The 69408-nt window shown below is 36.4% G+C and overlaps 9 protein-coding genes and 1 long non-coding RNA gene across 18 annotated transcripts; 6 read left to right on the forward strand and 4 right to left on the reverse strand.

Annotated features, from left to right (window-relative positions):
- Positions 1–751: 751 nt before the first annotated feature.
- On the forward strand, positions 752–3880 carry LOC130992445 (sulfite exporter TauE/SafE family protein 3-like). Of its 5 annotated transcripts, none has more exons than XM_057917075.1 (13): positions 759–926; positions 1259–1506; positions 1594–1753; positions 1943–2143; positions 2210–2274; positions 2356–2383; positions 2471–2568; positions 2637–2723; positions 2801–2851; positions 3031–3252; positions 3341–3434; positions 3532–3672; positions 3749–3880. In XM_057917075.1, exons 2-13 carry the CDS (start codon positions 1291–1293, stop codon positions 3838–3840), a joined length of 1455 nt encoding a protein of 484 aa, XP_057773058.1. In that variant the 5' UTR covers positions 759–926; positions 1259–1290; the 3' UTR covers positions 3841–3880. The 5 variants fall into 5 exon arrangements, with proteins under 5 accessions (XP_057773061.1, XP_057773058.1, XP_057773057.1 ...); XM_057917073.1 differs by having other exon boundaries at positions 908–1154; XM_057917078.1 differs by lacking the exon at positions 1943–2143 and having other exon boundaries at positions 752–926.
- Positions 3881–4563: 683 nt separating this feature from the next.
- Positions 4564–9023, reverse strand: LOC130992446 (protein disulfide isomerase-like 1-6). Of its 2 annotated transcripts, XM_057917080.1 has the most exons (12): positions 8305–9023; positions 7833–7962; positions 7272–7437; positions 6558–6676; positions 6235–6315; positions 6065–6154; positions 5907–5978; positions 5756–5824; positions 5436–5516; positions 5216–5350; positions 5047–5100; positions 4564–4961 (listed from the first exon to the last, which is right to left on the reverse strand). In XM_057917080.1, the coding sequence occupies exons 1-12, from the start codon at positions 8823–8825 to the stop codon at positions 4863–4865; spliced, it is 1617 nt and encodes a 538-aa protein (XP_057773063.1). In that variant the 5' UTR covers positions 8826–9023; the 3' UTR covers positions 4564–4862. The 2 variants fall into 2 exon arrangements, with proteins under 2 accessions (XP_057773063.1, XP_057773062.1); XM_057917079.1 differs by having other exon boundaries at positions 4564–5100.
- Positions 9024–10598: 1575 nt separating this feature from the next.
- Positions 10599–16423, forward strand: LOC130992447 (ABC transporter C family member 8-like). 2 transcript variants are annotated; one of them, XM_057917081.1, is made up of 12 exons: positions 10599–10701; positions 11373–12868; positions 12935–13255; positions 13319–13405; positions 13477–14079; positions 14169–14333; positions 14425–14719; positions 14806–15020; positions 15122–15427; positions 15499–15562; positions 15636–15875; positions 15975–16423. In XM_057917081.1, the coding sequence occupies exons 2-12, from the start codon at positions 11477–11479 to the stop codon at positions 16073–16075; spliced, it is 3789 nt and encodes a 1262-aa protein (XP_057773064.1). In that variant the 5' UTR covers positions 10599–10701; positions 11373–11476; the 3' UTR covers positions 16076–16423. The 2 variants fall into 2 exon arrangements, with proteins under 2 accessions (XP_057773064.1, XP_057773065.1); XM_057917082.1 differs by having other exon boundaries at positions 10674–10809.
- A 139-nt stretch (positions 16424–16562) lies between these two features.
- Positions 16563–19326, reverse strand: LOC130992448 (uncharacterized). Of its 2 annotated transcripts, none has more exons than XM_057917084.1 (4): positions 18955–19326; positions 18263–18744; positions 17266–17451; positions 16563–17071 (listed from the first exon to the last, which is right to left on the reverse strand). In XM_057917084.1, exons 2-4 carry the CDS (start codon positions 18728–18730, stop codon positions 16790–16792), a joined length of 936 nt encoding a protein of 311 aa, XP_057773067.1. In that variant the 5' UTR covers positions 18731–18744; positions 18955–19326; the 3' UTR covers positions 16563–16789. The 2 variants fall into 2 exon arrangements, with proteins under 2 accessions (XP_057773067.1, XP_057773066.1); XM_057917083.1 differs by having other exon boundaries at positions 18263–18749.
- Positions 19327–42788: 23462 nt separating this feature from the next.
- LOC130992450 (glyoxylate/hydroxypyruvate/pyruvate reductase 2KGR-like) lies at positions 42789–46331 on the reverse strand. Of its 2 annotated transcripts, XM_057917088.1 has the most exons (3): positions 45891–46331; positions 44597–45116; positions 42789–43187 (listed from the first exon to the last, which is right to left on the reverse strand). In XM_057917088.1, exons 1-2 carry the CDS (start codon positions 46329–46331, stop codon positions 44598–44600), a joined length of 960 nt encoding a protein of 319 aa, XP_057773071.1. In that variant the 3' UTR covers positions 42789–43187; position 44597. The 2 variants fall into 2 exon arrangements, with proteins under 2 accessions (XP_057773071.1, XP_057773070.1); XM_057917087.1 differs by having other exon boundaries at positions 43112–45116.
- On the forward strand, positions 42947–43850 carry LOC130992451 (dynein light chain 1, cytoplasmic). Its single transcript, XM_057917089.1, has 2 exons — positions 42947–43426; positions 43512–43850. Exons 1-2 carry the CDS (start codon positions 43289–43291, stop codon positions 43650–43652), a joined length of 279 nt encoding a protein of 92 aa, XP_057773072.1. The 5' UTR covers positions 42947–43288; the 3' UTR covers positions 43653–43850.
- Positions 46332–46510: 179 nt separating the features above from the next.
- On the forward strand, positions 46511–48895 carry LOC130993796 (putative late blight resistance protein homolog R1B-14). Its single transcript, XM_057918832.1, has one exon. It carries the CDS (start codon positions 46511–46513, stop codon positions 48893–48895), a length of 2385 nt encoding a protein of 794 aa, XP_057774815.1.
- A 198-nt stretch (positions 48896–49093) lies between these two features.
- On the reverse strand, positions 49094–52743 carry LOC130992449 (wall-associated receptor kinase-like 1). The gene is made up of 3 exons (XM_057917086.1): positions 51462–52743; positions 51109–51270; positions 49094–50471 (listed from the first exon to the last, which is right to left on the reverse strand). Exons 1-3 carry the CDS (start codon positions 52357–52359, stop codon positions 49243–49245), a joined length of 2289 nt encoding a protein of 762 aa, XP_057773069.1. The 5' UTR covers positions 52360–52743; the 3' UTR covers positions 49094–49242.
- Positions 52744–54643: 1900 nt separating this feature from the next.
- LOC130992452 (uncharacterized) lies at positions 54644–56763 on the forward strand. The gene is made up of 3 exons (XR_009091291.1): positions 54644–54886; positions 54962–55059; positions 56383–56763. It is a non-coding gene; the product is annotated as an uncharacterized LOC130992452 (long non-coding RNA).
- A 3401-nt stretch (positions 56764–60164) lies between these two features.
- LOC130993797 (pentatricopeptide repeat-containing protein At1g12620-like) lies at positions 60165–60794 on the forward strand. Its single transcript, XM_057918833.1, has one exon. The coding sequence runs from the start codon at positions 60165–60167 to the stop codon at positions 60792–60794; it is 630 nt and encodes a 209-aa protein (XP_057774816.1).
- The last annotated feature ends 8614 nt before the right edge of the window (positions 60795–69408 follow it).

Below are 69408 nucleotides of genomic sequence, written 5' to 3' on the forward strand. Positions count from 1 at the left end.
TCATTTACTATTATTTAATTCTTCCATCTATACTTTTTCTACATTCAAAAAAAAAAAAAACAAATGACATTCCCTTTGTCATGAAAATTTGATATTTTTATCATCTTAATTCGCTTATAATAAACATGTGTTATCATTTTAATATATATAATATATATATATATATATATTATTTTATTTACATTTAATATTTATATATTTTTAATAATCTTAATTTATTTATAATAAATATTTGCACAGTCCTCCAAAATAACTTTTCATATTTCTTTTCTTGAACAGTTCCCAATTTATTACTCCCTCCGTCCCAAATGAAATGTCCTCCTTCTTTTGGGCACGCTTATTAAGGATGCATTATCTACCTAATCTAGTAGAATATTAAGGAAATTTCAATTTCTACTAGATTAGGCAGCATATAAGATTCAATGACATATTATGCATCATTTCAGTTTCTACTAGATTAGGTAGATAATGCATCCTTAATAAGCGTACCCAAAAGAAGGAGGACATTTCATTTGGGACGGAGGGAGTATTACTTTTACCTTTTTATCATTTTTAATATTAATTATAGCATATTTTCACCACTATTAACACTAATTATAATATTTTTTTACTATTTTTAATACACTGAACAAGTTTATCTTAAAAATTGTATTCCTTCTTTCTAGAAAGTTATTTGGGGAAAGAGAAGATAGCATTACATTTTTATTTTTATTTTGATATATATATATACACTATATATATATACACTTTTATATTTTGATTTTATTTATACTCGACATTTATATATTTTTAATCATGAGAATGAGTAGAGTAGTTTCAACTTTCATCACTAAGATTTACAAAGATTCTCTGTTGAAAGCAACAGCTGCGTTTTTTTATGGTGGAAGAAACTGGACACCAGAGCCGCAGACAAACTATATTTAAAGGTCTCTTTGTTTGTTTATTTGTTTGAATTGCTGCAAAAAAAAGAAAAAAAAAATCACAGTAGAAAGAAAGGGGGGAAACGTGTTTGCATGCCACTTCTGAATTTTTTTGTATTATTATTTGTATCTTTGAGGAATATATAAGATAGAATTCGTGGCTTCTGATTCTCACCACCCAAATTATCAAAGAAAAATTTCACACATAGTTGTTGAGTTTGTTCACTCTGATAGGTCAACGCCCCACATTTTTTCTTATCTGAATTTTGATGCTAATTTGGTCTTTATAGTTGATTTTGGTAGATGGGTTTCAAGGAAGATTCTTGATCTTTTTACAGGTGAAAAATAGGGTTTTTGTTTGGAGGAATTCATGGCTGAGATAGGAGCAGAATGTAAGAAAGGTTTGAGAGGGAAAGCTGTGATTTTGATTGCTTTACTTGTTTTAGCTTGTGGGATTGTTTCAGCTCAAGAGGATCTTGAGCAAGTGACTACTAAAGGAAATGGTCCCTCTGAATCTGGTTATTCCACAAGAATAATCAGCTTCTTGAAGCAAAGTGGAGACTTGCTTTCAAAACCTGTTTGGCCTGTAAGATAATTTGTTTATTCAACAATTTTTTTATGGAAATTTCATTACTTGGTTCTCAAATTGTGCAATTTGGGTTGGAATTTGCAGGATATCGAATTTGGATGGAGAATAGTTCTTGGCACTGTGGTTGGATTCTTTGGTGCTGCTCTTGCTAGTGTTGGAGGTGTTGGTGGAGGCGGCATTTTCGTTCCCATGCTGTCGTTGATCATTGGGTTCGACCCAAAAACATCAACTGCTATATCAAAGTGTAAGATCCTGTGCTAGACATAGGCTAGTTCCCATATATGTTTGATGAGAATTGGAAGAGGGGTTGATATTTAATAGATAGATATTATCAATGTGTGTATATGGCTGAGAATGAATGTGCTTATTGTTGTATCCCTTTCTGTTTTTGCCTCTGCAGTAAGCATAAGCGTAGTGTCGTTTTCTTGATCAGGTATGATAACCGGTGCTGCACTTGCTACTGTGTATTACAACATCAAGCTCCGCCATCCTTCCCTCGATCTCCCCATAATTGATTACGATTTAGCTCTTCTTTTCCAGCCAATGCTGATTCTTGGAATTAGCATTGGAGTTTTTTTCAATGTGATTTTGGCAGAATGGATGGTTACTGTCTTGCTCATAGTTCTTTTCATAGGTAAATAACCGATGCTTGCGCCTTTTCTCTCCAACGGGAGTGCTTATTCGTTTTGCAATTTGACAGCTACCTCAACAAAGGCATTCTTCAAAGGTGTCGAAACATGGAAGAAAGAAACCATAATAAAGAAGGTCGTCTAGAATTTCTACTTATTTCAATGCTCGTGTTACACCTTTAGGCTGATCAATTTGCTCGTTTCTTTTGCCTTACAGGAAGCTGCTAGACGCTTTGCATCTGATTGTAAGTCGGATTCTTGAAAATTCTTTATGCTCGTCAATATTTTGAGAAAAAAAATTGTGGACGTGCTAATGCTTTTATTGATTCCAGCACGAGCCAATGGAAGCGAAGAAGCTCCGTACAAGCTTCTACCAACAGGCCCCACTGATGAAAATCGAGTGAATCTCAACGAGCAAAAACCGTTAGAGGTAATGTGATGAAAACCTCAACATCTTAGAAAGATTATGTTGCTGAAGTGGATTGAATAACTTTGTAGGTTTCAGTTATCAACAACGTCTCCTGGAAGAAGCTCGGCTTTCTCTTTGCTGTCTGGCTCATCATCTTCTCGCTCCACGTCTCCAGGGTCTATATCTTCAAATTATTCTGTCAAATTTAACTTTCAAAATTGTCTCCGTCTATAATATCACCACGTTTTTGCAGGATTTTGTGACCACTTGTTCAGTTGCATTTTGGATAGTAACCTTATTGCAGGTAAATATCTCCAATGCATACACATTGAAGTAGGTCGCTTCAAGAAGTACACGACCATTTGCAAAAAATTCTAAACATGCCCCAAGATTGAGTGCACGAGGCATGTGCAAATAGTCGCGTGCCCTCTTGAGGTGTTTTCCGGGCTTCCCACAGCTCATCATTCTTCTCTTCGTCTGTAGATTCCCGTTACCATTGGAGCCTCAGGATATCAGGCCGTCTGCTTGTATAAGGGTTGGAGTGTGGTCGAATCCAAAGGAGAACCGGGAATCAAGTGGACTGTATACCAGTTGATTCTTTGTTGTTTCTGCGGAATATTAGCTGGTGTAGTAGGCGGTCTGCTAGGCCTTGGAGGAGGGTTCATCTTAGGTCCGTTGTTTCTCGAGCTAGGAATTCCACCACAGGTGCAATTCTTTCTTTCTCAACCAGAAACTTTTTCCCATTTGAAGGCTTGATCATATAACTAATTCGTTCTGAGTTCTTGAAATGCAGGTCTCGAGTGCCACAGCAACACTGGTCATGGCATTTTCGGCATCCATGTCCGTTATACAATACTACCTTTTGAGGCGTTTCCCTCCATCCTACGGTATGTTTTTCCACGTTTGGAAAGTCGAAAAACTTATGATGTCGAACATGGGCAGCTAAGTCTCGTTTGTGTTAAAAATCACCGGTTTTTCTTGCAGCCCTTTATTTTGTTGTAGTGGCTACGTTTGCTGCATTGGTAGGACTACACGTGGTCAGAAAGCTCGTTAGTATACTTGGTAGGGCGTCGTTGATCATCTTCATTCTGGCCTTCACGATCTTCCTGAGTGCGATCTTACTAGGTATGCTCATTTATTTTTCGTGTTTCATCTCACCATAAGAGAGCAATGCAAGTTCACGTTGCTCTGTTTTGGACAGGTTGGGTTGGCATAGAAAACATCATCGGAAACGGCGACGATGGCGGATATGACTTGTGGTTTTACAACTTTTGTGAATACAACAAGCCTTAGTTGCTGCCTGCCTGAAAAGATCAGTTCATGTACAGACTTTTTGTACAATACTTTTGCCTTGTTCTTCGCAGTTATAAGAAGTTATATTTAAGCCTTGATGGCAGAAGAACTGAAATCAAGGGGTGATATGTCTTTTTCTAATTTCTTAAGTGTCGAATGATGTTTAATTGATGTAGATTTTTCTTTTTAATATATATACTCCCTCTGTTCATAAAAAAAAATGCTCTTTTTATAATCGCACGAGTTTTAATAAATTAATTGAGTGTGGTATGAATAGAATAACGGTCTCACTTTTATTGTAATTTTGAATTGATGAATTTGATTTTCTCATAAAAGTAAACATTTTGATTAATTTGATTGAGTGAAAGGTTTAAAATGACAATATTAGTAAATAAAGAGTAATATTGGAAGTTATAATTAAATTTGTTGTGCGGATGGAATAAATATCTCATTGTTCATTGTAATTTTAAATTGATTAAGACAATATTGATAAATAAGAGAATATTAAGGGTTATAATTGGTGAGAGTATTACTAAAAAAGAAAAGATGTAATGAGTAAAATTTTTATGAATGGATCAAAATAACAAAATAAGAGTATTTTTTTTGTGGGCGGAAAAAATATAAAATATTTAAATTCCCAAAAGGATTCTTCATGACAGGAATAGAAAAGAAGCAATATTTCTGGGCAAAAATAAACTTGGCAACTCAAAAAACACCATAACCTACTGTAAATGAAGTGTATATATATCTTGGAAGATCAGAAATCACGTTTCTTCAAAAAATCTACCAAGCTTCTATAACTGATTATACCTTGAGCTCATTGGACCTGTTACACACACTAAATTTTACAGAGATATATTTTTTCTCTGCAGTATAAGTTCACAAATTGTGTTTTATAAAAAAAAAAAAAAAAGTTCACAAATTGTGTCCATCTACAATTATGAAAGCATCCCCATGCTGCTTTTGTTTGTCGTATAACTCTAGAGATAAGTTGGCTTCCGGCAACGCACGTCAACTATTGACTAGAGTTCATCCTTGGTCGTGCCGCCATCTTGAATTTTCAAATTTTTGTTGATAAGTGCAGCCAAGTCCTTCAAGCTGGACTTTGTGGAGAGCTTGATCTGCGTATGAGGCGTCAGACGTGTTACAAAGACAGGCCTCGACTATAAGGAGTGGAACGTTTAAGAATGCATAGCTATGACATACCGGATTTGACTTGTCGTTTGCAGGGTAGAAGAGTAGCGTTGGATAGTCCTCAACCTGCATATCCATTTCAATTTTCAAGATGATCGTGTAAAAGAAATACATTGCATGATTTTACTAACAAAATCTCAGTAGGCTAATTTCGGATAGAGTAGATGCGATGTCAACGTACCTGCAACTTTGGATGTTCATTTGTCGAAGCATCTATCCTTGCAAAAACCAGATTATCCAACCCCTTGAAGTGCTTTGCCAATTTCTCGACATGCTTGCTCGTGGTTTCACAGGTGATGCACCACGGCGTGTGGACCTAGTGAACGAGCAATGTCAATACTTTGGAGAAAGCAAAACAGAACACGAGCGAATAAAGTTTTGAAGGCCGAAGTTAAACAAACCTCTAAAACAATGTTTGCAGGACTGTTGAGGACAAACTCATCAAATGTCTGTCCCACTACAGTCAGAACACCGGCATTTTTCTGCAGTAATAAAATTTGAGTCGTGTTACTAACGTTGTTAAAGAAACAGACGAAATAATTTGACAAGCATTTCTCCTCTTTGGGAGACATGAAAACGACGACTCTTCAAAATATAGGCTCAATCTTCAAATAAGGATAATGTAATCTCACAAACAACCAAAACTATTCAGATATGCAAAAACGAAATAATCTAGCAGTTATAAATCCACTTCCATTCCCTTCTCGCATGAGGAACTCACATTATCAGGAATTGTTTGTGACTTATAGAATGGCTTCAATGTCCCTTGCACGAGGCCCGTACAGAATTCCTGCAATGCCAATACATATAATGATCGAACGAGAAAATACATGATAGTTGAAAACCAAAACAAGACATAAGAAAATTATTACTTCAATATTTCTTGATGTGAGATCAGATTCTAGCAGATACTTGGAATTGCTGTTGTAGTCAAAAGAAATAACCTACAGACAAGGAAGAAGGAAATGATAGAGAAATTTAAACCAGGAACCGTACCAGAAGGAGATGCAAGAATTACTAGAGATTTTACCACCGTATCCTCCGAGTCTTCTAGACCAAATAAAGTCAGGAAGGGCTTTGCAAGGTTTTCCTCCCTAATATCTACAGCTACGAACATCAACTGCAATATCACAGGAACATTTGAGAGATATGTGATGGCAAAAAGAAAGACTAAGAGTAGAAGTCTGCAGTTTGGTCGACCTGCGACTTGAACTTCTTCGCAATTTCTTGTAGTGGCTTGAGAAGCTTCTGCAAGTCATCATCCTCAGCAAAGACATACACCTAGTTGAACATACAAGGGAGATTAAATAATGCGCTTTTAATGGGTTCCCGCAAATCATATTTACCATGATTGTAGAAAAACCTTCGGTAATAACATCACAAATCTAAAGACTGTACTTTAATCCTTTTTATTTGAGAAACTGAGAATAATTTTAAGAGATGAACTAAATGAATTTTTATAAACAGGAAAAAGCAAAACATAAGACAGTAGCAAAAATATCTGCAACTGATAGAAGAGCAACCTGTAGCTTGTTCGAGCTGGAGTATACTTTACCGGAGTTGAGCTCAGTCATTACAGTAACCAATGGGAACTTGTTGGTCTCCATAAAATGCAAGATTTCATCTGAACTGAAGTGTCCATCTGTAAGCCACAAAAATTGTCTCATCCGAAATGATATGTTTGAATAACAAGATTGATAAACCATAGAGCTGAAGAATTTGTGCACAAACATAGTAAATAATTGAAGGCACAACCTCCATTCTTGTTCTTATATGCGCTAAAGCCAAGATTTATCAACTCATTAATGAAAGATATATTGTTATGATTGATTAAGCAGCATGCTTGCTTGTCTAGCGTATGGAGAAATTTGAGAATGTAAAGTCCCTTCAGCAGCCAAAATAGAAAATTAATATAATCAGTTCTTATAATCATAAGTCATAACATAAATGAACAAACATGCATTTGAATTTTACATCAATTTCAGCTTTGCTTCACAGTTATTGAACATGAAGGATCACGGGTTCCTCAGAAGGCTGAGTAAATAACCAATTAATAAGTACTAAGAACTACTTCAAGAATTAAAATTCTCATCACAATAATCGGTATACTTGATCACATTTTGTTTCGTCTTCGAGGTTTCTGCAATGTTATTACTTTCTCTGGAGTTATTACATAACACAAAACTATACATTAGAAATGAAGTTGTGATACAACTGTCTTCCCTAAATGAACTCACCAAACGATGTGTAATGCTCCGGTTCGCTTTTCACAAGACCAAAGAAAGGTTTAGTTGGAGTGCCAACAGGGTATAATACTTTGGCTACCTCAGTGCTGCTTGTTTCTACAAATTGGACTTCATTGTCAGCAACAGCAGCTTTTACGAATTCTCCATAATCAGGTCCCTGAATATATTTTCTATGAGTAAGTCTGCACCAACTAGATCAATCACACATTCACTTAAGTAATCGAAGTGATGTTCACAAAGGATAAATCAAGACCAATGCAGCATCTGTTAAACAACTCTAACTAACAATGTCTTCTATTTCAATGTAAACTAAAGACTACATAACAAAGTAACTTTGACTAAAAAAAGACAAGTACTAATCAGTATATTTCTGGAAGTTATATCTCTTTCTCAATGTGTCGGACAAAGATATCAGCTGCATGGCATCCATTAAAAATGTGATTGAATATATGAAACAGAAATCAATTAACTGTGGCAGGCTATGTTCAAGAGAATTGAAGTGTATCAGCCATTTCTACCATAACAATATATTCTGAAATAACTCCCACGCACCTCAAACTTATCAAATAGCCCAACCGCGTACGTGGAGTGCTGCTTCAGGAATTCATTTGCATCAGCTACCGAGCTCATTCCAATGACAGGCGCCCCCGTCTTCTTCCTTGTCCATAACACGATTTCTTCCCTTTTCACAAAATGTCACCAAGAGAGAGCTCCATATCATTATAGGCTATAGTAGCTTCACAAACAGAATACATCAAATGCGTATCTACAATGATTACACCAATGCAAATGAACAGATCACAACTTCATCCTCTTTTCAACCAAGAATCATGATTGGAACGATAAAAGTTTAGACATTCATAACGCTCAATGAAATAACATAAATTAGTTCCAAAATCTGCGAAACATTTCTAGCAATGCAATATTTAAAGAACTCAAATATCAAACTACATTAAACATTCATCCCTTTCACTCAAGCTCTACAAACACAAAAAGCTACAAGCCAAGAAACAAACTTGCTTACGATGAAAATCCACCGGTGTAAGGCCGAGAGCTGCCATTGACAAACAGCAGCAGAGTTGGAAACCCTTTAATCTCGAGGCTCGAAGCCGCCTTCGTGTACCTGTCGCCGTCAATCTTGGCCAGCAAAACCCTACTCCCTAAACCCTTGAGCACATTTGCAGCCTCGGCAAACCTCGGCATCAATTCAGCACTTCTTCCACACCACGGCGCGTAGCCCAACACCATCACATACTCATTCTCCTCAATTGCCCTCTTCGCGCTATCACCGTTGAGCTCAAGAACTACTCTCTGAGCTCTGCTCAACACCTCGGATTTCTTTCCGGCTTCTCTACTTTCAAAATAGGCTGTCGTGGGCTGCGAATTCTCGCCATTTTCTTGCTCGTCGTCTATTGCGATGAGTTCATCAATGTCGCCCAGATCATCGGCATCTTCATTTTCTGATGAAACTGATGCAGCAGTGAGGAGGAGGAGTAGAATTGCGGGGAGAAGAAGGGTTCTTGAGCTGAACCTGGGGCTGTACATGGCGATTTGTAGGTTGATTTACAAGATTCTTGAAGATTTTTGAAGTAAAGATGGGGACTTTTTGTTGTGTGAGATCTGTTTGTTTGGATAGTTTATATAGTTGAATGTGAAATGGTGGGAGTGCGAAATTAATGCGGCAACGTGCTCTAGTTTAGAGGGTTTAAGGATTAAAAAAGCATTGAGATTTTACAATGATTTGTCATAAGCAGCCGCAAATCACGGCGGTGACACTTTTTTTGTCCGAAACCATACAAGTCTTTTTTTTTGTCTTTTTTTTTTTTTTTCTAAAATCAAAAATAGAAATGACAGAAAATGATCTAATACACACTCAATATTTTTTTAGGCATGAACGATTTCTTAATGTTGGTAATATACATCAATACACGTCCCTTCCTACTATCATCATTTCGAATTAGTTTTATGCCAAAAAAAGTGTCTTATCTATTTTGATTTTTGAAGCATCAATAATAAGAGCTAGCTATAATTTTTCATCCAGTTCTTTTAACTTATGCTTTCTCCCATTTTTCTATATTTTTTTAAACAGAAATTGCGAAAAATATTTATTGCTATTATTACAAAAAATGTCAAATGCAATTAAATTGCTGAAATTAGTTCAATTTGGGCGATTGCTAATCTGATACTGGATAAATTTGACAAGTATTGGGACTTTGACTATGAGTTGTGATTTTTATAAGATGGTATATATATTTTGTAAATAGTGGACCGATATGCATATAATAAGCCATTTTGACCGAAATTGTCTAGAACATGGTAAACTGTGTATAATAATTTATACTACTATTCATCGTGTATGTAAAATAAGATAATTCTATGACAGAACTAGATATTGATTCAAACAACAAATTAAGAACGGTAATATTACGGCAATAAAGGCTAACTTAAGTGACAAAGTTGTGTGTAACTTATTTGATTATTTGATTATATAATAGATATTTTTTTAATATAAAAAAAGAGTGATAATGTGTTACTACACATTTTTTTTTTGTAAAAATGCAACTTACCAAAATTAATTTATTCAAAAGAATGTCTCTTTGCGAGTATTCCAAAAGTTAGAATAAAGAAAACGTAATGAATTATTTAATATAATTTTGAATAATTTTAGGTATAATATGACTATTTAATTTCTTATATAATATAAATAAAAAATTAATTAATTCACATGCACACACACATAAATGTGTACGTAATTACCACATATGCGTAAAGGGATGGATTGAACTCTAGATTTTTTTTTTTGAGTTTATGGAAACGCCCAATTGCTATTGTATTATGTTATGAGTATGCAATTAAATCATACAAAATAAATAAATCATACTTGAAAAATTAGATGTGACATGCATGTTCATATTCATTGACGAATACACATGGTCTTAAGCCCCCACCAAGCCCAGTTTTAAAGCTATTTCTGTGTAAATTATTTTGCGAAAGACACCATTAATGAACCAAATCGTTTGAAAAATAGATTTTCGAAGAAAAGTTAGAAAAATAGCCTCACAATATAATTTTGCTGCATCTGCTTATGCTCAGACCTATAGTAGATTCGAATATTAAAGCTTTGGTCTCATGAATATTACTTTATCATTAGACTGTCTCAAGGGTACTACTACTACTAACTAGATATGTAATTAATTAGTATATGATCTTTAGAAATTAAGATAAACAAAAATGTTATAGAGATATCAAAGTTTTGTAAGAATATTTAACATACTATACAGTAATAGATTCAATTTAGAAAAAGAAATCGTATACTATATTCTTTTGTTCGTTTTGCTATTCACATCTTACATTCTTGCCAAGACACATTCAAACAAGAGATTTCAGATTTATATTACTTGAAATTGAATCAAATTTAGAGGTTGGATTCCGATCCCTTTGTGGCTGTGCCCGATTCCTTCTGCAACGAATTTGAAATTCAGAAATCTTATTTTGAATTATTGTTTGAAAGGATTTTCATCGATCAAATGTAATTTACGTGGAGTTATCTGAACTCCTTTGTCAAATTCTCATTCTCAATTCTCACTCTCAGTGATATAAACATATAAGATCATTAATCACTTAAATCTTTGTTAACATTTATTTCTTATGTGTTTGTGGATGATTATTTATTGCGTGCATGAATTAATTAATAGTAAGCAAATAACAATTTTGCGAATATGAAGCTTCGAATTATTGTTATGATATGATAACTTTATGTATAGATGATTGTTAGCATAATTTTTGTTTCATTCATGCTTAGAAACCCTTGTTTGAAATGTTAGTGGAATCTTGTTTTGAAGTAAATATTTTGCTGGTGAATATAGTTTCTATTTCATGCATTTGGTTAGAGCACAAGAGATTGGTTTAACATAGCAATTTTAGGTTGAATTCTACTATATATTAATGTATTGTTAACAAAGGTGAAGAATTTAGTCATCTAAAACTGGTTAGTATGCTTTGGAAGAGGACTAATTTGGACCACAGTAGCTACTTCTATAATCATTTTCAAGCTTCAAGATAGATTGCTAATGTTTCTTATATTGATTTCAGTAAAACTGCACCATATATAGATTGCTTTGCTTTCGTGCTTCGAGGAATCTTCATGAAACTGTATCTCAACCAGTGTTGGAAAGTAGCTTCACAGAATCTCCCTAATGTTTCAAAGGTTGGAGAAGGACCGTGTGGTTTTAGACGAAGCCTCATTATTAAGTAAGCTGTGGTTTTCTTGGATAGATCCATTGCTTTGCTTAGGTAGCTCGAAGCCTCTAAATATTGACGACATCCCTCATCTTGGATCCGAAGATGAAGCCCTTTTGGCCTACAAGAATTTTAATGAAGCATGGAGTATAATCAAGGAAGAAAATGCCACAAAAAACACCAAATATTTCGCCTTGCGTGCTATCACAAGAGTTTATTGGAAAAGCATGGTGGTGGCTGGGATTTGTGCATTGCTTAGAACAGTTTCTGTCGTGGCTACTCCGTTACTGCTCTATGCTTTTGTCAGCTATTCAAATCTTGAGAGGAAGAATCTGAAGGAGGGTGTTTTCTTGGTGGGATTACTGATTGTTTTGAAGGTTGTCGAATCTCTTTCATACCGGCAGTTCTACTTCTACTCCAAGAGGATTGGGATGAGAATGAGGTCTGCTTTGATGGTGGCAGTCTACCATAAACAGCTCAAGCTCTCTAATCTAGGGAGGCGGAGGCACTCGACTGGGGAGATAGTTAACTACATCGGTGTTGATGCTTATCGTCTGGGAGAGTTCGTGGTGTGGCTACACGTTGGCTGGACTTCAGTAGTTCAGCTTTTGTTAGCCATTGCTGTGATATCCTCTGTTGTAGGCCTCGGTGTGCTTCCTGGTCTAGTACCCTTCGCCGTGTGTGGCCTTCTTAACATCCCTTTTGCAAAGATGTTGCAGAAGTTTCAGACTGAGTTCATGGCTGCTCAAGACAAGAGGCTGAGATCATTCTCTGAGATCCTCAACAACATGAAGATCATCAAGCTGCAGTCATGGGAGGAGAATTTCAAGAACTTGGTTCAATCTTTTAGGCAGAGTGAGTTCAGATGGTTGTCTGAGTATCACTACAAGAAGACTTATAGCACAGTCTTGTATTGGATGTCTCCCACAATTGTGTCGTCTGTGATATTCTTTGGGTGTGTGGTGTTCAAGAGCGCACCACTGGATGCTGGCACGGCCTTCACGGTCATGGCTGCACTCAGGACCATGTCTGAGCCCGTGAGGTTGATACCGGACACCCTCTCCTCTTTGATCCAAGTTAAGGTCTCGTTCAAGAGGATTGACGCGTTCATGCTTGAGGACGAGCTTAAACAAGACGACGTGCAGAGGTCTAGGAAGGGAGATTTAGGCCTAGTTTCTATACAAGGTGGTAGTTTTAGTTGGGATGGTGAATCGACATCTTTGGCCCTGTGTGATATCACGCTTGAAGCAAGGCCGGGGAAGAAGATCGCAGTCTGTGGGCGCCTTGGAGCTGGGAAATCGTCACTTTTGCATGCAGTTCTAGGCGAAATACCAAGAATATGTGGAAGTGTAAGATATCAAACGTCAACAAAGTTTCCTTGATGCAAAAATTGAATATTTTTGTTTTGCTTGCAGGTGAGTGTTGTTGGATCAGTGGCTTATGTATCTCAGGTTTGTTGGATCCAGAGTGGGACTATTCGCGAAAACATACTGTTTGGGAAGGCGATGGATAAGGCCAAATACGAAAAGGCCGTTAGAGTGTGTGCTCTAGACAAAGATATTGAGAGTTTTGACTATGGAGATCTCACTGAGATAGGCCAAAGAGGGCTGAATCTGAGTGGGGGGCAGAAGCAGAGGGTTCAGCTTGCTCGAGCTGTGTACAACAACGCTGATATTTATCTTCTCGACGACCCTTTTAGTGCAGTAGATGCACATACAGCTGCAACCCTCTTCAAAGTAAGAAATTATCATTTTAGTTTAAGTAGCAATGTAGTAAAATTGAGACCATTTTTACTACAGGACTGTGTGATGACTGCACTAGCAAAGAAGACTGTGATTCTTGTGACTCATCAAGTGGAGTTTCTCACTAATGTTGATAACATTCTGGTAATGAATTTGAAAAGAATTTGCTTGTGTTTCAACGACAACAACATTGGTGAAATTTGTTTGCTTTTAAGGTTGTGGAAGGAGGGCAAGTCACTCAATCAGGAAGCTACGAGGCGCTTCTGATTGGAGGGACGACCTTTGAGCAGCTCGTGTGTGCTAATAGAAGTAGCATCGGATTATTTGATGACACGTCCGGTTCAAACCAACACGATGTGGAATGTATGAATCAAATGAAGGGCGATAAGCTTTGCAGCAACAAAGAAAGTGAAGTGGAGATTGTGATACAACCAAAATTCCAGCTGACTGAGGAGGAGGAGAAGGAAGCTGGAGTCATAGGGTGGAAATCCATCTCAGATTACATCTTCGCCTCAAACGGATCAATCTACGCTTTTTGTGCTGCGACAGCTCAGTTTGGCTTCGTGGCAACACAAGCTGCTGCAAGCTTTTGGCTAGCATTCTCAGTTCAAAATCTTCAGAAAAGCAGCCTCTTTGTTGTCAAAATTTACACTCTGATATCATCACTCAGTGTTGTGTTTGTATATTTTAGGTCACTGTTTACAGTCTGCTTAGGCCTCAAAGCCTCCGAATCGTTCTTCTCCGGTTTCATCAACTCCGTCTTCAACGCTCCCATGCTCTTCTTCGACTCCACCCCAGTTGGGAGGATACTAACGCGTGTATGTATGATTCTTCTCCCACCTTCACTTTTCAATTTTTTTTTATTATTTTGCATATACTCAATATGTTTTCATGCATTCTTGGTCAGGCCTCATCAGATTTAAGTGTACTAGATTTTGATATTCCATTAGCATTCCAATTAGTTATGGCTGGAACAGCTGAGATCATAGCAACAATAGTGATTATGGCCTCTGTCACATGGCAAGTTCTATTTGTGGGCATTTGTGCTATTGCATCCTCAAAATATGTCCAAGTAAGACTTATATAACCTCAAACTCTACTTCCATTAACCAGTGTTAGCATCAATACATTCTTGTCTGAAAATTTTAGTTCTTGGATGTAAGGGATACTATCAAAGATCTGCAGGCGAGCTGATGAGGATAAACGGAACAACAAAATCCCCCGTCATGAACTATGCATCTGAGACAGCACATGGAGTTGCAACCATAAGAGCTTTCGCGGTTGCTGACGTCTTCTTCTCGAACTACCTCAAACTTGTCGACACAAATGCAAAGGTCTTTCTTTCCTCAAGCGCAGCCTTGGAATGGCTCGTGTTGAGGACTGAGGCGCTTCAAAATCTTACCTTATTCACTTGTGCTGTTTTCTTATTATTGATCCCAAACAGCTACATTGCTCCAGGTAGTATGCTAATTCAAGAGTTTTGAAAGTTTTGAACCTTTTTATATACTTTGATGCTAATTTGGACAATTCTTTTGCTGTTACAGGTCGTGTAGGACTATGTCTTTCCTATGCATTCGCGCTGACCAGCACGCAGGTGTTTCTCTCGAGATGGTACAGTAGCTTTGCTAACTACATCGTCTCCGTTGAAAGGATAAAACAGTACATGAACATACCTCCTCAGCCACCAGCTGTGATAGCGGATAAGAGGCCTCCTTCTATGTGGCCTCCAAAGGGTAGAATCGATTTGCTGGACTTAAAGGTTAGAAATCAAACCACTTTTTCGTGTTATGTTATGTCGTGTTAAACTCACGTGAAGATTGAAGAACGGTATCCAAAACTCACGTAAAAACACTTCTCAAGATACGCTATCGCCCTAATGCTCCCATAGTCCTCAAGGGGATCACCTGCACATTCAAAGAAGGGAAGAGAGTGGGGGTGGTGGGCAGGACTGGGAGTGGGAAAACAACGTTGATTAGTGCTTTGTTTCGTCTGGTTGAGCCTCACAGCGGGAGGATCCTCATAGACGGGGTTGACATCTGCTCGATAGGGTTAAGGGATCTGAGGCTAAAACTCAGCATTATACCTCAAGAGCCAACTCTATTTAGGGGAAGTGTTAGAACAAATCTTGATCCATTAGGCCTTCACTCTGATGATGAGATATGGAAGGTAACAAAACATTTCATATTGAAGTATGAAAGTTTAATTAGCTTCATTATTGATTAATTCTTGATTTGCAGGCCCTTGAGAAATGCCAACTTAAGTCCACAGTCAGTAAACTGTCAAACTTGCTAGACTCTTCTGGTAAAGACACTAAAATAGGTTGAGATAAGTAACTCATCATTGCCAATTTTAGTATATTCTTGGTTTTGTGCAGTGAGTGATGAAGGGGAGAACTGGAGCATGGGGCAAAGGCAGCTCTTTTGCCTCGGAAGAGTGCTTCTTAGATGGAACAAAATCTTGGTTCTTGACGAGGCGACTGCCTCAATTGACTCTGCCACAGATGCCATTTTGCAGAAGATAATCAGAGAGGAGTTTGCTAACTGCACTGTGATAACTGTGGCACACAGGGTTCCGACTATCGTAGATAGCGATATGGTGCTCGTCTTGTCGTATGGTACGCGTGTGTGACGTGAAATATGAGATGTAATACGAGATTGAGACGTGAACGTCAGTTTTGTTGCATATTTATATGGTTTAATTGAATTTGTTGCAGGGAAGTTGGTGGAGTATGATGAGCCCTCAAAGCTTATGGAGATTAATTCTGCATTTTCAAACCTTGTTGCTGAATATTGGTCGAGTTGCAAACAAGAATAACTAGTGCATCTCAAAAGGAAGCTGCAATTGTTATTTTTCCTGAGTCAAATACCATCAATTGTATTTTAGTGACATGTGTAATTTGTGTTGTGTTGATTCAATAAAATAAGATATGTATAATGTACATAGTTGGGAGATCATATATTGATAAGTGTTGATAAGCTATGGAATTTGTAAGAATTTCCATGCCTTAACTTTTATGTTTCTGCCATTAATCTTTAATTGATTTATGCTATACTTAATTAATTTATTGGAAGATCTTTTCAACAAATAAAAGAAGATCTTTTGTTATTAATAAATTACTTCTCTTTTTATGATATATTAGTGTTCTATGTAATGTACGCCAAGGAGACCCAATATAACATCAATAACTAAAGATTATTAATCATAATTAGTGTTTATTAATCTCAATTAAAACTTATCAATCTCATTTAAGGATGTATCAATATCCAATTAAAACTTATTAATCACTAAGAAACTCATCATCTCTTTCAACTTAACTGAATTTCTTGGCATATTATACAGGATACAACTATTACCACAATCTTCACATTCTTTACAGCTCTCAATTTTATTACCACATCTTTCGAAATAGGAAGTTTTTCACTTCCTATTTTAACACACAAAAAAAAAAAAAATCTTGCTTCAACTGTAACAATTTGGACAGTATTCAAAATGTATTTCAGCAAACTCACCATATGTCCTTGTTCAACTTCAACTGTAAGTGCAAGCATCCTTCTTGAACTTGATGGGCTTGTTGCTGGTCGAGTCGATGTTCAACGGGCACGACACTCTTCTCCGGTGCTTCGTCCTCACCAACTTCCCGACCACATCGCCCCGTGTTCTCACTTCAAACTCCAACGTCAGTGGGACCTGAACGGCACCACCATCTGCAACTTCCAGATTCGATGCAGCCCCATATAAGGGCACACGGGTTCCCTCTATGTGCACCACCACATTCTTGTGACTTTTCCGGTGTTGATAGTATTTTTCCAGCTGCATTGTAAATGAGCAAAAGGGTACTTATTCGTTTTACTTTATAAGATTGAGTATTTGAAAGATTAGACTACAAAGTGTGTGGTGGCACCGATTCTTGATGAATGATGCATAGCATTGCTCAAGTGTTAAGTACAACCAAGCTAGCTACCAAATTGTGGAGAAGCAAAATGGAGGGCATCGTAGATGCCTACCTCTCCTGTTGCAACAACAACATCCAAGTAGACGAGATTGACCGGTGTTGCAGTTACATGAATGCCGTAGAATGTAGCAGGATTGTACACACTGATCCTCAAGGAACCATTCATATTCAGCATCTTCGTTGGAACCCCGGTGAAGTCTGCACCTGAGCCCATGTACATGTTGTTGACCGTCAAGCTCTGCACAAAACATTCGAGTGTTAAAGAGATTTCAGCTACAAATTACAGTCACCCTTCTGAGGTCTTAGATGAATGGGACATGGCTCCATCAAGTAAAGAGATTTGATATCTTAGCTAAACTGGAGGCCTAGCATAAATGCAAGTTGCTTTCAATCAACCTACCAACAGCTTCAATGAAAATGGTTACAAATTAAAAGTTCTACCAATCCACTTTAAGAATTTTATGCAACAATTAATGTGTCTTAGATACATCTGCAACCAATTATCAAAGAAACACATACTCCTTCCTTCTATACGAATCATACATCAATTGTCACAAACACTTACCCAAACTAGGCAAACTTTGCTTAATCAAATCACCATTACAAAAGCAACAAGGTTAAACATCTGACTTTTTCCTCATTTCCAAATATCCAGAGTGATGTTTACTTTTGAGGATTAGGCTAGATAGATAAAAATGGTTAGGCTAATCCATTGCTCACTAAGATGGATTGGAACATTGGGATATCCCAGGGCTCTCGATAATTTTTATCATTTGAGCTAATTTTGATTGATTTTTACAGCATTAAATCCTAGCAATGGGGATAAAATTACTCTGTAAGCATGTATTGCAGGAACTCACAAAATTTTGCATTAGTATAATACAAAATTCTCAGTTTATGCGAAGATTAGGCCACCGTGAGTTCAACTCTAGCAGATAACATCAGATCAAAAACCAAATAAAACTCCAACCAATATCTTGAACAAACCCCCCAAATTCAACCTCAAAACCAACAGAATCAATGAAATTGAAAAAGGTAGCTAACCTAACCTTGATAGCAACTTGAGCCTTGAATGGCCTCCCAGCGCCCCAGATGATCAAGCAGAAAACCGTGAACAAGACAGCAAAGGCCAAGAGCGCGAGCATGAGCTGGCAGCGGCGCGTGTAGGCCTTGTCATCATCGAACTCGTCGTAATTCCCTTCCTCCACGATGACATTGCACTCGGGCCACCCCTTGTCGTTGCGCTTGGTGCGGCCGCCCTTCCGCCCCGACGACGACCGGAAGATGCCGGAGAATCGGCTGGCGGAGGAGTTGCGGGAGTGGCGGCCGAAGGAGGGGTGCGAGGGGGACTCCATGGGGCTGTTGAAATTGGGGGTTGCATGCATGGACGACGACTTGTCGCCATCGTGGGAGTCCCGAGACGGGCTCTGCACGTAGTACACCGCCCTCTTCGGAGATCGAGACGGCGACGATGGCGCTAAGCTTGTTATATCCGATTCTGATTTTGCGTGCTGCATTTTTCAGATTTTCCCTTTCCTCCACAATTCAACCCAACAAAAATGGATGTCAGCATAAAAATACCAACTTTTCTTTTTTGCAGTTAACAATTAGGAGAATTTCATGAAATGAGATCGATGAAAAGGTAAAGTAGATAAATGAGCTCTGTTTGAACTCAGAACCCAGTAATATAAGCACAATTCTTTTGGATTAAACTGCAGAATCAAGAGATGAGAAGTAATACCGATGAAAAGGTCACACTCAAAACCCTAAATATGAAAAGCACAATTTCTTTGGATTAAACTACAGAATCAAGAATTTGAGCAGAGCCCTTCGACTGAGAGAGATGCGACCAATCAAGAAAAGCACATAATCTGATAATCCCATGTGAAGAAACGGAACAAGTGAGAGAATTTGGCGTGAGGCATTGAAAGCAGAGGTTCCAAAAAGCAAAAAAAAGGGGTCAGTGCGTGTAGTGTGTGTGCATGGCAGCAAGCAGGGTGAAAGTGAAGAGGGAAGTAGTGAGTGGGTTGTGTGGTGATGAAGGCAACTAGCTTTGTAGGGGAAGAGGGAGTCACAACTGAGTCCGAGGCTGAAGCCGGACCTGCCTCCGAGCCTACGCGTTTTACTTGGTTTGGTGTTGGAAGTAAGTGTCGGCAGCCACCAGTCGCTTTCGCAACTCAGTGGAGCGGTGGGCCCCTTTTGTGTGGTTTATTTGATTTTATTTTATGTTTTTATAATCTGGAATTATGACAACTTACCAAATCTGTTTTTGTTAAATTCGAGCTCCAGGCCTAATGACATTTTAATTTTCAGTTAAATTTTAGCATATTTTAGTTGGGGAGTTGAGACTAAAATGACAATTTTTTTTACTTCACTTTATGGTGTTGTTTGTTGGTGTAAGTAAAAAGTTGGACATTTAATCAAACTCATTATTTAATTTAGTATATGAATTTACTTTACTTAATATAATATTATTGTATATTTATAATCTAAAAGTATGCTTATCATGCTAAGCCGAATTAGATTATAAGATCCAACTTTATATGCTTATTGATTTGATGATTTCAATGAGACGGGTATATACCACAAATAAAATCGTTTATTACTTTCAGGTCTATTTTAATACTGTCTCAATTTTAGTTTTTTTCTAGTTTTATAAATGACTTTAATATAAAACGGATATCATTTAGACAAATACAGGAAATTTAATGGGTATTTTCGTGTTTTTGAGCTTTCATTATAATATTAAATTGATTTCACTTTCAATCACTGTAAGTGCCATGAATGTACTCTCTTATTTCCATGTTCTCTATAGTAATAATAATAATAATAATACGCAATTTCGTTTAGTTGGCAACTTTCTTCTCTCTTAACCAATTTTTTTTTTCTCTAACGCGTGACGCAAAAATAGTTGGTATTCTTTTTTTTTTTTTTTTTCTCTTTTAAAAATCCAACTATAGCTGTCATAAAAAAATTATTATGGTTGTGCTAGATGTCTCGTCATATCTTCATTTCGTATTTTTTCCATTTAATATTAAAATAAACAAAAATACGACGTAAGTGTGCATATCACCTTATGTTTCGCACTTCAATTATAAACCGCATACTACTAATATAAAATAAAATGTTCTATTAATTCATTTGTAAGTTGGCAACATTTTGGGTTTACAACTTCACGTATTTAGTGGGTGGATTTCAATAATTGAACTTTGGTGACGCAAAAGCCATTTATGCCACCAATCCTACGGCGATGGGGTTAGTCCTAAGCTATACACTTACTAAATTCGAGTTATAATTATACATGTTTAGTATTGTATATATGTGTTCATGTATATATATTGAAACCACATTGATATAAACTACTAGAGTGATACAAAAGTATATTAGAAAATGAAGCACATTATTCAGCAAGTGCAACCTTTTATTTAAGATTAATAAATCAATAATCTTTATATCTGCACTTATCTTATACTAGTCCTCTCAGCACTTTAGCAAAGCACCAAAAAGTGAATAAAAGTTCCCACTTTGTAAGCTCTTACCCTAAATACTAAATAAATAGAAAAATAAAAAATCTCACAACCACCTAAATTTTGCTTATGAAGACAATCTTCACTGTTTTCTTTGTTTTTTGGTTCTCATTTGTTTCTCCGACAGCATTTTGTTGTTTAGCTAGATAATTGGGTTAGCTCTGTATTGGTTGGTTAGTAAGATTCCTTGGGTAGCTTTTCCACTTTTTTTTTTTTCATTCACTTAATAGTGATTATACTTCTATTTTTTTAATACTACTATTTTAAATTCTAATTTTAATATATATAACTAATTTTTTTATTTACAAATTCACATTAAAATTAATACAAATTTCCTTCTCTTTAATTGCATATAATTTTAAAATAATTAAATTAAACAACCAAATAATTTTTTTGAAAGGAAAAAATGACATCTACTTATTTTTTTCACAAACAAACGAAAATAAAATGGAAAAAGAGTATGATGTTCAATATTAGAGATAAATGAGAGCAAACAAAAATTAATTTGACACTTTAAATAATCATAAGTTATTAATTTTAAATTTATTTTTCATAATTTTTACATCGAAGATCCTCTCTTAGTCTTTAATTTAACACTCATATTGAATATTTTTTTCATGAATCAAAGTTAACGATTTTTTGAATAAAATTAAAATAGAAAAAAGAACAAAGAAAATTTGAAGGGATAGAAGAAGTAAGAGGAGAGAGAATTTGAAGGGAAGAAGTAAGAGGAGAGAGAAAATTTGGAGGTAAAAAAATCATCTTTTATACTCTCTCCGTCCCAGTGAAGATGCTACATATTCTTTTTTGGGTCGTCCCAACGAAGATGCTACATTTCTAAATATGAAAAAAATAAGGGATTTTAATTGCATAATTACAACTAATTAATCACTCTCTTATTACCTTCTTTCTCATACTTTATCACTTTATTACCTTATCTCTCCTACTTTGTCACTTTATTACTTTCTCTCTCATACTTTATCACTTTTATACTACACACTTAAAATACTAATCTACAACTCCTTAAATTCCGTGTCAAAAACAAATGTATCATCTTGACTGGGACGGAGGGAGTATTATATATAAATTCAAATTTAGACCACACATTGTATTTATGTGGACACATAAAATCACGACATGCAACAAAGGCATTCCAAGATTTAAAAAAAAAAAAAAACATATGCAAATGGATATTATTATCCTGTAAAAATAATCCTGCATCGGCTAGTATTGTCAAGGCAACCAATTTTAAATGCATATTATTGAACAAAAATATGCACAATATTGAATACAAATATGCATTCGTGGGATGCAAAGGCGCCCCTGACGAGAAAGCGGTCGCGCTCACGGGGCGAGGGTGCAAGCATGCCTGCGGGGCATGAGCGCTTCCCTGAGCACGAACACATGGTTATGTGATTAAACACACACATATTGTTAAATAAATACAAGTATAATTGAAAACAAATTAAATATGTATATGCTGTAACATAAATATGCATATATTATAATACACATATGCATATATTGTAACACAAATATACGTATAAAATAAGTTATTTCGACACCACCATTCTCCGCGGGTACGTCCGTTGAGCACCCCTAGCATATTTTTACAAGACAATAATACTCTTTCTTGTTTTTTATTTTGAAAGGTTATGTCGTGTATCACGTTTTTATGTGTTCACATGTAATAATGTAAAATTTATATATAGGTAATGGTTTCAATAAGATCTCTTATATAAGGTGAAATCTTAGATTGGTGAGATCTTAAATTGATTTGTAGGTGTTGATTTAATGCATCATATGGTTGATATATATCTGGATGGAATTTTTTTTACCTACTAATATTTATCTGGATGTGGAAATTTTTACCTAGGAATTTGAATAACCTCGATGAAGAAAATTTTTTATTAAATTCTTGAATATCATTATTCAACACTATATACTTTCTTGTTCATCATTATATGTTGACTTATTTATTAATGAGTAAAATTTTGGAATAGCCAAAATGGATCATAAAACACAAATTATGGCCACTCATTGAAAAAACATAAATTTTGGCCATTTTTATAGCTTTGGGACGTTTTTGCCCTTAATTGGGCGGACTGGGTAGGGTCTGGAGTGCGGGTCGCGTGCCGGGTAGGATCAGGCACGCGGGTCGGGTTAGGCACTTATGGCACTATTAGTGCCATAAGTGCCAACGAATTTTTTTTTTACTCCCCCTGCCCTGTCTACCCCCAGACCCCCGACCCCACCCACCCCCAAGCCAAAAACAAAAAAAAAATACTCCCCCTAGATAAAAATAAATCAAATTTTACTTTTGTTATTTTATTTTATGGCACTAATAGTGCCATAAGTGCCAATGAAAATCCAAAATAAAATAAAATAAAATGGTCTTTTTAGCACTTATGGCACTATTAGTGCCATAAGTGCCAAACATGCAGAACAAATATAGAAACAACAGCATCATCTAAACCCTAAATGGAACATTTAAACCCTAAATGGATAATCTAAACCCTAAATGGAATATCTAAACCATAGGGGAAGTGTTTAAAAAGTTCCTTTTGGCTTGGGGGTGGGTGGGGTCGGGGGTCGGGGGTAGACATGGCAGGGGGAGTAAAAAAAAAATTCGTTGGCACTTATGGCACTAATAGTGCCATAAGTGCCTAACCCGACCCGCGCTCCTGACCCTACCCAGTCAGCCCAATTAGGGGTATATTAGGCATATTGCCTAATTAATGGCCATAATTTGTGTTTTTAAAATTAGTGGCCAAATATTGTGTTTGCATGTTCAATGTGGCCATTGACACCAATGTTTCTTTATTAATCTCATATCTCATGAAAAATAGAAATCTCATTATAACTAACCTCAACTATATATATAAAAAGAAAGAGTTCTACCAAATTTCAACTATATATATATATATATATATAATAGATCTAACGATTGGCCATTCCCTATTTCCCTTCAACAACAAAAATATCCAAATGAAAAGAGGTTGAACAACAAAAGGACAATTAACCCTTAGCCAAAATCTGATTCTGACTCCGGCTGTCTGTAATGTGATAAGGATGGTCTCACATATGCTTAAAACTTTTAGTAAAAGAGCTGTACATTGGTATTGAAAAAAAAAAACTAGGTTTGAATCCCACTAATATAGACATGATCGTAAGTTTATTCAACATACAGTAAAAATAGTAATTGTGGATTCTCAAAACTTTATAAAAAAGGTAAAAGTTTGAGTGCGGAATGAGTGAGTCAGAGAGAGGCAAGTGTGATTCAGAGAGAGTATTGGCCTGTTGGCGAGTCTGCCACTACCATATCTAGTTAGGAGAAGAAAGGAGGAGAGATTGGTGCATGGCGGAGAAAAAGGCACAATTTCTGTGTTCTTCAGCTATGCATAAGAAAAGTGGAGAGGAAGTAGAGAGATTAATTGAGATGCATAAGTTCAGAGTGGGTAGGGTTTGCGATTGGGTAGAATATTAGTGGGTTCATTATAGTTTTAATTAGCTTTTTTTTTTTTTTTTTTGGGGGGGGAGTTCGGGAAGGGGAGCAGTGGAATTTGAACCCGATACCTCACTGTTCACACAGGAGGTCGCACCGCTTGGTGTCCCATTGGGGACTATAGTTTTAATTAGCTAGTGGGCTAATCTATTTTAAATTTAGTTGCGTTAGTGATATAATATGTGGGCCAACTTATTAAATTTAGACAAATAATTAGTAAATTGTGTTGCATGGTATTGTTTAAAAATGGAAAAGAAATATTTTTTCTATGGACGTACTAAAATAGTAAAACATAATATTGATCGTGGACAGAGGAAATAATTTATTAATGATGACTATAATTATAATTAATTGATCTTTGATTAGACTTTATAAATTTATAATTGTAAGTTTCATTTTATATTTAAATTATATTTTATATTATGAAATGTGTGTTCCTGTGCACAATATGTATATTTGAAACGTATAATAGGTGTAGGGGCTAAAATCTACAATTGAAGTTGACGTCTGCACGTCCGGATAGATTGGGCACTAGCAACCTGTCAACACAAGAACACGTAAGAGCCCTAGGTTGAGCACCGGGTGGGGGTGTCGACCGTAGAGCCTCCGACGCTCAAGTCAGTAGCGGAATAGCAAAATAGAATGATAAGCAAATTGAAATAAGATAGAAAGGCAGGCTGGAGTGCGCTGTTATTCCAGGCTGTAGGCGGCGTCGGAGGGTGGAAACGGTGACAGTGAGTTGTGATAATGGAATATGGGAAGCGGTGGTAAGCCAAGCTGGCTATTTCCGATTTGGAAGAGAAATCAGCCTGACGGCGGAGTAGAGAGAGAGTTCAAGGAGTAGAGAGCAAGTAGGATTTTTCCGTGTCCGTTCGATGACCTAGTCGGACTGTTTATATAGTGGACATCTAGCCGCTAGGGTTTCTACAGTTTGGCCTCGTCAAAGTCCTTATCTCTCGGGTTGTTGCGATTTGGACGGGATCATGAAGATCCCCCTCTGACTGCGTCAGCTTGGTGGAAGACGTCTTTTTAGGGTTTGACGGCTGGAAGGTGTTTTCTAGGGTTTTGACGGCTAGGTCTTATAACCTCGTCAATCCAGGTCGGCTATAACCCGTGGGCCGCATGCGATATATCCAGCTTGGTTGTGGACTTAAGTCGATCTATAGCTTTTCGGGCTAGATGGACCAGTCCGTTTGACTAGTTGGGTTTTTTAGGATTGTGCCAAACTGGCAAACTAGCTTGGTGGGCTTAGGCCGAATGCAGCCCGACTGTTTAGACAATTTGGACCTAAAGTGGATAGTCAACCTGGGTCGGTCCAGGTTGATCCTGTGATGAGTATAATTTCACTTATTGGGCTAGACGACAAGTTTTCTTAAGTAATTGGGCCAACCTGTTAATGATCCAAGTTGGTCCGAGGTCTGTCGGGCTGGACTGGCCGGGTTTGCTCGGCTCATTAGTCCAGCTTGGAATGTTAATTGGGCTTGAGCCAAGTTGACGAATTTTGCCCATTACAGTTAGCCCCCCACTCTACAATTAGAATTTTCTAATTGGAGAGTTAATTTGATTATAGTTGTTCCGCATAGGCGAATTTCTCAAAATATCGGACTGTCTCGATTGGTGTAGCTAGTTGGTTGTAAAAAGCCAATCGGTTGCATTGACCGACTACTATATTTCCAAGTTGAAGGAGATTGCACAATTAGCTTGAAGTCGGAGACAAATTCTTCTCAGCTTGGCGTGAAACAATTTGATAGTAATGCACTGGGTAAAACGTATATATGCAACTTGGCTTACCAGCTTGTAAAAATACCACGAAAGTAGACGACGTGGTCTAGTTCAGATTTTAAATGCCAGCTTGTAAATACATGAGTTAAGTTGGATCGGTTTGCCAACGCGGGATTTGGTACTTTATAAGCTTGGAGCGATTAATCAATTTTGAAGTTTATTCTTTTTTTCGAAATACAGCTTGTAGAGCTTTGGAGCGCTTCACCAGCTTGGGGGTTTCTTTTCCGCTTGTTCTATTGAAATTTGGAGCTTGATAATTTGAAATAGGTGAATATCTTCCAGCTTGGATTTTTTTTTTAGACGGCCCCAGCTTGAAATTTTGAAATGGAGTAAATTTTCAATGCTCCAGCTTGGCTCATTGCCGACATAACTATTTGCTCCAGCCTGTAGTTAACATATTGAACCCAGTAATAGAATTGATTCTTCAAATTAACTCATTTCCAGCCTGGGACGAATCTTCTATTTATCCCAGTCTGATTCGAATTTTCTGGATGTTGGATTATTTTGTACGATTGATGTAGATCTTTTCAATCTTGCCTAATCTCCAATCTGGTTCGATAATTGAAGAAGGAAAACAGAATTAATATTATAGTATATCCAGCTTGATTTTTGAAAAAACATAGGTATCCATCCAGTCTGGCTCATCTATCGGAATAGTGGAGTATTTCAGTCTGGTTCAATTTATGAGAGTTAAAACTTGCAAGAGGCAAATTTGCCAAGTATTCCAGCCTGGCCCGTTTATCGAAATTGTGGAGTATTTCAATCTGGCTGAATTTTCGAATTAATTCCTCCAGCCTGATTTGTATGTCGAAAATAAGTTTATTGATCCAACCTGTCTGTAGTATGTTGAATTCAATTTTCCAATGGGCTGATTCCAGCCTGGCTCGCGAAAAGAGGAGGGGACGATTCAAATAGGCTATGCTCCAGCCTGGCTCGAAAAAAGAGGAAAATGAGATGTCTTCTTTTGTTCCTCCGTCTGGTCCCAACGAAGAAAAAAGTATCTTTCTCTCTCCCATCTTATTTTCTTCTTCTCGTTCCATTCTCTCTCTCGCCTCTCCTTCCTGTCGAGCAGAAGTAGCTCGGACCGCCAAACGAAGGGAGACCGAACGGCGGCTGGTGCCAGGTTTTTTTATTTTACTTTAAGGCGTGGCTTAGGGGCCGTGGTCATCGGGCGAGCGGTGGTCATTCGTTGCTTCGCCGGAGGAGGAGCCACCGTGGTGGTTTCCGGCTGAAGAGAGAGGTGAAGGCGGCGGCGGTTTCAATTTGGGGATCTGGGTGGTGCTGCCGTTCGATAGACGACGGCGGTGACTGAGATTGAGAGAGAGATTTGTGTTTTTCCAGGCCGGATCTGTGATTTGTGTGAGGGAGAAGAGGAGATTGAGAGAGGAAGAAGGCTCTTGGCCGCCAGAGGACAGAGGAAGCAGCGGCGATTCTTCTAGTTGTTGCCCTGAACGGACGGTGGCAGCCCGAGGCGAGATGCGCGGCGGCGACGTGGTGTCTCCGGCGACCGCTGCTATTGTGTGAAGTATGGGAGACGAGCTGGGGAGAGATTCAAGCGGCGGAGGTGATGCTCCATCCGTTTTTCGCCAGTGTTCAGTGGGGAAGAAGGTGGGGTTGGATCTTTGTATTACAAAATACCTTATCTCAGGTTGCCATTGTGTATACTTGGAGGTGGCGGTGCCTTCGCCGGAAGAGCAGCTGTCACGATGGGTTTGATATCTAGGAGAGATCTGAGCAAGGGAGAAGAGAAGAGTGAGGGGACAGAGAAGGCAGCGGCTCTCTGGGGTGGAGTTAGAGACGAGGCGCGCGGCGGCGGCGTGGCGTCGCCGGCGGCCGTAGCTGATTTGTGAAATGAGATATGAACTGGGAAATCGAATCCAGCGGCTTTCTGAATTTTTCTTGCCTGTTTTTTGGAGGTTTTGCGCTCTCTACGGGAGGGATTGGCTCAGGGAAGAGGCAGAGAAGGATCGAGACCTTAAAGGTTATAGGCTCCCTCCATTTATGTTTTTTTTTTTTTTTTTTTTTTTGTGGAAGCTATGGAGTTTGATTTGTTGACAGCTTGATTTGTTGAATCTTGCGTCCATGTTTGATTTTGATTTTGGATTGAGATGGAATTGCTTGTATCTATGAGAGTTGCTTGTATCTAGTAGCAGATAGGCATGTTGTATCCAAATGCTTTTGCCTCTCAATGCTATTTTGCCCACAACTTGTGATTTAAAATATCAATACTGTTATACGTAGAAATTGTTTACTCATGGTAAATTAGTTTTGCGTTGCTAATGGTGTGGATATTGATATTATCTTTAGTTAAATGCCCTCTGTGATTGATCTATGGCAATTCAAGAATAGGCATTGAACCTACACATAATGCGCTGCTAACATCCCATGTGAATATGGGGAATATAATCACGCATTGTAATTTTGGTTTTGCATTGTGCAAATTATTTTGATGAATCATACGTAGAGTTGGTCAAGTTGATAGAATCACGAACTCCATTCAATTTAAGTTTGCTTGTGTTGATTTTGCTCAAATTTATTGACCCTGGAGTATATGATTATTTCACGGACTTGTGTCTTCTTTTCATCTTTTCGTTGCAAGGCTTGTTTCTTATTGTCAGGTTGTATTGGCAAGATATTCCTTGTGTCGTGACGCTTTACTTTTTTTTCATTCCTCTCTCGCCTTTCTCTTGTTGTTACTTAGCAATTTATTTGTTTAGGTATTTCTGGACATGTCTGCATCTTTTATGTCGAGTGGGTCGAGTAGTAAAAATTCTAGATCGTCGGATGATGACACGAGCTGTGTAGATACTGTAAATGGCATGCCAAGGAATAGGTCCCGGGCCGGGCATGACATGGTTGTGTTTGATTATGGGATTGGTGAAAATCTTTCTGGGCCGCTTGAAGGGAGTATTCCTGCATACAAGATGGGAGACGAGAGCCCGAAATCCGTTATAACTTTTGACAAGTTGGATGAACTTCGTGTTGCCTATGCTATTCCTCCTTGTGCCAATCTGGCTACTCCATCTGATTTGGAAAGGCCCGATTGATTATATCCAGGATGAACGGTCATGCATGACTGTTTTCTCCAGATGGGTGCCAGTTTTCCTCTTCCTCGACCAGTGTTTAAGGCTTGTACTTATTATCGCATTGCTCTGGATCAATTAATTTCGAACGTGTGGCGCGTTTTCATGGCCATTCAGATTTTTGTCAAGAAGGGGTGCGGTGGTTGCAACCTGGAGATCTTGGGCTCTAGTGTCGCACTGTGTGGTGGTAGATGGAGAGGCGAGGCGTGCGGCAGCGGTGTGACATTGCCGGCGGCCGTTGTTAATTAATAAAGTGAGGGAGACAAGCTGGGTCGAGTCCGGCAGCTTTTTGCCGAAAATTTTGGAGGCATTGGCGGCATAAGTGTTAACCCCATAGTTGTTGTTGGATTGAATTGATATAGTCTAATGAAGCTGTAAGTGGTTCGAAATTTCGACTCTTGTTCGGGTGATTTAAGTCTAGTCCGGCGATGCTACCGCATCTCACACGGTGCTGCTAAGGTTGACGTCGTTTATTCGGGGTCGTGGGACGTGAGTCTATTTGGAATTAAATGACAACCCATATATGTAAGCCAAGTTGAATCCGTTTGCCAACATGGATTTTTGTGTTTTATCAGCTTGGTATTTTTCAAAGAAATAATACAGCTTGTAGTTGTTTGCCAACATGGGTCGTGGTATTTTACCAGCTTGGAGTTGTTCCAAAGAAAAATAACAGGTTGTAGGAATTTTATTTCCACAAGTTGAGATTTTCTCCCATTCCCTTTCCGATTCTTTTTCTTTTTTTTTTGTTTGGCATTGTGCTTAGCACATATATGCATATATATATGAATTGGCTTGCCAGCCTGGAGATGATCGCGAAGGTAGATGGCGTGAACCAATTTAGAATTAAACATCAGCCTGTAAATATGTGAGCCACACTGGACCCGTTTGTCAACATGGGAAAGTGTTGGCTTATAAATAAGTAAGTCAGGCTGGACCTGTCTGTCAGCTTGGGATCAAAGTATCAGCTTATACATAAGTGAGTCAGGCTGGACCTGTTTGTCAATATGGAATTTGATGATTTTCCAGCTTGGAACTATTCAAAGAAAGAGTATAGCATGTAGCCATTTGCCAATATGAATAGTGGTGTTTTACCAGCTTGGAGTTCTTCAAATAAGAAATACAACTTGTATCTGTTTTCACAAGTTGGGATCTCACAAGTTGGTGCCACTGATATATAGTATTATTTGTAGATGTGTGAACCAAGAATTAAATACTAGCCTGTAGTTAAGTGAGTCGAGCTGAGCCTATTTAATTGTACGAAATTTGCGCCGTATACCAACGTGGAATTGTCGGAATAGGGACACCAACTTGTTGCACTTTTGTGTCTGTTGTAGAGTATGCAGAAAATTGTCTTTCTTAAGGAAAGAACTCTTGCGATGGTGGCAAAGCTTAATGAGTTGAGGGCTGAACGAGCAAGTTGGCAAGACAAGATGGTAGCCGTCAAGAAGGCGCGTGATGAGGCCAATAAGATTGTCAAGAAATTGGAGTCTGCCAAGTTGTAAGACGCTCGTCGGCTGGAGCGTGCTGCAGCGGACTGCAAGGATCTCAAAGATAAGGTTGTTGTATTGAAGCAACAAATCCTTTATGCAAGCTGTGAGACGGAGATTCGAGTTCGGGGTGAGATGGCCTTGGCGTATCTCGAGAATCAGCCTCGTAGGACTTGGGATGTCCATCAATATATAAATGAATTTAATGAGTGAAAGGATGGCAAAGAGGAGCAGAGGATGCAGCTTGCTAGAAACTTTGTCGAGATGACCATTGGAGATGACCATCCTTAGGCGGGGGAGTGACTCCTTGATGCGGGGAAGAGACACCTTGTAATTTTTCTTGTATTGCCTGTTTGAGACTTGACTACTTAACTGACTGCTCGTATTGGTATGCCTCCAGCTTGAACTTTAGACTATTGGGTCGGTTCAAGTTGTCTCTCTTATTATGATTTTTTATTTGTAAACTCTTGGGGAGTCAACATTGCTAACTATTTGTGAGATTTAGCTTATTCTATGAATCGATGTGGTTTCCTTATATTTTGTCTCACCATATTTGCATACAAATTTGTTGAAAGCTGTGTTCATACGTTTGAATATCTCATTCGATGAAGTAAAAAGCCTTATTCAAATCACGGCTTCAGTATCGTGTGGATTGATGCAACATATTGCAGATTGTATGTTTGAAAAGGCAACAATATGTCGAAGAGATGACTAGGCGTAACTTATCCTCATATCTTTATTTCGTTGCGTCAGCCTGGACCCGATGTTGGAGAATTTATTGGATTTGAGAAAGGCCAGGCTGGATTTTGATTTTATTTGGTTATCCAAGTTGGAATCGGCTGACGTTGGCCAACTTGTGATTTTGACTTGGGCGAATTGTGTCCCATCTTGGTGTGTTAGCTGATTTAATGCTTTCATGCAGCATGCCGGCTTGGGATTATTTTTTGAAGCAAAATATGAAATCGTAGAGTTGTTGGCTCTAAATTGTCCAAGTCAAGTATTTGAAATTGAAGCAACTGAAATTGTCCAAGCTGGAATTCATTATATTTGGGTCGTAGTGACTTCAACCAACTGTGGCTAGTACCATGTGGACATTTGAACGAGTGGCTAATTCTAGCTTTTAAAAGGATAAATATTTACAAACTTTTTGAATATCTCGTTGATTGCTCCAAGCTGGGTGGTTCGTTCAACTGGATGACTAGAGACCAATGGTCTTGAATTTCATGTTGTGATGATGTTTCTTTCCTTAATGATACAGGTTGATCTTGTCCGTGTAGAGGAGTCATCATTGGCGACTTGTATCTCGCAAGGTGCTAACGTCGTGGGACAGGCTGAGACACGTCGATTTGAAGTTGGTGGCTGCACTCCGGAGAGTTTCCTACCTACATCTGGCGAGGATCAAACCAAATGTAGTTCTTGGATTAGATAGTGCTCCGTAGAGCCATGCTCCGTAGAGTTGTCTACGTACCATTTGACGGGATCAAGAGTGATGTAGTTCCGTCTTGGTGGCGATCTGGGCAGCTAGGTCAGCCTGAGTAGCCACGTGGGGTGCATCAGGAGTTTCATATTCGTCACAACCGTCAGACATGATTGATGCTCGTAGAGATCTAAGGAAAGTGCGTTGATTCGCTTGATTGCTAGGGCCCCACGGTGGGCGCCAAATTGTAGGGGCTAAAATCTACAATTGAAGTTGACGTCTGCACGTCCGGATAGATTGGGCACTAGCAACCTGTCAACACAAGAACACGTAAGAGCCCTAGGTTGAGCACCGGGTGGGGGTGTCGACCGTAGAGCCTCCGACGCTCAAGTCAGTAGCGGAATAGCAAAATAGAATGATAAGCAAATTGAAATAAGATAGAAAGGCAGGCTGGAGTGCGCTGTTATTCCAGGCTGTAGGCGGCGTCGGAGGGTGGAAACGGTGACAGTGAGTTGTGATAATGGAATATGGGAAGCGGTGGTAAGCCAAGCTGGCTATTTCCGATTTGGAAGAGAAATCAGCCTGACGGCGGAGTAGAGAGAGAGTTCAAGGAGTAGAGAGCAAGTAGGATTTTTCCGTGTCCGTTCGATGACCTAGTCGGACTGTTTATATAGTGGACATCTAGCCGCTAGGGTTTCTACAGTTTGGCCTCGTCAAAGTCCTTATCTCTCGGGTTGTTGCGATTTGGACGGGATCATGAAGATCCCCCTCTGACTGCGTCAGCTTGGTGGAAGACGTCTTTTTAGGGTTTGACGGCTGGAAGGTGTTTTCTAGGGTTTTGACGGCTAGGTCTTATAACCTCGTCAATCCAGGTCGGCTATAACCCGTGGGCCGCATGCAATATATCCAGCTTGGTTGTGGACTTAAGTCGATCTATAGCTTTTCGGGCTAGATGGACCAGTCCGTTTGACTAGTTGGGTTTTTTAGGATTGTGCCAAACTGGCAAACTAGCTTGGTGGGCTTAGGCCGAATGCAGCCCGACTGTTTAGACAATTTGGACCTAAAGTGGATAGTCAACCTGGGTCGGTCCAGGTTGATCCTGTGATGAGTATAATTTCACTTATTGGGCTAGACGACAAGTTTTCTTAAGTAATTGGGCCAACCTGTTAATGATCCAAGTTGGTCCGAGGTCTGTCGGGCTGGACTGGCCGGGTTTGCTCGGCTCATTAGTCCAGCTTGGAATGTTAATTGGGCTTGAGCCAAGTTGACGAATTTTGCTCATTACAATAGGCTAAACTATTTTTAAATTAGGTAATTGTTGCATAAATACATGAATTTACTCACTTTTTGATATTTAAAAAGAATTTTAAATCTTAGTTATAAATATATGAACTTTACGCACTTTTAATATTTAACATGAACTTTAAAACATAGTTATAAATATATGAACTTTAAACGTATTTAATTTTTTACTTATTTTTCATTTTTCTCAAATTAAAGCTGACTTGAAATGCCTGAATCTTGATGTTGACAATTCGGCGTTGAGATACGACTCGTTTTTTGTTAGAGGAAAATAATCCAAAACTAAAATACGAAAGTGAATGATAAAATATTTGTCTACAAATTTCACAAATTCAGAAAGCGGATTTCGTTTTTTAGATTTGAGGATTTCATAAAGCAATTTAATAATTCAGAAAGTCAAATTCAAAAATCCAGAATATAAAAATGGGTCAAAAATTGAACGGTGTAGATTAATTTCTATAGCGAGAAATTATCCACGTCAAAATTCAGGCATTTCAAGTTAGTTTTCATTTGGAAAAAAATGAAAACGACTCAAAAATTGAATAAGTTTAAAGTTGATGCATTTATAACTTTTTTCGTCCGTCGACAAAGATTGTGTGCTTTCCTTTTTTAGAAACATCCTTTATAATTTAAACCTCACTCACACTCAATATTTACAAAATACCATCATTTACTTTTAAAATTTGATAAGTTCAATACTACTATTTAACACTAAAATCATATTTTTCAATTTTTTTTTTATCAAACTCCGTGCCCTTCACTCCACCACACACTCTTTGTGGACGGAGGGAGTATAAAAAATGAGTAAAGTTCATATATTTGTAACTATGATTTAAAGTTCATGTTTCAATACAAAAAAATAAGTAAAGTTCATGTATTTATACACCAATTATCCTTTTAAATTCTTGCACTTTTGATATTTATTTTACTATATCCTTATACTCTCTCCGCCTCATTAATGGAATGTCTCATTACAAATGTCTCATTCATTTTTTGACAATATATTATCTCTCTATACCTAATATTTAAATAATTTTCAACAACTCACTTTATCTACTTTTTACACATTTTTTAATATCTGTGTCCAAAAGTAATGAGACATTTATAATGGGACGAAGGGAGTACTATTTTTTTCTTTTTTAATTTACTAAGTCCATATATATTATACTTCATTCGTCCCATAATAAGTGTTTTGATTCTTTTCGACACGAGAATTTAAGTTCCCCACACCATTTCTTTCAAAAAGGTCCCCACACAATTTTATATTTCATTAAATACATATACTATTATATTTAGCTCATAAGGTCTTTGTACTATTTTATACTTCCTCCGTTCTATTTATTGAGATAAAAATTTTGGGCATAAAATTTAAAAAATTATTCTCTCCAGCTCATTCAATATGACCCATTTACTCTCACTGAAGGGGCCATCTTAAGTGGGATGAAAAAAGAGTAATATTTAGTGTATTATATGTAGTAGGTGAAAAAGTGAAAAAATAAATAAAAATTAAATTTTTTATCAAATAAAAAAATATTTTAAGATAAGTGGGACGATTCAAAAGAAAAATATCTCAAAATAAGTGAGACAGATGGGGTAGTTTCGAATTGAAAATTCCAAACAATAAAATGAAAACCCAAAAAATCTCATATGCCGAGCGTGATCGGATTGTGGCCCTCGAGCATCTGATGCTTATTTATCGATTGCAAAATCATGTATATACATACAATGATACACATGCATCATGCTTTGTTGTCATTCAATACCAAACTTCATTTAATTTTACAAGATTCAAGAGCCGGAGATCAACCATCTCTGATCAATGGAGAAAAAAGTAGCCATAGATGGTGCCGAACCTTATCAAAAAATTTATATTCGACTTTATTGTCATACGATTTTAAAAATGGTTTGTCCTTTTTTCTCAAAAAAATAGTATGTTAATTTTTTGAAATGAAATATTCTTTTCGTCCATTAATTAATGATCCATTTTTTTCATTTTGTTCCATTTACAAAAAATAAACCCATTTTAAACGACCCTTTAATTTTAATCCTCAATATTACCTTTTATTTATCAAATTTGTCCCTAATGGACCCACACATCCTTTTATTTACTCGTAATAATCACTTTAACACTAAATAAAAATAAAATCCTTATTTCACTCTCAACAGTCAACACACTCAATTAATTTTTTAAAACTTGTATCATTATGAAAAGGATCATGAATTGATGAATTGGTGGATGGAGAAAATATAATAATACAAATATTAAGTAAATAATAAATACTGAGATTAAGTAAAACAAAAAAAATAATACAAACATAAAAAATTTAAATATGTATTTTTTTCATATAAAATGTACTCCCTTCATCCCATTAAGTACGATAACTTATTTTTTAGCACGATTTTTAAGAAGAAGAGTGGGTTATAAAGTGATAGATAATGGCGAATCTCATAATTTTTTGTAAAAAAAAGATTTATTTATTATTATTATTAATTTTTTTTTTTAAATAATCGTTTGTAATAAGACAATTCAAAATAAAAAATGATCATGTTAAATGGGAGCAAGGAATAATCGTCCAGTACACGTAGAATAAGATAATAATATAAGAAAAATGTGCAATCATTGATGTCCAATTATTGGCGAGTAAGTGAATTTTATATTCTGATGCAGAAATTGACTAGAATCATGTAAATTTGACGTCTTTTCTCACATGTTATTTATTGTGGCTTCTATTTTCACGGACTAGGGACTCGAGTCACTCGACCACTAGTTTTTGAACCATTTAAAAAATTGAGATATCAGCAATTTCAAATTTATATAAAAAAATAAGAGGGGTAATAGCATGTGAATTTCCAAACTTTACACATTTTTTCATTTTGCACCCATACTTCAATTTCGGCCTATAAATATCTAAATTTTATTAGTTTTCTGATTTTGCACCCATACCTCAATTTCATCCCGCTCAAAAACACTCTTGACATGGAGAAGAGATATTCTGGTCTGAAAAATTATTCGCCAAATTCATGAAACTCTTCAACGAATCTAGGTAACGATGTGGACATGAGAACAAATGATATCAAATTGTGCAAGCATGAAATCCCTCTCGTTAACGAGATAACGATAGATATTTAATTAATTTTTGAAATAGAAGAAACGAAAAAATATTAAATACTCCATCCGTCCCAACTTTTAGTATCCAAATTTCTTTTTTTGGGCGTCCCACATTTTGGTATTCATTTCTATTTTTAGTAAAAGTAGATGAGGTTTTTACTCCACTTTAATTATTTTAACTCTCACATAAAATATGGGACCCTTATTTCACTCACAACACATCAATCACTTTATTAAAATCTGTGCTGTTCTCAACTGGATACCAAAAGCTAGGACCGAGGGAGTAATTAACTTGGCTCATTATCTGTACAAAACGAGGTCGTTTAATTATTTCTGAGACACGTGTGTGTGACACGTCAAAAATAATATTGCCACGTAAAATGTATTTTGGGGGGGGGGGGGTAATTCATTGTCGGGTACAAAATCAGAAAACTAACAATGTGTAGGTATTTATAGGCCGAAATTGAAGTATGGGTGCAAAATGAGAAAGTTGGTAAAGTTTGAAAATTTATAGGCCATTACCCCTATATAAAAAGACAGTTTTAACGGTTATTTTTTCTGTCAAATTTTAAAAATCAAATTTCCTATTATTTAGCAAGCATGCAAAAGTTTGGTTCCACTCTTTTTTCTTTGAGGTGGTATTGGGTACACCTGGATTATACATTCACTTAAACTTTGACCCGCACCCTGATTTGAACCCATATCCTGACCCAATCGATATAAATAACTATTCTGGGTATGGGTCAACACGGTTGTACAGGTACACCCAGGTGTACTCAATATTTTGTATTTTTCTTTCCACTCCACTTTTTTACTATTTTTCTATTTCCTTATTTTTTTTTATCTTTTTCTTTTTCTCAACTTTGTAATAATTGTATAATTTAACTAATGATAAAATATTCAAAATAAATATCAAATTAAAAATTATGATAAGAACTTTAATTTAATATTATGTTAAAAATAGATTTAAAATAAAAATATAGTAGAAGTTAAAAGGCTCAAACTAATTTTTTTTATCTCTCTTATTATTTTTGGAAATCTTATATGTTTTGGTTTATTTTATTTTCTTCATTTTTTATATTTTTATTTTATTTAATTAATTTTATTTCATAGCAAAAATATGACATCAATATATATATATATATATATATATATATATATATATATATATATATATATATAGGGTGTGGTTCTAGAGAGAACTACATTATTTGTGAGAACGGGAGAACCATCAAATCTAATGCATCCACTATAAAAATTAATGCATTCGCTGTTAAAATTAATGCACTCAAAAAATTAAAAAAAAATGCTCTCTTCAGGATTCGAAGCCAGGATTTGCATTCATCCAACAAGATGATGCATCCACCGTAGATCTTGATGATCGAATGGTTGAAAATGGTTCTCCGATCTTCTTTTATTTATGGTTCTTTCTTGAACCTCTCCCTATATATATATATATATATATATATATAATATAATATAAAAGGACAGTTTTAACGGATACTTTTTAGTGTTAGTTTTTTTTTTTAAATAATGTTTTGCTACTCCAAAATGCATATTTTTCTTTCTCAATTCACACTCATTCTTGCATTTTTTTTGGTTTTTCCTCTTTTTCCTTTTTCTATTCAATTATAATGTAATTTAACTAATGGTTAATATTCAATATACATATCAAATTAAAGATTATGACAATAACTTTAATTTAATATATATTATATATATAATAAATAAATTTAAAATTAACAGTTAGAAGTTTCAAAAGAAATTATATAATTTTCTTAATTCTCCCTCTTATTCTTTTCACATTTTATTTTTTTATTATTGAATATGGTATAAAGACATATTTTACGAACATATTGTCTTGCTCTTGCTAGATGAACACAACTAAGAAATTATATAATTTTCTTAATCCTATAACTATACGCGTTTTCGCGTTTTGCATCAATTTCAAAATTTCTGCCATAGTATATCACAACTAAGCATCCGAGCGGTTTTTGCATCCGGCGACTTAACTTAATCCATGTGTCAAATTTTTTGATGACAAGATGAAATAAAGTCCACGCGGCTTAAATTGGTTGACGTGTCCATTACATGGATTATTTATTTATTTATTGAATGATGTGGCTTCCAAAACCCTCAAAAGGATGTGGCTTCCCTTCCGGGGAGAAGCTGTCGGCCGGGTCTTCCCTTCCGGCGAGAAGCTGTCAGCCGAGTCACCATTCGATCGCTCTCTCTCCAGCGAGATCGTCACCCTCAACCTCCATCTCTCTCCCAGCCCCAAAAGAAAACCCTAGATCCCCAAATTCCACCATTCTCCTTCAATTACCGGCGACCGCACAGCCATAGAGCTGCCACCGCCGCCTAACCCTTGCCACCCCTCCGTTCTGGCTCTACACTGCTGAACCCAGACCATCGTCGCTCGTATCTCGAGCGGTAGTGCCGCCCCCTTTATCTTCCCTCTAAACTCCGGCGAGAAGCCACCCAATGGAGCACCCCTGCCCTCAGATGAACAGCAGCAGCAGCAGAGCCACTGTCGTGTACCCGAGCCGTCACTCAATCGGCCCCTCCAGCTTTCTCCGTCTCCCAGCCTCACCAGATCTAGCCGAGTCTGAATCGCCTTGACTCGGGCCGAGTCGCGAGCGAGTCGGGCCAGCATGAGTGTCTTGTAGTTCTTCTCCAAAATTCCGCCGATTGACAACCATCCATGGGTGGAGGTCGAAACTGAAGGCGGAATGGAAAGAAATCGTCGGCCTCCCGTGGTGTACCACGTGCGTTGAGGATAGTACGCTTCTGGAATTATGCGAGAACAAGCCTGGGACTTGGAAATCATGGCAGATGCAGCTAGGAAATTGGGGCTGGAGTTGATCGGGAGTGTTCTGGAGAGCGCGGAGGCCGCGAAAACAGAGAAACGTGTGAAGAAGACGAAACGAAGTCGTTTCGTGATTAGTAATTTCAATTAAACGTGAGGCAAAACGACGTCGCTTTGATTATCGGAATTAAATGACACATAGATAAGTCCGGCTGCCAAGTCAGCTTCAATTTTGCCGGAATACTACATAGAATGCAAAAATCGCTCGGATGCTTAGTTGGGATATATTGTGGCAGAAATTTTAAAACTGATGCAAAACGCGAAAACACAAATAGTTATGGGATTTATGGGCATTAACCCCTTCCTTTATTATTGTTGGTGTCAAAGTTCCTTGGTAAAATGCACTAATATGTCGAGAAAAATATATTTTACTCCATCTGTCCCATTATTTATGGGACGTTAGCGTTGGGCACGGAGATTAAAAAGAGTAGAGTTAAGAGAATTAGATTAGGGGTGAGCATTCGGTTATATGGTTCGATTTTTGCTAAAACTAAACCAAACCATATTTTAGTTCGGTTTTAAAAAAAAACCGAACCGAACCAAATTAACCAAAAAAATCGAACCGAATTAACCAAAATTTTTATAATTAAAACCGAACCGAAAAACCAATTAATCCGAATAAAACCAAAATTTTCGGAAAAAAAAAATCAAAAAAACCGAAATTTAAAAAAAAAAAACCGAAATTCCAAAAAAAAACTATGAAATTAAAAAAATATTAGAAGTTAGATATTATAAAATTATAATTACAATAATATATATATATATATATATATATATTATAAATATAATTCGATTTTTCGATTTTGTTCGGTTTTAAAAAATCCGAACCGAACCGAAAAACCGAAATTTTATGAAAAAAAAATCGAACCGAACCGAAAAACCGAAAAAACTGAACTATATTTTAAAATTCCGGTTTGGATCGGTTCGGTTATTCGGTTTCGGAATTTTTGCTCACCCCTAAATTAGATGTTTAGTGTTATTTTAATTAACACAAGTCACACACGCACAGTCACTCCTCTCTCGGCCTGTCTTTCTCTCGCCGGACTGGTACACAGCGCCGCCGCCAGCGAGCGCCTCTGTCGTCAGCCCCTCTCCGTCCTCCCCCTATCACCTCTCTTCTTTCCCTCTTCCCTCTTCCCTCTCTCAATCTCTCTCTCTCCGCCTCTCGTTCGAAACAGGGCGTATGCCCCTTGTGCCGGAGACAGAGAACGGCCGCCGCCTCCTTCGTCCTCCAGTGCCGCCGGGCTCGCGGTGGAGAGTCGCCACCGCCACTGCCTCCGTCGTCGGCCAGCTTGATTCACAAGCAAAACCCACAAACAAAAATCGAACAATATGCAAAATCAACAAACAAAAATCCACAAATCCACAAATCCACAAACAAAAATCAAAACCCACAAGTCCACAAGTATCGAAACCAAAATCGAAACCCACAAACAAAAATCCACAAATCCACAAGTATTGAAGACAAAATCGAAACAAAAATCAAAACTAGATCTACCCACAAACATCGAAACCCAAGTATTGAAGACAAAAATTGAAATTCCAGAAACTAGAGTGGAGGCGGAAAGGGGCTACGACGAGGGTGGAGGCGGACCGCACCGCTGCTGCGTCTCCTGGCGGTGGGACTGAAGATTTCGTCGATGACGGAGGAGGCGTGATGGAGGAGGGGGTAGTGACAGCGTCGAATGATGGAGTGATCAGAGAGGGAGGCAGGGGCTTGGGCGCGGCGGAGGTTGGTTGTCGTCACCGGGAATCGAGCGGAAAAAGTTGGCGAGAGAGGGGAGAGTGAAGTCGGCAGCGACGCTCTTCAACGGAGAGAGAAAGGTGAAGGCGACGAGAGAAGACTCAGGATTTGGGTTCACTAGTTGAGTGGGTGCGTGAGAAACTGAGAATGGAGGAAGAGAGGAAATGACGGTGGTGGCCGGCAGATCGACGGGCGGTGGTGGCCGAGAATTTTTGAAGAGAAGGGAGGCGGCTGGTAGGTGGGGGGAGGAGAGAGAGAGAAGAAGTAGGAAATGAGTTTTAGGTAGGTAATTAGTGATTAAATTAAGGCTTAAGTGAATCCTTATTATTTTTCCAAAATAGAAACGTGCTACATAGGTTGGGACAACCCAAAATAGAATACGTGTCATAAATAATGGGACGGAGGGAGTAACTAATTTGTGATAATGTGTTAAGTATGAGCAGTACAATTTGTATAGATTAGCTAACTAATTGGTTCATTTTATGAGATTCCTAAGGTCACATTTTTTCTTGTTAATAAACAAATAAATTTAAAGATAATATTACAATGAACTCAAATTTGAAATATTTAGTCTTAAACACAGTGGCGGAGCCAGGAATTAATTTGGGAGGGGCTGAACTTACACGGGGGTACCGCCCCCGAGAATTTTTTTCGGGCATTCCGTATATTTAAGGCATTATTTTATTAAAAGACAAGCATAATAGTAATAATTAATAAAGAACAACATTTTCATAGATTATATAATTTAAATATATAACAAATTAGTTTCAATACATTACAAATTTTTTTGGGACATTCTGTATTTTTAAAGCATTTTTTATTAAAAGACGAGCATAATAGTAATTATAAAGAACAACATTTTCATATACTATATAGTTTCAATATATTACAAATTAATTTCAATACATTACAAACTTTTTTTTTTGTCATTTCGTACATTTTAGGCATTTTTTATTAATAGACAAGCATAATAACAATAATAACGAACAATATTTTCATAAATTATATATTTTCAATAAATTACAAGCTAGAATCAATAATAATAAAAGACAAGCATAATAATAATAGCAAACAATTTTTTTTTTGGGCATTCCATTCATTTTAGGCATTTTCTATTAAAAGACAAGCATAATAGTGATAATAATGTATAATATTTTTATAAATTATACTCCCTCCGTCCATGAAAGAACTTCCTAGGAGGGAGTGACACGGGTTTTAATAAAATGTTGTATAGTGTATTGAGAGTTGAGAAAAAGTTGTAAAGTGTATTGAGAATTGTGAAAAAGTATTAATAATTTATTGTGTTGTTTTAATTAATGTTATTTGAGTGGTGGGAATTGTCTTAAAAGGGGAGTATTTTTTAAGTGGTGGGGTATTGTCCCAAAATAGGAAAAAGTAGGAAGTTCTTTCGTGGACGTCCCGAAATAGAAAAATAGGAAGTTCTTTCGTGGACGGAGGGAGTATATATGTTTATATTATAAAAGAAATTTGTTTTACAAAAGTTGACTAGTTTGTTATATTCTTCTATTTATAATTAATTTAAGGATAATTGTGTTATTTAAAACTATAATATATAAATTCAAAATTTGGGGGAGCCCATGCTTAAACATTAACCATTCTACTATTAAATCAATACATTTTAAGGTCACAATTACTCACATAAAGTCTTTCAACCAAGACTTTGTTTAATTAGATTGCCAGTTGGTAAATCTCTCTTAGTCAAGAATAAGATGCTCTCATTCAGCTAATCTGTCCAAAATTTTGGCAATTAAGATAAAAGCAAACAAAAAGCAGGAATTACATCTATGAAGACCGAAGATGTTCCAAAATTGTGGCAATTAAAATAGAAAGAAAGAAAGAAAAAAGAAAGGCAGAAATAATTTAGGCCTCACCAGCTTTATCCCTAACATCGTTATCCTCTTTGATAGATGACGCCAGAAAAGAGTGTCCTCGAATAGAATAAGGCAAGAAAAGTCCTTAAAGTGAGTAGAAAAAGGACACTAAAAATAATTGGAAAATGTGCCAAATCACTCCACTACACATGGAGATCGCCCATATCCCACACATATTATACATACCATGCTTACAAGGCTTTGAGTTGAGTGGATTAACACCATCTCATTTCTTCAATCCTCTTCACTTTTCTGCCCTGAGAAAATAGGAGAAATTTCTTAGGGGCTCCCAAGATTTCAGCTGTAACACCAAGAGAAAAACTGTTTTTGAAGTTGGATTTAAGTTTTGCAGGAAAAGATGTTAGAAGGGAAAGCTTTGATAGAAGACACAGATATGCCACTGAAGATGCAGATCCAAGCAATGGCCTCTGCTTCTCAGGCTTTGGATCTCTACGATGTTCTTGACTGCAAATCCATAGCTGCCCACATCAAGAAGGTCAGATTTTCCTTTTTCTAATTTCTAATTTTGGAATTTCAAGATTCCATTTTGATGTTTGGCGTTGAGGTTTGTTTGGTGGCAGGAGTTTGACAAGAAGTATGGGAGTGGATGGCAGTGTGTGGTGGGATCCAACTTTGGGTGCTTTTTCACTCACTCCAAAGGGAGCTTCATATATTTCACACTAGAGACTCTCAACTTCCTCATCTTCAAAGGTGCTTCTTAGTGATAGAGAGGGAAGCTGTGTTAGGACTATAGGAAGGAAGACAACATTGGTGTTCATTTTCTTTTTCTTTTTTTAACTTTTTCTGTTATTGAGGAGCTCCTTTTGATGTTCCTCATGTGCAGAAGCTTAGGTTGTAACAAAATATGATGTACTGCTCTGGGCTTCTTCATGAGAAAGAATTTGACTGAGTTTGTATAATCAGGAAAGTCTTGAGGCCCTAAAAACTTATGATCTAGAAGATAAAGTTTCAAGAAGGTGCTAGTTCGTTTTTTGGAGCATGGATTAGAACAATGAGTAGAAAAATCTAGATGACTAGATGAAAGTGCCATTTTTTTGTCTGTGATATAATGAACTCTGTTCTGGGAAATGATATACTAATATTTTTCTAGTACCTAAGGCTTCACATGGCTCAACCACTGCATTCTCAGAATAAGTCTTCACCAAATTTGTTTTGGCAAAGCTCACAACTCTCTTTAAATAAATGATTAATTACCAGTGATAACATGGCGTTTCTACATGGCATAAAAATGTTGTAACTACAACCTTGTCTTATTTTATTCTTTTCACTTATAACATCAACAGTTTTCATCAACTTTTTACAAGTGTTTTGCGTTAATGGAGTTCATAGCAAAACAATAGAAAAAGAGAGGGGGGATGGGGGACCAAGCCTAGGAGAGCATAAAATACTGGAAATCAAAGTTATCAAACAATAGAATCACGTGAGGTAGCATGAAACAAATCACCTCATGTTGTGTTTTGGATGATGACAGAGTGAGTGTGACTAAAGGGGGCTACTAAAGAAATTGAATACGATAGAGGAGCCTAAAGAGTAAAGGGGGCTACTAAAGAAATGTTAATTTCCCTACATATTTCAACAACACAAAAGCATGCATATACTTATAGTTAATGGCAACATTTCTACACCACATAGCTGAAAAACATACCTTAGATGACAGCATTAAGCAACGGCTTGTTTGAAAAATGCGCTTCCAAGTGTCCAACGACGAGGTCTGCCAATGTCTTGCGCGTTTCATATGTGCTAGCTCCAGCATGTGGGGAGAGGACGACGTTATCAAGCTGAGCTAGTAGATCAGGCACCTCAGGTTCGTGTTCCAACACATCTAGCCCAGCTCCTCCCAACCGGCCCTCAGCAAGGGCAGAGATCAACTCAGCTTGATCAATGTGGGAGCCTCTCGCGATGTTGATGATAATCCCATCTCTACCTAAGGCGTCCATGACACCACGATTGACAATGTGGTGAGTCTCACGCGTTAATGCACACGACACAACAATGATCTGGGAGTCCGAGGCCAAGTCAGTGAGAGAAGGGTAGTATTTGTATCTTGAATTTGGTTTTAGTGAACGAGAGTGGTATCCAATTCGACACCCAAAAGCTTCGGCTCTCTTAGCTATGGCTGAACCAATCCTTCCCAATCCAATGATGCCAACTGATTTGCCACTGAACTGAAGAAATGTGAAGGAAACAGATACCAAGATTATTACTTTACCAATGGAACACAATAATCATTTTAAATCTTTCCTAGAGAACTTACACACAGAAGGGCTGACTTCCCATATAAAATCACAACCAAAGCTTCAAAATGCCTCATTTTCAAATCCCAAATTTTCACCTAAGTAGAACTTGCTCGTCTCAGGGTGAGTCAGTTGATGTTGAGATGATACACATTCATCGTTGCCTTCAATCTACGAGCTACATGAAATCTATACTTACAAGATTTATTTCCAACACTTCAAGAGCCATCACTCGATCTGAAGCTTCAAAATGTATCATTTCCTTTTCATTCATCTTAAATTTTCCAATCTATATTAATTGAATTCCAATCACTGTAAATAACATACTCCATTTGTCCACGACATCGTTCTACTTTTATCATTTTAATATGTCCACGATATTGTTTTCACTTTTATTTATAGCAGTAGGGTTCACAAACTTCTATTCACAACATCACTATTATCAACTAGTATTCATCACTTTTTCAAAACTCAAGTGTGAAAATTATATCGTGAACGGAGGGAGTAATTGATTTGATTTGTACATCTTTATAGGAAAGGTGCAAGAAGGGGAAAAAAAAGGGGAAAGAAACAAACCATTCATTCAGATAACATACGGAAAATAAAATCAAAATATCCAACGAAATCCATTCCTGAAAAATTCGGCAAATTCCCAAAATCTATCGCAATAGCCAATAATAATTGAAATCAACTGAAAATTTTTACCTTTGAAGTCAACTTGAAATCAGCATTCTTCCACTCAGCACTCCTGACGTGCTGGTCCGCCGCACAAATCCGCCGCGAAGTCGCCAAAATCAGCAGAATCGCCATGTCCGCCACCTCATCCGTCAAGGCGTCGGGGGTGTAAGTTACCCTAATTCCCCTCTCCCGGCATCTATCCAGATCAATCTTATCGAGGCCGGAGCTGTGGCTGGCCACGATCTCAAGGAGCGGTAGCGCGTCGATGATCTCGGCATCGGCGCCCTGCACGCCATTGCACACCACCGCCTTGATCGAGTTCGAGTGCTCTCCGAGGAACTCGCGGCGGAGATTCGGCGGCGATTCCCAGAATTTGAAGAGGGCGTATCGTTTGGAGAGCTCCTGCTGAAGGTACGGCGACAGCGGGCGGAGGAGAAGAACGCCGATTGGATTTGAAGTAGTTTCCATTTTCACCTTTTTGGTGGTTTAGAGATTTCGATTGGGTTTCGTGAGTTAATAATCAATGGCTATATTTTGTCAAAGTTGGCACGTCAATATTATCGCGATTGTTTAAAATATTTTTCTCTATATCTATCATGTAGAAGTAAGACTGCCATTGTATTCTATATTTGCGAAAAAATACAGCCATGGCAGCTTATGCAGCTCTGATGTCTCTTATGCATACTATCCACCACATCCAGCATCATCCTCTCCTTCCTATTTCTCTGCAAAAAACTCAAGCTCAATCTCTCTCTGAAAACATTGCTTTCCTTGAGGAATTTCTTCAGGGTCACAACGATGACTACAAGGACGAAGCAGATGGATTGGAGCGTCGCATTGCAGATGCAGCTTACGCAGCAGAAGATGCGATCGAATCACATATCGAGGATCAAATTCTAGCTGAATCCATGGATAACGGGAAAGAGATCAGCACCGTTGACTTGTATGAACGTCTGCAGAAATCGATAGAAGAACTGGATTCGATCAAGGAAGAGGCGATGGAGAAGAAGCAGAGAACGAGAGCTCCAGATCAGACGACGCAGAGGAGGAGTTCGTCGTCATCAAAGGCCGTTGATTCCAACACCTTGGTGGGCGTTGACGACGTGGTGTACGAGTTGATGGACAAGCTGACCGGAGGAGAATCCCGCCGTGAGGTCATCCCTATCGTGGGGATGGGCGGGATTGGTAAGACTACTCTTGCTAGAAATGTTTACCGGAATCAGACTATTGTGCAGCACTTTGATATTCTTGTTTGGGTTACAATTTCTCAAGAATACAATTTGAAAGAATTACTTTTAGAGCTTCTCCAAGTGGAGCAGGGGAGTCTTTCCAAACTGACTGAAAATGAATTAGGAGAAAAGTTACACAAGAAATTATCAAGTAGGAGGTATTTGATTGTAATTGATGACATTTGGGATATCAAAATTTGGGATAAACTGAAATTTTACTTTCCCGATTACAATGATGGGAGTCGAATACTGCTTACTACAAGGCTTTCAAAGTTGGCCTTTCAGGTCTCTGATTCTCAGGGCATTCAAGTGGGATTCCTGGATAAGCACGACAGTTGGAATCTCTTCTGCAAAATTGTGTTTGGGGAAGAAATCAACTGCCCTCACGAACTTGAGCGATTAGGGAGGAAGATCGTGGAGAGCTGCAAAGGTCTTCCGTTGTCGATTGATGTGATCGGAGGGCTCTTAGCAAGATCTCCGCGGACGCAACAATTTTGGAAACACATTGCAGAAAATCTGAGCTCGGTAGTGAACTCAGACGACGATGAGCATTGCTTGAAAGTATTATACACGAGTTATAATAGCCTGCCACTTCATTTGAAGCCATGTTTTCTCTACATGAGTGTTGCTAAAGAAGACAGGGAGATTGCTGTCTCCAACTTCACTAAAATGTGGGTTGCCGAGGGATTTCTAAAGCCGATTGGTGGGAAAACCTCGCAAGAGGTGGCGGAAGAGTGCTTAGAAGAGCTTGTTGGTAGAAATCTCATTTTAGTTCAAGAGCGTGACTTTTATGGAAAGCTCAAGTTATTCAAACTCCATGATCTCGTGAGAGACTTATGCTTGAGAGAAGCTAAGAGGCAGAAGTTTGGTTGCAGATTATCCAAAGTGTATTCAAAGGAATATTCAAACTCCAATCTCCAACATCAAACGCAAGATATTTTTAAAAGAGTTAATTTGCGGTATATTGATGTTCGAAGACCTGGAATGATCCCTTCTTCGATCTCTTTGCTTTGGTACCTGCAGACAGTGATGGTTGAATCTGGGAAGAATGGTGTCGTGCCGTCTGAAATTTGGAAAATGCGTCAGCTCAAGCATGTTGAAATCAAGCCGAGGCTTGAGCTCCCGAGTCCCCCTGTTGATGAGGTTGTGGTTTTGGAAAACTTAGAGACGCTCCACACGGTACATGATTTCAGATGCCGTGGAGAGGTGGTTGAGAGGATTCCCAATATCAAGAAACTGCGAATAACGTATTGGGAAGTGAGTGAGGACAGTTTGGATGAATACAGTCTCAACAAAATTGAGCTTCTGCATAAACTGAGTTCACTTAGTGTGAGCAACTATGTGAGCCGATTATCTCCTGTGTTTTCAGAGATGAGCTTACCACAATCTGTGAGGAAGTTGAGCTTACGGGGCACGCATCTCCAGTGGGGGGTGATGACAGAGATGGTGGGTTGGTTGCCTTGGCTTCAGGTGCTGAGGCTGAGGGAATATGCCTGCGTAGGAAGTGAGTGGTGTACGGTGGAAGGGCAGTTCTGCAGGCTCAAATTATTGGAGATAAGTGAGGGTGAGGATTTGGAGTGTTGGGAGACGGAGAGCTCCCACTTTCCGGTCCTTGAGCACCTTCGCCTTGGATACATGCGTAGGCTCAAGGAGATCCCTTCGGACATAGGAGACATTCCGACGCTCAAGTCAATTCAGTTGGATAGGTTTTGCAGCGATGCAGCCTTTCGTTCTGCAAAACAGATCCGAGTTGAGCAAGAGGAACTTGGGAATGAGGACCTTCGAATTCAACTTCCTTGCTAAGCTGACCAAGATGAAGATTGAAGATGAAAATTGATGTGTTTGCTATATCAATCTTGTCGAGATTCTCTTGTTCAACCATTTCATTGTCTTGTTATCGTGCATGATTGCAATTTATGTTGTTTTCTAAGAACTCGTTTCATGAGAAGAGTTGTTAAACCTTTTGTTTTTGGCCACCCGATTAATGTAATCATAGCATAGTTCCCCTCAAAGAAATGTAATCATATCATAATTAGCCCCCAAACACACAACTAGCTCTAACAAAATTTACAAAATCAAATTAAACAATATGGAAATTACAAGGAAAAGTAGGCAGCAAATTAACTTGGATTAATTAATTAGCAGCCGGTTTATCGCCGAAGTTCCTTCGCAAACATGTTAGGAAAAGAATCAGGAAATGAGTTTGTCGGAAAATCAAAGGTATTTGTCCAATTACAGTTGCCATCATCTATTGAGAGAATCATTCCTCCTTCTTTATCCCATGCGGATTCCTCACTCGATTTTGCGTGTTGAGCAAATCTGAGAGTATCCAATTCCGTGGCTACTTCTTTCATGTACGGCCGGTTCTTACCGTTCAAATTCAGACATCTCTGCGCAAGCTTCGCTACCGCAACTACACATTCCTTCTCACCTTGCCCCAACACCACTCGATCGTCTAGAATCGAGTTGAGTTTGTCCTCGCTCATCGACGACAAGAAACGTAAAACTAGACTCTTCTGCTCTTCTTCTGTCTCCGGTGAAGATATTATCGGCTTCAATCCGGTTAGAAGCTCGACAAGAACAACCCCAAAACTGTACACATCGCTCTTCTCTGTGAACTGATTGGACTGGAAATATTCCGGATCTATGTACCCAAAAGTTCCATTCACATTGGTAGTTAGGTGAGTCTGGTCCACAGGCATGGACTTGGAAGCCCCGAAATCCGACACCTTGGCCACGTATTTCTCATCCAAGAGTATATTAGACGACTTGATGTCTCTGTGGAAGATGGGGAGCGACGTGGCCGAGTGCAAGTAGGCCACGGCCCCGGCCACGTCTGCTGCGATCTTCAAACGCGTGTTCCACAGGAACATAAACTCCGCATTCTCTTCATCGTGTACGAGATGGTAAAGCGTGCCATTGTGCACGTACTCGTACACGAGAAGAGGGACTCTCGTCTCCAGACAACATCCCAACAATTTGACAACGTTCCTGTGATTGATCTGCGATAGTATCACAACCTCGTTGATGAACTGCTCCACGACGTGCTTGGATTTGCGCTCTTCGACGAATTGGGATTTCTTGATGGCCACTATCTGGCCGTCGGATAACATTCCTTTGTAGACCGTGCCCTGGCCACCTCGGCCAAGTATGCGGCTGTCGTTGAAGCGATCCGTGGCTTTCTCCAACTCCTTAGCCGTGAAAATTCGTATGTTTCCGAGGATGGCTTCGTTGACTGAAGCTTGTTGCTTTAGTAAGAGACCACCATTTTGCTTGAAGAAGTTGTCTCGACGCTTTCGATTCTTCCTCTTTCTCATAAACTTGGCCAGCAGAAAGGAGAGCGACAACAACGTTGTGAAACCCATCCCAGATATTAAACCTGTAATAAACAAGTGATCAAACACATAAGCCAAATCTTGCATCTGTGAAATGACAATCATGTCTCAAGCATTGATAGGCCGGCTTGCATCTATAAAATGATAGTAACGCCACAACATAAAAACAAAAGCAGGAATACACAAAAAACAAAACAAAAAATGAAAACGCTTAAGGAGGAGTTTACTGTTAGTCTTTTCATAGTAAGAATCAGTCAACTGCATTTCCCTCTCTGTCCTAGTCACACAAAAAACAAAACAAAAAAAAGACTATCAATTCATTGGTTTTGCCTTTAGCCTCGATCCTTAATTATACTTTACACACCCTAAATAAAATAAGAAATAAAGGCCGCTTATACAATGATTATTAAATATTTATATGGGACCTTTCAATTGAACCTAAAAATAAAGAATAATATCTTAAATAAAATACAATTTTTTAATATATAATAGTAATTTTTTTTGTCTCTTATTTCTATCTCGGGGCCTTGGACGATTGCACTCCTAATTAGACCCAATACCGACCTACGTGATACATATTTTTATGAAAAATGAGAAAAGTTGTTACATACGTACATATTTTAAAATGAATGAGATTAATGCAGCACATGTACATATTTGATAGAATTTGAGGAGAAATACCTATCGACAGTTTACTGAGCTTGGGAATGACGGCGACACAGCCAATAGTATTCTTCCCGGCGTTACCAAGATAGCCCGGCGGGCATCTGCAGATATAATCTCCGGGCGTATTGGTACAAATTCCGGTGGCGTGGCACGGATTCTTCTCACACTCGTCAATATCTAAACATAGATAGAGGTAATTATTGAGAAGAAGCAAGGAGGCAATATACTTCTTTTATCCATAAAAATTGTAGCATGGTTTGGGAGCAGTGATTGTTATAAAATTGAGTGAATTAATGGATTCATCAAAGTTGATGTAAACGAGTTTTACAACGTAAGGAATAGTTAAAAAAGAAAAAAATCAGACATACCTTGGCAACCAGGAGGAAGGTAAGGATTGCCCTGGTATCCCCGAAAGCAGCTACACCGGTATCCTCCGATTCCACCACTCGCATTAACGCAGTGGCTGTTGTTCAGGCAAGCAAAGCCGCCCAAACTCGGGGCGTCGCTGCAGCTGCGCGTCCCGATCCTCCAGTCGAGGACCACCGTCCGATTCTTCATCCAAGTATACCTCGGCACGCCCGGCGTGTAAAGCTCCGAAACCGGGTGAAACGCGGAGCTGTCTTTCTCCCCGAGAAACGAATAGCTGCAACGCGCATCCTCCGTGCTCGCCCACATGTTCTTGAGCCCGGAGACGGACACGTTGAGGAAGACGGTCCCCTTGGGCACCGCAACCTGGCAGCACGCGTTTCCGGGGCAGGAGGTGTTGCCGACGCTGAGATTGTTGGTGGAGCAGAAGGTGACGCAGCCGCCGACGAAGTCCCTGCGCGCCACGCCGGCGTGGAAGCCTTCGAGCACGGTGAGGTCGGTGCAGCCGACCTGCGTCACGGTGTTGAGGTCGGATATAGTGTAAGGGGATCCGGCGAGGTCCATGATGGTGATATTGGTGGGGACGTAGCGGTAGTTCTCGCAGCGGTGGGCGTACACGGGGTTTTTAATCCGGATCTTGGATTTGGAGATGTTGACGACGCGGTAGGTGGCGGCGCCGGAGAGGTGGAGGAAGAGCCTGTGGGTGGAGGTTGAGGTGTTGCAGGAGAGGTCGAAGCCTGGGATGGAGCAGTTTGAGGCGATGCCGAAAGGGTATGGGATTCTCACGTCTCCGCATTTTCCCGGGCAACCTGGTTTTGTTCTGGTGAAGGAGGAGTTGGATGCTGCTGAGGAAACAAGGTAATACAACAACAACAACAACAACAGCTGAAGCAGAGCCATTGTGTGTTATTGCAAAATTTGTTAACTTATTTATTAATGTTGTTTGTTTGAGTAATGCTCGAATTCATTTCCTTTTCGTAGAATATAGAGAAATAGGTGGGGAGTGTTTATATGAAACAAGGAAGAAACGGTTGGATAAATCGTCATCCACTGCAGGCGCCTCATTGTACGAAATAATAATTAAATGATCATGGATATGAGATTAGTGAACACTAAGTCTTTGTATATATTTCACCAAGATTCTAGTCAACACGAATATGTGCATATAAGATTCATAAATATGATTCAAGTTTCGGCTAATATGCATGCAGTTTTAATAAACTAAATGGAAAGACCCTACGTCGTATCGCATAATTAATACTTTTTTCGTCCCATTAAAAACGGGCACTGTTTTTGGACACATATTATTATATAAGTTTTAATTAAGTGTGGTCCACAAAATTAATGAATTAATTAATATAAGACTTTCTTCTACCTGACTTCTTCTTCTTCAACCTAACTTCTCATTGCATCTAGGCAACAGCGACGGCGACGCCAGCGTCGGCGGTCACCCTCACCCAAACCAAACTTCACCCCTCGATCTCTCTCTCTCTCTCTCTCTCACACAGGCGAACCAAAACTCCAACAATGAATAGAGTGAGGAAAGCAACAGAATTGAACCAGATTTCAACTCTGAAACTTTCATTTCTAGCTAGTCAGCATAAATGACGGTCGATTGTGTATCTGAAATCGAACCAAATTTAAGATCTAAAATCATATCTGCTTGAAGTAAGGCAATCAATGCAAAATTGTGTATCTGAATGCGGATGGCTATTGCCTTATGTTAGCCGGAGAAAAGGGAGATAAGGGAGAGGTTGAGGGGCGAGAGGCGGCGGCTGTCGCTGGAAGTTTTGAGGGGAAGGCACCGACGTTTTCGGTGTTTGTGTATGTGTGCGCAATGAGAAAGAGAGAGGTGAGTGAGAAGGAGGTCAGGGGGTGGGGCGGCGGTTGGCGCTGTTGTCGTCCGCCGAAGGAGAAGTGGGAGGGACTGTGTTGCGGGGAGGTGGCTGAGTGTGTGTTTTGTGTATGTTTATTTAAAAAGGGTTTAGGTTTAGTTTGAAATTATAATTAGATTAATTAATTAAGCTTAATTAAATAATAAATATTCTTATTTTGAGAAAGTGACAACTTTTAATGAAAAGGTGGCCACTTTTATTGGAACAGAGGGAGTATTATTTTATTTTATTTGATAAAATTAAAAAAATTAAATATAATAGTATCTATTTATTTAATTTTTTAATCAATAATTTGGTCTATTTAATTCTACAATTATAGTAAAACATCTTTAAAATAATACTCAATAAACTAATAAATTTATTTAATCCCAACTTGGGTGTCAATTAAAAAAATAATTAATTTTAACAAAATAATATAATAGAATAATATTTTTTTAGAAACCCCCTTTACAAATATACCCTATTTATTTATATAACAGTGAATTATTGTTATTTTCAGTTATCTAGTTAAGTAGATTCTATAATAATAATAATAATAATAATAATAATAATAATAATAATAATAATAATAATAATAATAATAATAATAATAATAATAATAATAATAATAATAATAATAATAATAATAATTTTTGGAAAAGGTAATGTAATTAATTAATATCTTTTTATAGTATTTAATATCTAATGAATTAATATATTCTTCTAAATATATAGTATGTAATTTATATAATTATCCTTAAAAGTAAATCTATAATAGAGATATAATAGGAATCTGTATTTTGTGTGCAAGCTATGCAAGTTAGTTATAATCAATTTATCATAAAAATATGTGAATTCCTCATCGTCATATTATTATTATTATTATTATTATTATTATTATTATTATTATTATTATTATTATTATTATTATTATTATTATTATTATTATTATTATTATTATTATTATTAATATTATTAAATTTGGCCCAAATTAATTATACTTGAAAGTAAAAAATTAATTACGTGGCAATTCAAAAAACATAAATTTTTTGAATATGCATGCAGGAGCCAATCTATTCGCGATTAGTAGGTATATTTTATGTATTTATAACCTTTTAAAGTATGATTAGAGAAGGTTTTGTAACAACCTAAATCCATATATATATATATATATATATATATATATATATATATAGGGTGGGGTTAAAATAGAAACCCCCCTTAAGATGAGAACTAGGAACCACATCTAAACCACTGATTTTATTAAAATAAAGGGTTGAGATTAAATTAGAGATGCACATTAAAATATATACTGTAAATGTATTTTTAATTAAAAGGGTAGAAATGTAAAGAGTGAAATTAAAATTTACATGCCCATTTCGTGAATTACATTTCTCAATTTCACTTTCACTTTCATCTAGGGCTTGAGAATCAAAAAAATCGCAGGCATCTGTGCAGTCGACGAAGGACCGATCTGCACGCCGGCGACGAAGCATCGGTCACAGGGTGTTCTCCGACGGCGGTTTCGTTGATCTGTGCAAGGGCTGTGCAAGGTTCGAAATTTTCCTTCTTGTACAAGGTTTGAAATTTTAGCGATCTGTACAAATTGGATCTTCTCCGGCGTGCAGGAGGCGGCGGCGGAAGAATTCCGATTAATCAAGGAGGCGGCGGCGTCCGAGTATTCCAAGGAGGAGGCGGCAGAACCTTTGGGCTTTTCCAAAGTTAGGTATTATAAGTGCATAGATGTTTTATGTAATTGCATAGCTGTTTGTTTGATTTGGTTTTATTTGATTCAAAATTGAGATATGCACGATTTGGCTTCAATCGATTCTGGCAGATTTTGTTAATTTTTGTAGAATTTAGTAGATGATGGGTGTTGTTGATTTGCATAGATGAAAGATGGTGATGCATAGATGTTGGATTGTGTTTCATATTTATTATTTTTTGCGATTATTTGTTTGATTTGCATAGGTGAATGATTATGATGCATAGATGTTGGATATGTGTGCATAAATGGCAAAAATTCATACGTTTTTTCGTTTTCTTTATTAGAGTTACATATTCTATGGTTGTGATGCATAGATGTTGGAGCGTGATGCATAGATATACAAATGAAATGTGCGTAGTTCTGTTTTTGTTACATTTTTTGAAGTTGTTAGTGCATAGATGTTGGATCGGGTTGCATAGTTATAATTTATTGCGATTCTTTGATAGGTTTTGTTTGATTTTCATAGATGAAGCATTGTGATGCATAGATGTTGGATATTTATGCATAAATGGGAAAAATTGAAGCATTGAGGTTGTGATGCATATATGTTGGGTATGTATTTAGACTCCATTCTCATTTAATCTCTTGTCAAGTAAACAGAGCTTTGCTTTTCTGAAGATCTGCTAATATTTTCCTCGAAAGCACATGTATTCACATGCTTAAATATATATTACTAATTATCTCGCCAGAGTTTTCTTGTTAAACCAATTACTTTTAGTGTTAATTGCAATTTGCATTCTGATTTAGTGATTTATATGGACAATGTCTTCTCAAGATGCAATCCTCTAAATGGTATGCGGGAGGTTGTAGTAAAAATTGTCGTCCCATTGTGATACTAAATTGCATGTTTTTTTAAAGTTAAGGAATCTTCTATATCCCCTTTTTACACATTATATTACAGGTGAATTTTAGAAATATTAAAAATGAAAAGAACTCGTGTATTTCAAAAATGAAAAGAACTTGTGTATTTCAGTGCTGGACTGCTTGCTATTTACAATTACACTGATTCGTTGATTGGCTTTGAAAGTTTCAACTGCTTCGCCTGAACCACATTCGTGTATAAACATATCTATTGCCTGAAAGTCTTGAACGATTAAATAGAGATTTTGGGGATGGTGAACTGTTCCCGGGTTCCCCTTTGATTTATTGTACTGTTCAGTTCCTTAGTTACTTCATATTCGTATGCGTATGTTTGGCATGCTCTGATGATGTCCGTTTCATTCATTCTCATTATCCTTGATGAGTTCTCTAATTTGTAATTGTTTTAACTCTTTTTTCCAGCCGACATATCTGAAGGTGGTGGAAAAGAACAAGTTGAAGCACAGCCAGCTCGGAGATGAAGGGGAAAGAAGCAATAGTATTATAATTCTGGCCAACATAAGAACCATTTTCTGAGACATGGTTTAGTTTTGTTTTGTTTTGTTTTTTTTTTTTTTTTTTTTGAGGAAGGTTATGTTTTGTTTTTAGTTTAATTTCAGATGCAAATAATTTTGGTTTATTCCTAGTATTGAAGGTAACATTGCGTGAAATGTCTTTGCTAACTTCATTTGACTATAGTACTTTTGTTGTGGCAAACTCTACCCCATGCTTCACTCATCTTCTTAAAAAATACTACTAATTGAAAACCATTTCGTTGGTTTGTTGTTGTTGGATTTGTTTTTTTTTTTTTTTTCCTTAAACCTGGTATTGAGAAGAATGAGATCATGATAATTCAATCAATTCTTGTACAGAACTCTTCATGTTATGGTAATATTATTATGTATAAACTGACATGTCTATGATAAACTGACACCACTACCATCTTTTGCTTTTTTTTTTGCATACTCTTACGGATAGTGAATCCACATGCACTTGCGTATGCACGGTAAAAACTCACACCATCTTCAAGAGTATCAAATTTCTGCCCAATTTGAAGTTTCAATGTATCATCGCATTGAGGCACGTAAAAGTCTTCAACATCCGTAGTCTCCAAATCAAGATGCACAGAATCTGAATAAAATAATCAAATATTCTTAAACATTAAAAATACTAAAATATGTGCAATAATATAATAAAATAAACAAAAAAAACTATGAATGCATTAATTTTTTATCTATACCTCGGTATAAATCTATGCAATTAAAAAACATATATGTGCAATTATATGCAAATACTATCTGTGCACCCTCATCAGACATGTATGCAATTGTAAAACATATATTTACAATTATATGCATTACAATGCAATAAATTGTCAGAAACAAATTCAAAATTAAATACAATGGTTTATGCAAATTAAGCTTCAAATATGCAACACACTATTTTATGTATGCAGTAAATCAATCTTGGCATTTTTGTTATTAATTCGAATTGGAGCATTTAAAATAAAAATTATGCAACTAAAATTAATACTTATTTACACCTACGCAAATCAAACATCTATGCATATACATAATATTAATAGTTTAAAATCGGTGCAAAAATCTATGCATCATAATCATTCACCTATGCAAATCAAACAAAATGATAACTATGAAACACAATCCAACATCTATGCATCACCATCTTTCATCTATGCAAATCAACAACACCCATCATCTACTAAATTTTACAGAAATTAACACAATCGGCCAGAATCGGTTGAAGTCAAATCGTGCATATCTCAATTTCAAATCAAATAAAACCAAATCAAACATCTATGCATAAAAATCTATGCATTTAAAATAAAAACTATGCAACTAAAATACTACAAATATTTTGTGCAATACATAAACAATTAACACTGCAAAATAACAACTTCCTCAAAATCAAATAAACATATAATCTTTTTAAAAAAATCGAAAATAAATAAATTAAATTGATCAACAAAAAAAATAATACAATTAAATTAATAAATACCTTCAGTGTTCATCGTGTATAAATACTGGTACAACTATCATAAAAAATAATTGATATTAAGAGTATGGAAGAATAAAGAAGACTTGGAGAAAGAATGAGAGAAAATTAAGAACAGAAAATAAAAGATTAGAAGCGAAAAGAAGACACACACGACTACCTAAAAATGCATAGATTTCGTGAATATCATCTAGGTTTAATTAGGTAATCCAAATCCTGCATATCATAGAGGTTTAATTAAATAATTGTTAAAAGTGTAATCCAAATCGTGGTAAAGTGTAATCCAAATCCTGCCTTCCCTATGGAGGATTAAATAAGTAATTGTTAAAAGACAAATGTAACCTTTTAGTAATTGAAAGGAAAAAAAAAAACGGAAGTCAACAATTACTAAACTCATTTTAGGCGTTAGTTTTTTAAAATTAATCCTATCCATTAGATCTTCAAATTTAAAGGCTAAGATGTGGTTCCTAGTTCTCATGTTAAAAGAGGTTTTTATTAGAACCTCTTCCTATATATATATATATATATATATATATATATATATATATAGGGTAGGGTTAACATAGAAACCTCTCTTAAGATGAAAATTAGGAACCAATTTAAAGTCATTGATTTAAATAAAATAGAGGACTGAGATAAACTACAGTTGCACAATTTCGATTGCATAGATGCACAGTTTCAGTTGCATAGATGCACAATTTCGATTTGCTCGAGTATTTTGCATTGTTGGTTTCAATTGCATAAATTGCATATTTTTTAAGTGTACAGTAAAATATAATAGATGCACAGTTTCTTTTGTTGACTAAATTCTAACCATTAGATCTAATATTTAAAAGGCCAAGATTAGGTTCCTAGTTCTCATTTTAAAAGAGGTTTTTATTAGAATCTCTTCCTATATATATATATATATATATATATATATATATATAGCTACAGTAAAAACACTTCTTAAAATATAAATATAAACATTTTTTAATGTACGAATTTTATCCAACATGGTTACGAATTGTGAAAAATAAATTTTTGCTACCTTTGGGATTCGAACCCAGGACCACGAATTCATCCAACAGGGTTACGAATCAACCGTAGATCTTGATGATCTAAGGGCTGAAAATCATTTATATTTTATACACTTAAGAGTGTTTTTATTCTAGCCCTCCCCTATATATATATATATATATATATATATATATATATATATATATTAATCAGAATAAATCAATTTATATATTAACGTTACTTTATCATGAATTCATGATTTTAAGGTGATTCTATACATAGTCCCCATTTTATTCACTATAGCCCCAATTTAAAAATAATAATAAAAATATTAATAAATTTACTAAATTGTCCTCACATCCCCCATCTTTATGCAATTGTGAGAAATCATTCAATTTGAATGTGGAATTTCTGCTGGTAATTACAGTTCCACAATCATTTTTTATCTCTAATATCAGCAAATACCGATGATACCACCAATCTTCAATCCCGTTCAACATAAACCTCAACAGCAGAAAAAGGAGTGAGACATAGATGAGTAAAATTTCATATGCCTTGTATAAGTCAAATCAATTAGAAGGCTACCAAACGCGAACTTAAGAAGAAAACAAGGTAGTATTATTAAGGGTTAATTGCGAGTATGAGATATCTTTCAAATTTTATTATGTGAATCTTTGCTGAATATTGCAATTGGAATTTCAATATGCGAAATCCCTTATTTGGATTTATTTTTTTTGGCTCATTCTTTGCATATAATTTCAATTCATCCAACATTATTGTTATATATTTGGGGGTTATGGGCTTAGAATAGTAAACTTTATTAATATTTTTATTGTTTTTAAAATTAAGAGCTATAATAATGAGTAAAATAGGGAATTACCCATGATTTTAAAGTAACTTTGAAAATAGGCCAATGTATTTCCTACGAATTAAGCTTGGGCCAAGTTATAGTTGCAAACATTGTGAGCCCAAGAATTGTTAATTTAAGTATTATTATTAAGCTTGAATTTGTGACTAGACAAAGCCTAGAAAAGTAGCTATTACTTACAATAAATTGCTGAGCTTGAATTAGGTTTTATCAGTACAGAACAAACACCATTCTTCACGCCTCCAAACAAAGAAAAAAACACCATTCTTCAGATCCAATCACAAACAAAAAAGATAATGAGATCCAATCTCACCGATTAAGGATGATGAGCAGAAGGGCTGCTTCTGCAATAAATCTGATTCATGGAAGAGGATTTCTCAATCGATGGTCGCATAAATCGGGTATTATCTCTCCTCCATTCTCTCTCTTCTCTTCCAAGGCTTTTCAACGTAAGCGGTCCAGAATCGATTTCAGTTGTGTTAAAGAGCTTGACGATGCTATTGAATTATTTCAAAAAATGAAGAGTATGCTGTTGGAGCCTTCTGTTCTCGTGTATAATAAACTTATGAGTGTTAGTGTAAAGATTGAGCAGTACTCTTTTGCCCTTTATGTGTTGGATGAAATGCTTAGGGTGGGTGTCCCTGTTAATGTTTACACAATGAGTATTGCTGTCAACTGTTGTTGTATCTTGAAAGATACATGCTCTTCATTTGCTATAATGGGCTTCTTTTGCAAGAGTGGTTGCGAACCAAATGTCGCGACTTTCGGCACTCTGATTAAAGGGTTATTCTTAGATGATAAGGAGGCCGAAGCCGTGAAATTGTTCGAAAATTTTCTGGATTTGAAACTGTGTGAGCCTAATGATGTTATGATTCTGCACGTGATAGATGGGCTGTGCAAAGTTGGACAGGTCATTGCAGGCTTGCCGCCCATGATTGACTTCATAGATTAGAAAGTAGAGGGTGTAGATCCAATGTTTTGGCTTATAATGCACTAATTGACGAATTCTGCAAGGAAGGAAGGATGAAAGAGACTGGCTTATAATGCACTAATTGATGGATTCTGCAAGGAAGGAAGGATGAAAGAGGCTGGGAATGCGATGTAAAGTATGGAGCAACAAAATGTTTCTCCCGATGTCTTCACTTTCAACATATTGATTGATGGATATTGTAAGGAAGGAAAGATGGAAGAGGATTGGAATGTGTTGAAAAGTATGACGCAACAAAATATTTGCTAGTAGAAGGGGTTCTAATCCGGATCTTGGAATTGGAGATGTTGACGATGCAGTAGATGGCAGCGCTGGAGAGGTGGAGGAAGAGCCTGTGAATGGAGGTTGAGGTGTTACAGTAGAAGTCGAAGCCTGGGATGGAGCAGTTTGAGGTGACGTTGCAAGAGATCTAGTAGATCATTGATTCACTTCGTCAAGAAGGGTCTATGTAGGAGGCATAACGTTTGCTTGTAGAGATGGAGAATTGTAGCTCTGGACCTGATTGTGTGACATATAACATTATCATCTGGAGTTTGCTAAAGCAAAATGAGCTTCACAAGGCAACATCATTCATGGAAGAAATGCGCCGAAAGGAATTCTCAGTAGATTTTGCAACTTCTACAGTGCCAACTGATCAAGCGGAAGAACAAAGTGGAGATTATTTTTTTTCTTAAATTGATGAAGAACCTTGCTCCCAAGAAAATTGTATTGTAGCCCTTTCTTCCTGATATACCCAAAGGCTTATGTCTCGGAGTTGCAAGCAGCAATGGTGCCAACGGGCAGTGGACTTGGATTCTATATCTCAACATTTCAGTGATGGTATTTCTATGTTTGGTAACTGTTAGAATTGAACTTGTTAAGTCATATGTAGTTTGTATTTCTAAGATTTGAACATTTTGTTGATGGAGTAACAATCTCGTGTTTAAATTATTAGCTTTATTATTCCACAAGTTTATTTTAAATGAGATATCAAGCTTAGAGATGTCAAATCTATCTCGGCTTCTTCCTATTTTAATTAACTTTCTATGACAATGCTTTGTTATGTATAGAATGATATTTTCTTTAATCATTTATGTTTTTTAACGCATATTCTTAATATTAAAATTATACTTTGTTCATCCTTAACAAATAAGGTTACTTTTTATTGCACTTTTAGAGGGTATATAATAAATTAAAATGTCATCAAAAAAGTATTACACAGAGAAAGTTTATGCTGATTTTTGGATTGAATGTACGACAGAGCATTCGATGTTTTATGAGTGGGTTGCCAGTTTCATTTTTAGAATCGACTCTTGATTGTTTTTGGAGATCAATGATATGACATTCATATAATGTCATTGCAGTTATTGTGGGGTTTTTATTTTTTCAGCCAACTTAGCATATCTATATGCATAATGCATATCCGAACCAAATCAAAACAAGTAAATGGTATGAGTAATATTGCCCATTTCAACTATTGTCTATTTCATGTTGAGCTAGACCTCCAAGAAATTTACGTTTTAAGAGATTTTAATCTAAAACTTGTATGAAAAGTGCTGAGTTTGATTTTAAAAGGTCGTAGGTTTATGTTTGTTTGCAAAAATTTGTTGTATTTGGATGAGCTTAACAATTTGTTGATGGTGGTGCTCATCGTATTTATATATTTAGGATTCATGTGTTTTGTCTTTCAAAGGATTGAACCTTTTGTGCCTCTATAGCATTCTCCTCCTCCTCGTATTAATATTATTATTATATGAACAAACAATCAATATTCTGCAGATCAAACTATCATCATATCTCGTCCACTCATCACCATCATAAACTAAATGCAATTTCTTGATATTGGGGATTATCTTCCACACGGAGGAAGATCAGCAAGATAAAGATTAGGGCAGTTCACATGCCTAAGTTGTTAATTTCAATTGGTGCAGCAACGATCTTACGTCACCAAGCTTGTAAATAAATATGCACTAGTTCAAGACTTCTCCACCCAAATTTCTTAATTTATTTCTAATAAAGATGAAAATGAAGACCAAATACTCGAATTTCTGGAAATGAGAACATCAAGTAATAAGCTACATTTAGGCAGAAAAAAAAATCCTGAAAATGGTAAAAGCGCAAATTACAGAGATTCTGGAAACTCATTGGATGAGCTCGCCTCTTCAATCTTCTTTCTCCTATTCATTTCTTCCTCGTACTTCCTCAATCGCTCTTCCCACATCTCCTACGCAAACACAATACATCACAAAGCTTCAATTTCGACCCTAGATATACCAGAATTATAGATCGATCGAGAGCGAGAGAATCGGAAAACAAGAGAAACAAACCTTGTACTTGAGTTCAGCGCGGTGCATAAAATAGAATCCGGCAATCCCACCGACTAGAGTACCTGTTATAATCCTAAAATATCCCCAAATCGAAGCATTCATCGCCTCCTTTTCCAATCAGACAAAACTAATTCACGATTTTCCGCAGGGCTGTGATGGAAGAGGTGAGAAATCGAAGAGATGAACAAATCTCGCCGGAAGTCCGCCGCGCGCCACTGAATTTGAGTACGAAACCGCCGATGAGAAATAGGGGTAAGACTGCGTGCGATATAAAAATTGCGATTCGTTTGAATGCTTTTATTTTCCTGAATCGGTTTTGGTTCATTGAAATTGGGCATAAGTTTTAGCCCATTTGGGTTGTGCTTGGGCCCATATCATGTCATTAGCTCGAATAAACAAAATTGATAAATCATAAATGGTAAAAACATGTTCAAGATATATATCCACTCAAAAAACAAAAATAATCTAGAATTTAATATTAAAAAAAAAACAGAAGATGAACTATTGTATTAAGAAATATCCTCTAATACAACATCCTTAAGCCAACTATAAAAATTAGCAATCCAACACACTGACCACAGATAAAATTGCACAAATTTCACAAGATAATGAGCTGCTCTATCAGCCTTCTAATATACGTGATGAACATTGATAAGCAAGCAAGACCGAGCCACTATAATAATATCTAAAATATCCTGTTGCTAATATTATTAATCCTCAATTAGGATGGAAGTATCCTCTATTCGGATGTACTAGATCGTGTCTTATCATAAATATCTCATTTTTAGCAAGATTTTATATTAATTAAAATTGTTTTCTATGAAAAATACTCCTAATTTGACCAAAATAAGATCCCTATCCGTGTAGTGTGTTTATTTTTTATTACATATATTTTTATTGTAGCAAAATTATTTTTTCAAAATCCTGTCACATTTTATATATATAGAATAAAATAAAACGACGTGTTCCAACTATTTAGGAAGGACGTCTGGCCTTATCAGGCTTTCTCAGAAGAAGTCGCAGCTAATGGCCCAATGTCTTGACCCATTCAATTTGCTTTTACTTTTAAGCCTTTTGTTTGCAATCCTCTTTGCTAAATGCATTGGCCTTATTTCTAAACGTGTGCATTCTAATTGTAATAAAAAATAAAAAACTAGTTTAAAGAAAAAAAAAGTATAAAAAAATTATTATTATGCACTTTTTTCTATCACATACTCTCTGAGAAGGAAAACACAAAATATATTATCACACTGCTATATGATAATTGATATTGTCATGAATTAGAGTAAAAAAGAGCTAGTGAAATTATTTTTTCATGCTGCCTAAAAAAATTTACTCCATTTGTCTCGTTTTAAATGATCCAAAAAAATTGGATAGAAAAATTAAGAAATATGTAATAAAGATGTAAAGTGGTGGTGGGACAATCCAAAAAATTGTGTTAAATGCCAAATTTAATTTTTAAATTTGGGTTCGATCATTTGAAATGAGACAACCTAAAATAAAAATTGGGTCATTTGAAGTAGGACGGACGGAGTATTAACTAAATAGAATATATGAAAATTGAGTGAAAATATATATATTCTATCATTTTTCATCAAAGATAATAGTATCATATTTTGTGTTTCTAACATAAAATTATTGAAAAAGCGTTAATTGTGACATCTCTAATAGCAATTAATGATGTAACGTGCACACATTGTTCCTGCAGTACCAATAATAATAATAATAATAATAATAATAATAATAATAATAATAATAATAATAATAATAATAATAATAATAACACATTACTGTGTATACAAAAATGTATGGATACTATGTTACGGCGAAATAATTGAAATCTATCTAATCTTAACGGACTTAACCTATATAAAAAAATCAACGTATATATTTAATTTATTTTGGTTATTGGATCTCAACTCAATTGCATAACAATTCCTTACAATTTCATATCTGACAATAAGGGGGTGTTTACTTTCATGATCGATTAAGATATATGATTGAATATTTTTATCTTTGAGGTTATGATTTCTTCAAATTTGTCTTTTCAATGAAAAACTATGAATTAAGTAAAATTAGCTCAAATATTGAAATTTATCAAGGGCTCTAGGATATTTTAAAATTTCAATTCATTATAATAATAAAAAATATATAGATTAATTTTACTATTTTTATTTATTTAGATTAACCGTCAGAAGTAAACGCCTCTAATTAATATTTATAAATTATTCAAATTGTAACGTGACGGTGGAGTTAGTTAATTGAATTGATTCCTACAGAAACTTTGAAAATGAAATTACATTTTTTTTTCTCAATTTAATTGTCCATCGAACCATCACACATCACTTTATTTTTTAATAACGATAAGAAGGGGCCATTTCGATTTTATTGTCATCAGTAAAACAGGTTAGTTTTCGCCGCCTTGTTTGTCCCTTTCTTTCTGGCACTAATCCTCAAAATAATTATGCCATATTTGAGAAGCAAAAGCACACATATATACATTTAAATACTCTGATTAATAAATTCTATATATACATATATATGCGCCAAGTTTTCAATAGATCATAGAAGACCGCTAAAACTTTACACACTTACACGTGATAATACTTATAAATTACTCCTACAGAAACAAAGGCACATCACATCAAGGGAGTTGAGGAATTAGTCTAAAATATACTCTCTTCGAAACTTTTCGACACAGAAATTATGGAGAATGTATAAATTAATTAAATGTGGTAGGACCTACATTTTTTTTAGGGTTAAAATTTTTTATTTATAGAAACAGGCCACTTGTAGTGGGACGGTTCAAAATAGAATACATGCTACTTTTAGTGGGACGGAGGGAGTAAATAGTTTTTTTCGAATTATATTATACTAATTAAAATAAGTAAATTCGTTTTTGTGAATGTTAATTAGGTATAAGTGTGGGAGGTAATTAACTAAATTGTGTTTATTTTAAAGATTAATTACCTATAAATTACTAACTTTCATCAAATTCTAATTTACATATAAATTTTAAAGTGTGGCATGACAATTATTGATTTAATTTACTACTAACTAGGATTCCGACCAAATTTATTATAGACATGACTAGTCGAATAATTAGTGCGGCATAATCGTTCTCATGTGGCAATCAGTTGACAAAAATAACGTCGTTTCTTATGAAAATGTCTATTATTCGATTAGTCCTGTCAGAGGTAAGTTTGGTTTGAACCTTGATTGAAAATAAAATCATATTAGATAAATAATTCAATAATTATTAGGCCAAAATTTTGGGGTTTGTATGCATAATCAAAATTGATAAAGCGCGATAATATAAGCATGCAATCAACAATTATTTTAAATAGGCGACGGTGGTGATTAACTATTAATTATTAATACAATAATAGAAGAGAGTTTAAACGTTAAATCAATCAAAGAATTTGTCCTATTAATCTAGAAATACTACTCCATGACTTAGACTACGAGAGCTATTGGACATCACAACTAGAAAGTTAAAGAATAGAATAATTCTTAAGAAGAAATGGTGGCTTGCAGCTCAATGTATTGAGTCTTTTCAAGAAATGATCATTATAAATAATTGATGATCTTAATGATAATTACACTTTAACTGATGGACGTGGGCTACTTTATTAATAGTCTTTTAATGCATTTGACAAGAAAACTTACCTATATTATTTCAAGACAAGATAGTATCTGTGCGGTCTTTTCTTAAGCCACATAAACACGCTCCTAATCAAGTGATTAAAATATGATTACGATTTAGGTGAGCAGACTTTCCGACTTTTTTTGTGCGTGTCTATACGTATAGATATTATTGTCTGTGAGTGAATGTGTAAATTTCATTTTTATGTAAATTTATAAATCATTAAATCACGTTAGAAAAGTCTAGGGCAATGTCCTCGATCTGAACGATGGTTCGAATTTACTTAAAGAAATTATTCATTAAATATACATATTCCTAGTTCATCTCCAAATTAAGAATGTCTTTTAAGTTATTTATAACAATTGATGTCGAGATTAATTAATTATCCGGCAATCAAATACACACGTGTATGTATATGTATAGTATAGCAGCTGCTTTGGATGCATGGTCTAATTAAAAGAGTATCGGAGACTTCACAAATTGAAAATTTTTGTATATATACATTTAAACTAATTACGATACATAAAATAATGCACGGATCATCTCTCGGAATATATTTATACTAGTAGTTAACCCGTCGAAAATCGACGGGAATAAATGAAAACATATAAATATTTGTAATTATTCAATACATTTTTTATTTGATGATTTTTTTTTCAGTAAAATAAAGCATTAAATAAATTTGTTTTAAAGTAAAAGATGTTAACTAAATATATTTTTACTAATATTTAGTCAAACAATTCTCTCAACTCAAAAGCTAATTGTAAGAAACTAATTTTAGACACTTCCACCAATCCAATCTGATTATGATGATTTTAGAAATTTCCGATGCTTAAAAGTCAACTTCTGTCTCCCCCTCCAAAAAAAAAAAAACAGCAAATTCCGAAGTCCTAAGCCGAAACATGATATTGTAAAAGATGAAATATATCCATCCTCATATAACACATTATTGTAATGCAATTATATATAAAAGAAAAGAAAAACCTAAGAAACCCTTGAAAGCACAAATTAAGCAGACTAAGGGCCGAGCCTCATTAAAACCCTTTTACGGAAAACCCGATAGGAAAAACCGTAGAAGTAAAAAAGAGTACTCGTCTAAAACGAAAACAAAAAGGAAAGGAAAGAGGAGCGAAAAGGTCAGTTTCAAGAACTCCGGCCTAACCATCGTCCCCAAACCGACCCGGCACAACCATCCTTATATAAGATATTTTACCTATGAACATGAAAAAATATGATGGGATTTATTGCACCTTTCTTCCCTCCAAGCACAAGCAGGAGCAGCACACACATATCAAATCAACCTAGCAAAATATAAGAAAAAAAATATTTTAAATAATATCATTAATGACTTAAAACTTTTAAAGTTTGAATAAAATATTAAATTTGCAATTACCTCATAATCTATCGAAAATTTCATCATACACAACATTAAACATAATTATACAATCTACTGATTATGAACTTCGTTTATATACTCGTATTCATTTTAAACTCAATTAAAAACAATTTTATTACTCATCCTCATTCTAAATTCATTATAGTAATATCCGCTAATTATCGTAATATGCTTAAATTTATTAAATATCTAAATAATCAAATATAAGTTGTTACGATAATTAGTTATCTATCTCAATAAAAACTCATAACATTTCAAAATAAATATTAACAATAAATAATAGTAAATAACAAAAGATTAATAAATATAGAAAATTTCACGTAAGCAGATAATCTTTTATTTAGATTTCACAATTAGTGAAGTCTTCCACAAAAAATAAATGTGGATTCCTGAACATCTATATGTGTGTATTAACAATAAATAATATGAATAATAAAAACTATATAATTTATGCACTCGTTTAAAACTTACACATTTTTACACGTGCCAAACCCTATTTAAAAGTAATTTTAATTATTCGCTCGTCCAAGCTGACAAACATACGAAAGAAAGTAATTCTCTTTCCAAACATATATAATAATATCTGTTAATTATCCGAACATATTTAAATTTTTATCTAACTCAAAAAAAGCTTACAATCAGTATGTCTGTTTTTGGACATTACAAAGTATACATTTATAATGATATCATAATATCTCTTAGGCTTCTACCAAGCGCTTCAAAACAGTATCTATGCGTCATTGGTGCCTCATCCCAAATAATAAGCTTTGTTTTCTCAAGTAGTCCAGTTAAATCGTTATCTGGGTTTATGTATTTCCCTTGCTTTTCAAATCATTTAGATTCACGTATATTTTTGACCTAAGGGTTGGCTGGTTGTAACGGATCCATTGTAACCTTTGTGTTTCCATCATGGTATATCCATCCACCATAAATTGTTGAAGCAACCGTCTAGCAAGAAGTAATTGTTTTCTTTCATCTTTTCTGTCTTGTATCCTAAATGCCAAGAACTCTCTCAGTGTCAATTTATTTCTTTTGGCCATGTGAGATGCATCAAGCAGGATATCTAGATAGAATCCATCCTCTCCATAAATGAATATTAACGGATAATGCATCAGAAGGTAGAAAGGACTAAACTCATTCAAGCGTATAAGTTCACCAGTGCTCTTTTGGACAATTATGTCTCTCCTATTGGGCATCGATTCAAAATCTCCAACAATAAGAGTAGCAACT

Source organism: Salvia miltiorrhiza, chromosome 7 (assembly GCF_028751815.1).
Source record: "Salvia miltiorrhiza cultivar Shanhuang (shh) chromosome 7, IMPLAD_Smil_shh, whole genome shotgun sequence".
NCBI classification, from domain to species: Eukaryota; Viridiplantae; Streptophyta; class Magnoliopsida; order Lamiales; family Lamiaceae; genus Salvia; species Salvia miltiorrhiza.

Bases quoted from the DNA above. Each gene is read 5' to 3' on its own strand.
- LOC130992445 (XM_057917075.1), top strand. From the start codon at position 1,291: ATGGCTGAGATAGGAGCAGAATGTAAGAAAGGTTTGAGAGGGAAAGCT. The intron at 2,144-2,209 runs GTAAATAACCGA...GCAATTTGACAG, and splicing joins GCTCATAGTTCTTTTCATAG to CTACCTCAACAAAGGCATTC. The intron at 3,253-3,340 runs GTGCAATTCTTT...CTTGAAATGCAG, and splicing joins AGCTAGGAATTCCACCACAG to GTCTCGAGTGCCACAGCAAC.
- LOC130992446 (XM_057917079.1), bottom strand. From the start codon at position 8,825: ATGTACAGCCCCAGGTTCAGCTCAAGAACCCTTCTTCTCCCCGCAATT. The intron at 7,438-7,832 runs GTGCGTGGGAGT...AAATATATTCAG, and splicing joins GGCTATTTGATAAGTTTGAG to GGACCTGATTATGGAGAATT. The intron at 6,677-7,271 runs GTGAGTTCATTT...TGTGGCTTACAG, and splicing joins GGAGCATTACACATCGTTTG to ATGGACACTTCAGTTCAGAT.
- LOC130992447 (XM_057917081.1), top strand. From the start codon at position 11,477: ATGTTTCAAAGGTTGGAGAAGGACCGTGTGGTTTTAGACGAAGCCTCA. The intron at 12,869-12,934 runs GTAAGATATCAA...TTTTGCTTGCAG, and splicing joins TACCAAGAATATGTGGAAGT to GTGAGTGTTGTTGGATCAGT. The intron at 14,334-14,424 runs GTAAGACTTATA...CTTGGATGTAAG, and splicing joins CATCCTCAAAATATGTCCAA to GGATACTATCAAAGATCTGC.
- LOC130992448 (XM_057917084.1), bottom strand. From the start codon at position 18,730: ATGCAGCACGCAAAATCAGAATCGGATATAACAAGCTTAGCGCCATCG. The intron at 17,452-18,262 runs GTTAGGTTAGCT...TGTTTTGTGCAG, and splicing joins AGGCTCAAGTTGCTATCAAG to AGCTTGACGGTCAACAACAT. The intron at 17,072-17,265 runs GTAGGCATCTAC...TTTACAATGCAG, and splicing joins TTGTTGTTGCAACAGGAGAG to CTGGAAAAATACTATCAACA.
- LOC130992451 (XM_057917089.1), top strand. From the start codon at position 43,289: ATGTTAGAAGGGAAAGCTTTGATAGAAGACACAGATATGCCACTGAAG. The intron at 43,427-43,511 runs GTCAGATTTTCC...GTTTGGTGGCAG, and splicing joins TAGCTGCCCACATCAAGAAG to GAGTTTGACAAGAAGTATGG.
- LOC130992450 (XM_057917088.1), bottom strand. From the start codon at position 46,331: ATGGAAACTACTTCAAATCCAATCGGCGTTCTTCTCCTCCGCCCGCTG. The intron at 45,117-45,890 runs GTAAAAATTTTC...ACATTTCTTCAG, and splicing joins ATTTCAAGTTGACTTCAAAG to TTCAGTGGCAAATCAGTTGG.
- LOC130993796 (XM_057918832.1), top strand. From the start codon at position 46,511: ATGGCAGCTTATGCAGCTCTGATGTCTCTTATGCATACTATCCACCAC.
- LOC130992449 (XM_057917086.1), bottom strand. From the start codon at position 52,359: ATGGCTCTGCTTCAGCTGTTGTTGTTGTTGTTGTTGTATTACCTTGTT. The intron at 51,271-51,461 runs GTATGTCTGATT...ATCTATGTTTAG, and splicing joins CCTTCCTCCTGGTTGCCAAG to ATATTGACGAGTGTGAGAAG. The intron at 50,472-51,108 runs GTATTTCTCCTC...TGTTTATTACAG, and splicing joins GCTCAGTAAACTGTCGATAG to GTTTAATATCTGGGATGGGT.
- LOC130993797 (XM_057918833.1), top strand. From the start codon at position 60,165: ATGATGAGCAGAAGGGCTGCTTCTGCAATAAATCTGATTCATGGAAGA.